The following is a 72,089-nucleotide window of genomic DNA, read 5'->3' as shown; positions in this document are numbered from 1 at the left end:
AAACAAATAAGCCAAATAGAGGTAAAGTGGGACACTCTTGGATCGTTTATCATTGACAATATTTTTAAAAATGATTCAAAGGCTACATCGGTGTCATTCCACATTAGTTTGCACATCAGAATGCTGTACTATTGTTATTATAGAATACCTATTGACACAGCAGATGATTACATTTATATGTGCCACTTTAACATAGTGTAGTGTTCAGCCAAGTGTTCACCACAGAAAACTAATAACACTAGTTATCATTTGCTGTTCTTGCTCAGACAACACATTGGAATATTTTACCTGCCACAGGATTTTATCATATAACAAGTTGTTGCTGTAATTTCAACTAAAGTCAACTAAAAAAAAAACTTAAGTCAAGTTAGGGTGATGTTCAAAATCCTCATTAGTTGAACCAAGAGAAGAAAATAAATAATAATAATAATAAAATGAAAGAAAATGAATTAATTTGTTATAACTTGTATTGGTTGCCCATACATGATTCTAAGTAAATCTTTCATCCTTCAAGGTTTTGTCTACTGTTGGGTTTCACAACGTGCTCAGTATGACACATTTTACAGGAATATACTTAAAAAGCATTTGAGTTTTGTGAACAAAATGCTCTATAATTATCAGATAGAATGATCTACTGAGTCATTCCCCATCCTCTCCTTCTTCCTGCCATAGTTTACAAACTTCCAGCCCAGAGATGGATGTTTTTGGGACCTGTCCGTGCTCCGTTTCTCTCTAACTCTCAACCTGATTTAGAGTTTATTTGTTTATCGGAAAGTTTAGCAATGTGTACAGGGTTGGAAGGGGAAGAGGAGGCTGGAGTTGTTGCAAGATCACAAACACAGATGGAGGGAGTGAATTCGTGGATAAAAGTTATTGTAGAGGGAACTGTAAAAGGGAGCAGTTGCTAAATGTCTCAGCAGCAAAACAAACAGAACATTCAGGGGAAAACCTTCAGACAGGGAAGTTCAGCTCAAGAGAAACTTTCTAAAGGAACTCCACTTATATCTTTTAGGAAGCTCTTTCACAAGCACAGTTTTTCATAATGTTGTGATGTTTAGGAGATAGAGACATTGCTTGTGCAGACAACTACTTAAGTAGCTCTGTGGGTAGATAAAGAAGACTGTACTTGAGAGATCTACTGAACTTATTTACTGAAAGATGGAAGACACTGAAAACTATACCAATCTACAAGAGTTCACAGAGGATATCTCTCATAGTGGAAACAGACTAATACTCAACACATTACAGGGCAACCGAGGTAATGCGTGTGTGTGTGTGTGTGGTTGGATTTGGGGGCTGGGTGTGGGGTTGTGGGGTTTGGATGAGCATGTAAACTTGCAGGGAGAGAGAAAAATGAGAATGTGCCTGTAGAGGTGTTCAGTGACATGTGGACATTCTCAGAGTATTAAACAGATCTGATCTTGTGTTCCATCAGGTGTCGACAAAGGGGCAAAGTGTTTGAGGGGGCAGGCCTCTCTTGTCCATTGCTCTGTTGGCCTCTGTTTGTGCAAATAGTACTTGGTATTCTCTGTCAGTAATCACACTTTCACACGCACACATTTACGTATGCACGCAGGCCCTCCTCAAATCATGATGAGGAAACTGTGGGGTAATCAATGTATGTGATGATTTCATTCCTTTTATCAACCAAGCAAGTGCATCATGCTTGCCATTTTAAATATTTAATTTTACCTTTCTGACACATACAATCCCCAAATCTGAGCACATTTTGAACATAAAGAAAAAGTTATCTAATCCAAGTGATTTTGAAAGATTGAGGGATTTCAGCATGTATGTTTTCACATAACAACCTTTTGTGTTGGCATTAATAGTATTTAGTATTTAGTGCATAGATTATATAATTTGTTTCTGGCTATTAGAAAACTTGTTTCATGGTGTTGTAACCCGGACACACACACACAAGATGAGACAGTCACAATGTAAGTCAAAAACTGCTTTTATTGTTAACAATAAAAGCAGGCAAAAGTACAAACGGGCAAATCCAGTGAAGAGTTGTCGAGGGAAGCGTAGGGTCAAAAGCGGGGAATCAAAGAGAGTAAAGGGGGCAAATCCGGGAGAGTAGTCGAGGGGAGCGAGGGTCAAAGCCGGGGTAAACAGGATCGAGAGGCGGGTAAACTAACAAAGGGAGTAGACAGGGGTACTAGGGGAACGAGGAGCTGGCAAGCTAAGGGGGTAATCAAGAGGAGTTCAAGAGGGGATCAAAACTAGACGAGACTAGCGGGGGCAAAGACACGGGAAACTAAATACAATAACCAACAACCGTGAGACGAAAGGGTAGTGATATATATAGGGGCGAGTGCAGGTGTAAACCATGACAGGTGATGAGACGAGTGCAGGTGAAACTAATGTGCAGGAGTGCAGATGACGCGAGTGCAGGTGGTCATAATGTTCTGGGGGATTGGAAACGCGTGAGAAACTTGAGGAAGTGAGATTGCCTACGAGCATGTGAGCGAGTAGGAGCAAAGTGGGCGTGAGGGCTCGAGCGAGCAAAAAGAGCGTGCGAGCTCGAGGGGGCGGAACGAGCGTGGGAGCTCGAGGGGGCAGAACGAGCGTGGAAGCTCGAGGGGGTGGAGCGAGGGAGCGGGGTTCGTGACAGGTGTACAGTACATACTATGTGTACATGTTATTCAACAGGTATTAATAAAACATCTTTTAATTGAACTTAATCTCATTCCAAACACTAGGTTCTCACATATGAGACATGTTTAAGACAGAAAAACATGCTGTTGTCTGATCAGTCTTTATAGGCTCTAGGATTAATATATTAATGAAAATAAAAAAAAATTCTCTCTGCATTAGTTACAGTCACAAATCATCTCCTACTGTTCTGCAAGATAATAGAGTTCTGTAATTCACAGTATTAGGGAATCTGAGGCTGCTTCTCTGTCTGTCAAACTTACTCCCATGCAGGAACATTTCTCTCGCCTTTGCTCTGAATACATGACTCTTGGGCAGACATGCTCAAAACAGGGTGAGAAGCACATGGTTTTATTTGCAATTGAGTCACTTGTTCTAATGATCTAAAACGAGTGTCTATTGTGTATCTCTGAATGCCATTTCACAACAAAGATTTTTCCAAAGGGACTTAGGACTTTGAGGAATGTTGATGCATAGGCCAGTCTTCTAGAACTAATAACCCCAGACAGTGATTACATTACAAGACATCCAAAGAAATTGTGTGTGAGTTCTGCAAACTTATCCTGGTATTCTTTCTTTTTCTTCCCCTTTCAATTCATCCATGCATCTATGAACATCCCAGTTATCCAGTGTATGCCATGCCCAGAGGCTTGGATGCATTTGGAAGGGAGCAGTTATTTCTTTAGTGAGGTCAAACTTGACTGGGAACACAGCAAAGAGAGCTGTGCATCTATGGGCGGACATCTGATTATACTGCACAGCCATGAGCAACAGTGTGTGTGAATGCACATGTATGCTTGCTTGCTTGTGTACTGTATGCACAACTTTGTTAATAGTTAATTCATGTCTGCGGCATGTGTGTTCATTCTAAGTGCTGTTCCAGTATTATTGTGAGTTGATACTTTTTTATTTATTTATTTATTGTAGCGCACCCTTGAGAGTGTTGCACGCCAGAGTGGTGGACAAGACTATCATTTCTGGATTGGCTTATCAGACACTGAGACTGAGGGAATGTGGAAATGGGTGGATAACACATATGTTAATAGGACGTACGTGAGCATACACACACGTTTGTTTTTCTAACATGGTGGGGACTGTCCCTAGACCTCTGTTGTTTCTATTGTGAGTTAATAATATTTTAATGATGATCTAACCTTCACGGAAACCTTTTTGTATGTTTACTAAGCTGTTTTCTGCATGGTGGCTGGTCCCCACAATGATGGTTGGATTTCAGATTTTACTATGTCCAACATGGGATTTTATGACAAATGTTTTTTTCTACATGTTCCTTTGGGACTTAACACTGTCCTCTGTAGGTTCTGGAATGAATGGCATAAAGAGCCAAATAATCACAAGTCCGGAGGGTTTCATGGAGAGGACTGCACAGTGCTGGATTCTCGTTCCAAAATGTGGTTTGATGTGCCCTGCGATTTCAGATACAAACGTATTTGTGAGATGGATCCTATCACCATCAACATATGAATAGAAGTTGACGTGTGCAAAATATGTGTTTCTGGTTTTTTTAATAAACAATGACATGTGATTTAAGAATTTTGCTTCAGTGTGTGTGTCTTTTGTATTATATGAGGTTTTGGGGAAGTTAAAACATTGTGCAGTGATTTTTCCTCCCATTATCACAATCCCCTTTCCCCAAAAGAAAAAAGCCTTGAAGTCTTATGCAATAAAACCAGTCCAGAGTCCAGACATGTTTTTGAAATAGAAGCAAATAATTTAAAGACCATTCAATTGTTTATTTAGAATCATTTGAGAGCACACGTTTGAGTAGCCTAATCAGAATTTTTGTAAATAAACATAGATGGTACTTTATTTTGGACCAAGATTAGATCCTTAAAAATAAAAAGTGCAAACCAACTATTAGGTCCCAAACATGTGTTCAACACAAAAACTATCTTCATCTACATGTTGTTTTTGACACATCTGATAATAACAGCACAGTTTCTGCAGCCATCTCTGCAGCCTAAACTGGTTGGCTGGATTTAGCTGGTCGCGCAGTACCAGTTTAAGATGAGTTTTAGAGGGGTTTTGAACACTTTTTAGCTGGACAGGCTAAACCAGCTGAGACCAGCCTGACCAGCTAATTAATGCATTCAAAACCCCTATATAACCAGCCATTACCAGGCTGGGCGTCCAGCTGGAATGGTGGTGGCGTAGTGGGCTAAAGCACATGACTGTTAATCAGGAGATCACTGGTTCAATCCCCACAGCCACCACCATTGTGTCCTTGAGCAAGGCACTCAACTCCAGGTTGCTTTGGGGGGATTGTCCCTGTAATAAGTGCACTGTAAGTCACTTTGGATAAAAGCGTCTGCCAAATGCATAAATGTAAAACCAGCCAAAGTGGTCTTTTTAAGCATGGCTGGCTTTGATTCTGAAAAATGATATGTTTTGAAAAATACAAACACAAAAGTATAAATAAGGAGAAGTGGCAGCATGTAGGGGAGAAAAAAATGTGATAGCCTACTTACAACTTTATAAATGGCACACTGATGTCTAACAAAGAGTTCCAACGAAATAATGTGAGTATAATATTTAACAGAGGCTAGAGCTTCAGTCACCTAAAAACTACATGTTTCTAGAGCAGTTGATTGATAGTGATGCAGCCAATCAGATCACATTGCCATTTGTTTATTTTATTTTCTTAGTTTCACAAATTTGTTACGATTCAGCCTCCCTTCTGTAAGCAGACTTGTCACCGTTGAGGATGAAGCAGTGACAGAATGACAGTGTTGTCATCTGCAAACTTCAGGAGCTTGACAGAGGTGTCCTTTGCAGTGTATTCATTTGTGTACAGGGAGAAGAGCAGTGGAGAGAGAACGCATCCCTGGCGAGCACTAGTGCTAAGAGTGAGGGTCCCGGATGTGATTTTCCCCAGTCGCACTAGCTGCTACCTATCTGTTAGAAAACCTCCGATCCACCAACAGATTGGGGTGGGTATGGAGAGCTGGGCCAGTTTGGTTGAGAGAAGATCATTCATGATGGTATTGAAGGCTGATCTGAAATCCACAAATAGGATCCTTGCATAAGTCCCAAGTCTGTGGAGGTGTTTCAGGATATATTATACAGTCCCATGTTGACAGCATTATCCACAGACCTGTTTGCTCGGTAAGCAAACTGAGGTTCCAGGAGGTGTAAGTGGGTGTGTGAAGTGAAGATCAGAGCGGGGTAGGGGTGTGAGACTGGGCTTTTCAAACTTGCAGAAAAAAATCATCAGTCAGTTGTTCATTCTTTACAGAGTGAGGGAGTGGGGTCTTGTCATCTGTGATATCCTTCAGGCCTATCCACACAGATGCAGGACCGTAGGCTGAAAACTGCTCCTTTTAGCCACTCTGATCTCCTTAGTCAGTGTGTTTCTGGCCTGGTTGTACAAGATTGTATCCCCACTTCTGTAAGCATCCTCTTTGGCATGATGAAGCTGCCTGAGTTTCCCTGTAAACCATAGTTTATCAATATTGATGTCTTGTAGGAATGCACATTTCCTCACAGAAACTGATGTGATGTCACAGTACCTCTGAGCTCATCCAGGTCTGTGGCTGCAACCTCAAAAATACTCCAATCAGTGCAGCCAAAGCAAGCTTGTAGTTCCAGCTCTGCTTCATTAGTCCATCTCTTTACAGTCCTTACTACAGGCTTAGCATATATTAGATTCTGCTTGTAGGTAGGGAGAAGTAGAACCAGACAGTGACCAGAGAGTCTTAAAGCTACACGTGGGACAGAGCTATATGCATCCATTACAGTGGTGTAGCAGTGGTCCAGTATATTTCTGTCTCGGGAGAGGCATGTTATGTGTTGTTTGTATTTTGACAGTTCATGGGTGAGGTTAGATTTATTAAAATCTCCCAGAATAATGATAAGAGAGTCTGGGTGTTGTTGCTCCATGTCTGCGAGAGATCAGCCAGCTTTTGCAGTTCTGCGTTCACGAATGCTTGTGGCGGAATGTAAACACTCACCAGAATAAATGATATTGTGAGCCAAGTAGTAATACTTAAATTCATTTTTCAGTTCTCATTAAATTGCAAAATCTTAAAAAAATAAAATAAAAAAATTCTGTGTCTTCCATGCTTGGCACACACCATTCTTAGCATATGTGCAGATATTTTTTGGCTGGTGGTGTTTATTTTCTTAAATGTGACTTCTCGTGACCACACGGAGGCGATGTGTGTCCGCTTTTATCTAGCACTCCATTGTCGCGCCCTCTCTGTCCTCCATTCGGCCAATCAGATATCATGTTTTCATGTCGTAGGACGCTTGCTAACGGAAGTAGCAGTGTTACCACAGTTGAGGCACAACCTCAGTCTTTATTCAAAAGGTAAATATGTCGCTTCGCCTATACGTTTTGGCATGTGAATTGGGGTTTTACGTAAATATTACACACTCGGCATGCTCTCCAATGCATTTGACTCAGTATGTTCATGTAAAAAGATTGTTTAATGAAGGTAAGGCCTAGCTGCTGCTGTGTTGACAGACATATGCTAGTGCGCAGCAATGAACACGAGAACGCTACAGTTCATTTGTACTCCCTAGTTCAGTTTATTCATATAAAACAACAGCGAATGGGTTTAGACAGCATTTAAACGGGTCAATCTATTGCTAGTCAGTCGTTTCAGATCTTAACTTTGTTATCTCTCTACTACAACAGCAGAAAAGGCTGTTTCCAACCATAGTCAGAAACTTCTCAAGTTTGTTTAGTATAATAAACAAATATCTTACCAAATTACTATTTTAAATATTGTAATTGATCATGTAGTGTGTTAGTTATCAGTTGAAGTCGCCTAAATAGTGTAATATGTTAAGTGACTTTAAATACACATTTCCTTGTCTGTCAAAGAGCAGTAGCCTAAACTTTTTATGGACTTGGCAGAGTTGTTTTAATCATCATAAAAGTGTGTCATGCATAAGTTCACCTTGCTGATGTAGTTATATTTGATACACGAGCCACCCTTCATATTAAATTCCTGCATCACTGTGTCGTTGAAAGCATATTGCTCTGGATCAACAGCCCAATGAATGCACATTAATTATTGAGAGATGCTGGTACAGATTTAATGAGATCTGAAGTCTGGTCATAGTCTTCTTTATTGACAAAATATGTTTTTCTTTTTTCTTCTAACATTGGCTTGAAATATCCATGTTATCCTTTCACATGCCTGGCTCTCCATCTTCTTGCACAATTTATTTAGCCTGAGGAATGGTTAAGTGGTTGTACATACGCAATGTTTTGCCTCTCCCTGTCTTTCCTGTTGTCAGATGGAGGTAGATCAGCTGCTGTCTCTCTCAGGTTCAGCTCTGGCTCAGGCCATCGGTTCTCTGCTGGAAACTCCAGGCCTCTATGTTTTCTCAGACCTACTAGAACTGCCCAATGTCCGTGAGGTGAGATTGTATGATTGAGTGTGTGAGCCGACAAATGAACATTTCAGTTCAGCTTGATGAGTTTTAATGACTTCTGTGGTTCAAACATAATTACTTGGATAATCACAATAGTCTGTGTCATCCTTAACGTTATGTAGATTTATCTTATGTTCACAGCTTAATGTGTTACATGCTATTTTGTTTTCGTTCTTGACACGTTTTATCAGGTTTATAGGGATAGTTCACCCAGATATGAAATTCCTTTCATTGTTTACTCATCCCCATATTGTTCCAAACCCTGTGATTTACTTCCTTATGTAAAACACAAATTAAAATGTTAGGTAGAATGAAAATCTCGGTCACCATTCACTTTCTTTGAATCTTTTTTCCATACAATGAAAGTGAAACTGAGGTTGTCAGTCTACTTAATATCTCCTTTTGTGTATTACAGAAGTTAGAATGTGATATGTGTTTGAAAGTCCACGAGGGTGCGAAAATAATGGCAGAATATTCTTGTTTGGGTGAAATATTCTTTTGCTCAGGCTGTCTGTGGTAATATTTACACATCCACACAGCCCAAATCCCTTTTTATCCCCATGTCGTGTTCAAATTAGAGTAGTTTAATACAGTCTAAACTGCAAAACCATACAAGGGATCTGATCATTTAAATTTGTTTCATGGTTTGAAATCTGCTTCACAATGGATTTCTAAAAATGCATTTCATTCAGGTTGCAACTCAAAGGTTTTTTGTCATTCAGGATGTCTCCTGCATTTTAAGTCATTTAATATGCACTGTTGTAAGATTTGCTATTTATATAATAAATACATTAAATTCAAATTGTCAAGTCAGCAGCTGTCATCATATATTCAGAAAACTACACGTGACCGTAGTGGTAGAATTTCTAATTCTGACATGAATACTTCACTGGGATCCTAGTTTCCCAGTATCTCACAACTCAGAATCTGCTGATTGGTTGACGGCATCACGTCTTCACCAGATGTACTCACTTACTCTAAGGTCTCGTATATCCTACATAAGCACTGATACATTCACCTAACTGTCTGTAGAAACAGGGTCTCACATATAATGCTTTTGTGCTACAGGAATAATTCAGACAGGCTACAGTTGTCCTTTTTCTTTGTTTATTTATTCACGGTCGGGAGGTCCCAATCAGACGCAGCAGTGGGAGATTCGGCTCAGCAATTTTTAAACATAAGTTTATAAATGTTACATTTCATGATCACATCCCATAATACTCATTATTAACATGAGTTAGTCATAAGCATTTAAATGTCAGTATATAAAAAAAGCTACAAAACCATGACTGTTTAATTTTCCAGACATTTTTACTACATCATGTATTTGTTTTATAAACATTTTCTGAAAAAAAAAAAAAAAACACTTTTCCACCACTTCCATATCCTACATTGCACATAGATTTCACAGATGAAGGAAATAGATACCCTCCTCCACTGCATATGTTGTCTCATACACCATAAAGTAATTCCTAAAGATCTAATTTTAAAATACTATAGTGTTAAATAAACCCACTAAATGCTAAATATTTCAATACTGTCACCCATCTGTCTTTACTTTGCTCTTCTTTTTAGTTGGAGACGGGTCCCCATGCTCCATTGTATCAGCTTCTTAATCTTTTTGCGTATGGAACCTACTGCGACTACAAAGGTAACCATGACAACAAATGATCTGGCTAGATATTGGCCCCCTGAGGCAGTGAGTTCATTCTCTACTCTGACTCAAAATGAGGTTTTACACTGTATACACTGCCCTTTGCTTTACAAAATAAGTTAGCTTTTGTGAGGTGGAAGAAAGAGTCTCTGGCCCATGTTTTGTTGCAGATTTTTTACTAGGACTGTAGAGTAATCTGCATACTTTCCTCTTGGCTGTGCTGTTTTTGTAAAGTTGGTTTTAATGAATGTTAATTTAATGTATGTCTGCCCTTTAGAGAGGGCAGCCTCACTTCCTGAACTCACACCCGCCCAGAGGAACAAGCTCCGTCACCTGTCAATAATCAGCCTGGCCTCCAACCTAAAGGTAGTGATTCATAAATCTTCAAACCAGGGTCTATTAAAGGGATTGTTCACCCAAAAATGTATCTGTAATTTACTCATGTTGGTCTAAACCCTCATGACTTTCTTCTGTGGTACACAAAAGGAGATGTAAGGCAGTATTTTGGTTTCAGTCACTATTCGTTTTCATTGTGCATTCATGCATGCAATAAAAGTGAATGGTGACTTAAGACTAAGGGTTTTTCTCAATGCTAAGAACACAGGGAATGGACTTGCATTTTTATTAAGACCAGTCTTGACAAGCTAACTTGGAGGAATGATTTTGGGAGAACAGGAGGACATTGAACACATCTACTGCAAGTTTTGTTGCACAATTTCCCCTCCCAGCACATTTGTTCCCAGTGACAGAACTACTGGCATAATCACACGAGTGAGGTTTTGCAGGACTAGTGACATTTTGAAGGAAAAAGTCTGTTAACACTTGTTTACTCCATGTGTTTATTACTTTATTAAAATGATGCCCAACAAATGCAAGCTTACAGCGGGAAACTCTTGAGGAAAAACACAAGAAATGTCCTTCATCCGCCACCATAGTGTCACTATGAATTCTGGGACTTCAAATGGGTTCTTGCACACAAGTCACCATTCTATACGTCCTTGATATTTGGCCTGATCAAGAACACATGCAGGTCATTTTATGCATTCTCAATACTTGCATTCTTGAGTACTGGAATTGAAATTGGGCAGTGGATGATGATGTTGGACAAGTCCACAGGAACATAACACATAGGAGCGCACAATGAGAAACAGCCTAACATCTGCATAGCATTTTGCTTAGCATCTCATTTTGTGTTGCATGAAAGAAAGAAGTCATATGGTTTGATAAATGATAGTGAGTAAATAATGTCATAATTGTTATTTTTCAGTGAACTATCCCTTTAAGAATGCTTTTAATTGGTTTTATTACTGTTTTATGATCAACACACAGGTGTTAGCATTATTGCTATTAGTGTTATTGATTTGCAAGACTGATGAATCCAATATTCTCTTATGAAGCTTTTATAATATTACTAGGATGAATTATAATGTTTAATTTCCCCCAGAGCGTACTATTTCATCAGAGATAAACAAAAAAAATAGTTCCCTTTCTGCTGTTCTCTCTCTTGGTAGTGTCTGCCGTACTCATTGTTGCTTCAGCAGTTAGAGATGAAGAATGTACGTGAGCTAGAAGACCTGCTGATCGAGGCTGTTTACTGTGACATTATCCATGGCAAACTGGACCAGAGGAACCAGCAGGTAGAGGTTGACTGCAGCATAGGTCGAGACCTGGGCCCCAACGAATTACCCAACATTGCCAACACACTGCAGGAGTGGTAAGTGTACATTTGTGTTGTGTCAGTGTGCTGGGTGGTGGATGCATTTCAGAAATGGATTCTTTAAGTGATGTAATAAATGAACTGCCTTACCCTTAATGTTAAATATTCTGTCTCTCTCAGGTGTGCTGGCTGTGAAGCAGTTCTCTGTGGCATTGAGGAGCAGGTGTCAAGAGCCAATCAGTACAGAGAGAGCCAGCTCAAGGTCAAAGTTCAAGTGGAGACAGAGGTGTGTGTAAATTCTCATAGACCTATTAAATGTGAAGGCCATTTTTTTGGGTTAATTTAAACAGTTTGAAGAGTTAAACTAGACATTGTATTAAACTTAAAGCTGATGTTAAAACACTTTCTTCAATCCCAGCTTATTATGCAGAAACAAGTAAACCATTCATAGGTTGTTTTCACCAAAAAACACTGGTTCTGTGGCGCTGTCAAAAATGTATCTCTTTGTTTGAGTGGCCCATCCAACACAACCGTTTTATCATATATTTTTGTTAGGTATCAAATTTACAGAAAACCCTTAAGGCAAGCTCAGCTTCCCCATCATCTGGCCCTGCCCCAGCTGGGGCAGCATCCAACCAAGATGCAGACCAGCCAGCTGAGCCAAGAGACCCTGCCTCCTCTCAGGAACCACGGCAACCAGGAAAAAAGAGTTCAAAGGTCAAAGGGTAAGTGAACTGTGTTTTAGGGTTTTGGAGTTCAAAACAAATTAGGGATGGTTACATTGCTTAAATTATTTTATTTAAATATTTTAGAGCTGTTTGACTAAATGTAATCATAAGGAAGAATTATATTTGTTTTATTTAAATGCCCCCAATATAACAATACATATTGATAAAGAGAGCAATATTTATGTCCATTCATAGAACAATTTAAATATGAAAAATATTACATTTAAATTGCTGAATCAGTTCAGTTGATTCATTGAAATGGACAGTTTGAATTTATTCACAGAAATGAATTGAAATAACCAACTCTTAACACTGTGTTTGGTTGAGGTTTAAAAAGGTATTAAAATGACAGATGCCAAAATTGTTCTAATGGCACACTTTTTAGAAAACATAATAGCCATATAAAAGCACTTTAGGTGCTCAATTTTATTTTGACTGCAAAATCATTGTGTATATACACTGAGCCAAAGCATCATAATCACCGGCTTAATGCTGTTGGTCCTCTGCATGCTGCCAAAACGGTGCCGACCTGCTGAGGCATGGACTCTTCAAGACCCCTGAAGATGTCCTGTGGTATCTGGAACCAAGACATTATCAGCAGATCTTTCAAGTCTTGCAACTTGCGAGGTGGAGCCGCCATGGATCGGACTGGTTGGTCTAGCACATCACACAGATGCTCAATCGGATTGATATCTGGGAATTTTGAGGCCAGGGCAACACCTTGAACTCTTCTTCATATTGCTCATTCCCGAACAATGTGTGCAGTGTTTCAGGGCGCATTATCCTGCTAAAAGAGGCCACTGCCATCAGGGTATACCATTGCCATGAAGGGGTGTACCTGCTCGGCAACAATGTTTAGGTAGGTGGCACATGTCAAATTGATGTCAACATGTATGGCCAGACCCAGGGTTTCCCAGCAGAACATTGAGTGTCACACTTCCTCCACCAGCTTGTCGTTGTCTCACAGTGCATCCTGGTGCCATTACTTCCCCATATATATGGCACCGCATGTACATGGCTGTCCACGTGATGTAAAAGAAAATGGGACTCCTCGGACCAGGTGACCGCCTTCCATTGCTCCAAGATCCAGTTCTGACACTTGCGTGCCTAATCTAGATGCTTTTGATGGTGGACAACAGGATGCATTGCACTGTGTGTTGTAACACATTCCACCCGAAACAATTAAAATCTTTATCATTAAAATCTTCTGTGACTTAACAGTAAATCTTCTGTCGGTTCAGAACAGATGGAATCGCATTTGTTGGCCTCGCGCATCGATGAGCCTTGGGTGCCCAACACCCAGTCGTCGGTTTGTGGTTTGTTCCTATTCGGACCACTGTTGGTAGGTACTCACCACTGCTGACCAGGAGAACCCCACAAGCCATGCAATTTCAGGGATGCTCTGACCCAGTCATATGGCCATAACAATTTTGCCCTTGTCAAAGTCGCTCAGGTCTATACTCCTGCCCATTTCTCCTGCATCCAACACGTTGACCACAAGAACTGATTGTCTGTTTACCATCTAATCTACACAGACCTTGACATATGCCCTTGTTAGGAGATGATCAACGTTATTCACTTCACCTGTGAGTGGTCATATTATTTTGGGTAATCAGTATATTGTGCATATTCCATATATCCCCAGTCCTAGTTTTGATTGGGATTCCTCCGATTACAGTGGTTCATTTCAGTTCCCTCCAATTTGTCATAGTTGCTTTTAACTCTACTGTATACACTTTAAATAGCTCTATAACATATCATAATCATAACACTTCATAAATCAGCAGGTGCAAATTAAGGAAGCCCCACTTACATTTACATAGCTATTACTGACCATACTACAAACAAACCACACATTACTTCAAACTGAAGCACAGTGCAGGGAGTCTGTATTCACTAATGGCATTAAGTGTGTAGGTGCAGCATATGATTTATGAATGTGTGTGCATTCTCTTTTCTTCACTGTTTTTCAATCTTAAAAGTTTTATGTACTGGTTCCCAGCTTTAGTTAAGTGTGATTTATGTGAAATCACCCACAGGCTTATAGTCCTAATTAAGTCCTGATGAGTTTAAAATTGTCTCTGTCCTGGTTTGGAAACCTCATGTGCTCTGGAGAGAAGGGGAGTTTGATTGCCACTGCTTTTCCTTTGTCACTGAATAGTGTCAGTTATGAAGAGGTATAATTAATTTAGGACTGATCTGACACAGATGAATTCATGTCCAAGGCTATAAAGACATGTCAGTGGAGATTAATCATTTACATTTCAGGGCTATGCCTAGCCTGTGTATGAAGCTACTGCTTTTTGTCCAATAATAATTACAGTTTATATTAGAATATGATCAGTAGGTAAGTATTGTTAAAAATACAAATTATAAGTTGTGTTGTATTTAGTGGCATTTCATAAAAATAAATGCAAATATATTAAATGAATGAATTTACCAAATGTGTATATGGTATAATTTGGCAACAGACTGCTGAGAGCAGTAAATGCAGTCAGAATTGCATATCTTACCTTAAAGTATTACTAAAAGAATCATTCATTTAATAATTAAGGAACCAGAATTCCTAATGATCAGAAAAATACATTACCAAGAATATAATTTTGTTATTTAAAATATCAAATAAAAAAACTTTTTGTATGTTTCAGGCTTCGCGGGAGCGGAAAGATCTGGTCAAAGTCTAATTGATCTACAAAAGCACTGAGATCACCTACTCACAAACAGACATAATATTGTGGAAGGCTTGGATAGATGGATAAACAAGCCTTTGCCAATTCTCAGACACAAACCATCATCTACAACAAATACAGGACTTTTACACAACGATGTGTGCTTGTGCTTGTTTATAAATGTGTATAATGTAAATGTCATTTAATTTGACTCACTCACTTCCCTGTGTGTTTGTTTTGTTCATCTTTAAATCTGGATGTAAATTGATGAAACCAATGAATAAATTATATCCATCTGTCACATGGTGTTGTTTCTGGCTTTCATGTTTCCCTTCTTCTAATGTTAAGTTGTGGTAAATGTTTTGTCTCAATGGGGACATGTCTGTTAAGAGGTCATGGCATTAATTAGCCATACATTAATGCAGAAGCCCCAAAATAACATTCCGGTTTGGTTTACCCCTCTTTCTCTAACAATGGAACATACATTCTCTCCTGAAGTATTTTGTGAAATGCCCTTTATACAGCCATAAAAAAAGGTCAGCCATACTGACTAAAGCAATCCTTTTCTCTGTCTCCTGCATAATGGTATGTAATGGTACCAATTGACTTGTGGCACCCACTCAGAAATGAAGTGAACAATAAAAGCAGAGAGTGATGATCTACTTTTACATTAACCCCTGCCTCTTCTATCTCTCTCTGTATCTGTAGAGATCTATCCACCTCAAAATGTATGATCCTCTTACACACTCAGCCCCTTTTCTCTGTCTCTCTCGCTCTATAAATAGTAGTGTTAATTTCAGTCAGTGTGATTGAGGTTCACTGTTTCACAGTATCAGCTCTGAGCAGATTGGAGCTGTGAACTCTTGCAGCTTACATACTGCATGTGTATGTTTGCCTACATGGTGTGAAGCATGTTTATGTGTGTCCCAGTGTTTTGTCTGGCCTGTGACAAGATTCAGGATAGAGAGTGCAATTACACGTTTAAGTAACTTTCATTAAAACAGTCCTTTTAAAATCCATACCAAAGATATATATGCATGTGTTTTAAAACACCAGAGATGGCTTTATTTATTGATTTGATAGTACATTAAACCACATATTTAAGGCAGTGTTACATAATGTAAAACTTTTCTGGACATTTTTAACATGGTGCAGCTTCTTGTGCATGTACTGTAAAATCAAAGGATAATTACTAAAATAATGTGCTATACATTTTAATGGCACATCAAAACTTTGGAACCCTCAAACAGCCTAGGTGAGGGAATATTTCCTGTTACCTCTCTGTGGCTACTTTGTATCTTCCCAAGTTAGATGGTTATTTGAAAGTACAAACTGGGATTTTCTTGAAAATGTAGCCTGAAGCAGGACTTTTTTAAAGAAATGAAAAGTTGGCTATCATCTAAAAAACCAAACCCTCCTGTAATCAGCAGTTCATAAATATAAAAGACAAACCCCAGAGTATACTGATGCCTCGCCATACTTCAAACAAACTTGTGTTGTCAAAAAAAGTCTTTTAATTTGCTTTTTAAACTAATTATACCATGGAAGCATCCGACTTGTTTTTCATTTTATCTTCATATTAAAGTTCTGGACTGTGCTCTCCTTAAACAGCACAAAACCTCCAAATCCTGGTGATTACATCAGATCGATGCCCAGGAAATAAATCTTGTATAATGTATAAAACTGCTATAAGCTGTCTCCTAACCAAAAAGACAGAGTTCACTAACTCTCTATCGAGGTTGTTTCAAAACAACCAAGTGGAGATATATGGCCATGATGTAGAAAATATAATGCAAATAATTAGCACAACAACACTTAAATAGAATTACGTAGGTTTCACAAACACCTCACCAGATGTTGATCCATAATTACAAAAACGTTTTTCGATTCATTTGTGTAAATTATAAGGTAACACTGTAGTCTGTTTATATCAGTTGACGTCAATGCAGTTTACTGTTGCCATGGGACACAGAGTCATATTAAACAAAAAACGCAATTAACAGATGTGAATTATATTTAACACCTCAAAATAACTGCAGTCATCCATGAAGCTAAAATAAAGGCTACACAAAATTCGATAAAGGCAGCGGTGGGCAGATGTAACCTTTAGACCTTTGGATGCATAAGAGAAAGGCTACTGCAAGCATGTCATGGCGGTTACTAAATGAATGACTACACATCACATCTTATTCCAAGATCAGAAGCTAATGGTTGTGTTCTTGGTTGAGAAGCATTTCTGAATCCCTTGTGAATGGCTGTGTTGAGAGCTAATTAATATAATACTGTACGAACTGCACTGGAAGAAAGTAGAACAGCCAGAAAAGCCATTGGAACACAAAATCTCTCATAGCCCACATCACCATCAGAGTGTCCAACCAGATGTATTCATCCATATATCCACATATGCCTATCTACATTTTATGTACATTCAGAGGAGTTTGCCCAAGGCTTCACACCAGTGGCCAAACCAAAGTCCACATCAAGCCCACAGGAAATTATTATCACGCTCGGACCAGTCAGCTCTTCAAAGATTGACCACCGGTATCCTGTAGTGTGGGGTAGAGAGATGAAGGAAGAGACGGCAAATTAAATTAACATCAGCTTCACTCTATTATCTAGTGTGAGATTAATTCTGAAATCTGAAGACGTGTGATTTCATGGATGACGTGTTTTCTCTCACTCTTTTTTTCTCTCTGTCTGTCTCTCCAGTTGAAATATTCACACAGATTGAAGAAAACATCCACAAGGGTGTCTAACTGGCTGTTTAGTATAGCAAGCCATTTCGACTGACCTGAAAACGTACCCTTATCTAGAAACCTTCATTTTCACGAATGAAGACGTACACAATATGCAAATCGTTTCAAACATAAATCAGTTAGTTCTGCTCATAAGTTTACAAACCGCCTGCAGAATCTGCTAGATGTTTATCTTTTTTTTTATTATTAAGAGGGATCATGAAATTTTTTTTTTATTATTATTCTTTAGTACAGCCCATTTAAAATCACTGATATTTGGCATATTCCACAAGACAAAGTAATAACTGAAATTACACAAATTATCCTGTTCAAAAGTTTCCATACCCTACATTTCTAATGTCAACAGTTACCTCCACAACCTTTAATGACTTCTTGCAGCCTTCTGTGATAGCTGTATGAGTCCCTGGTTTGTCCTGAATGGTGAAGTTTTCTACTGTTTCTGACACACACACACACACACACACACACACACACACACAACTCCAGGTACTGAAGTGGCTCAATGATGTTGAGATCCATCTTTGATTCTCAGGACAGTTGAAGAACTCAACCACGACTATCACAAAAACCTATTATTATTCTATAGACTTGAATCAAGATTTTTTTCCCCCAAAATCCCTAAACCAACACCAAAATTATCAATTGTAACTCCTCCTGGAACTTTCAAGCTATATTGACCAAACTTTGCACAGACCTTCATTTTAAGGTACAAGAAAAGAAGAGTCATAGCACATTGCAATGGGCATAATAACCTGTCCCAGGCTCTCTCTCTCTCTCTCTCTCTCTCTCTCTACACACACACACACACACACACACACACACACACACACACACACACACACACACACACACACACACTATAAGTACTTAAACCATTCTTGGCACCCTTCCTCAGTTTCACAGGCTTACACACACATATGCTACCTCTCTCTGTCTGGGAAGGATGAAGTGCTGTGCAGTGTCTGCCTGCTGTCCTCCTGAGCTATAGAACACGGGATGGTGAGTGAGAGAGGGGGGGGACGCTGGGAGAGACTGCGGTCGTAGCTAAATGAGAGAAAGAGAGAGAGAGAGGAAGTGATTAGGTGGACAAACAGCAAATAAAAAAATCAAGAATAGACATTGTCGAGAGTGAGAAAGAAGCATGGAAAGGAAGAGATTATGGCACAGAAAAGATGACAAACGCTTGGAAGTTCATTCACTTGGTGGTTCAATTTCATAGATACCTTCAGCTGAAAGCAGAGGGGGTGAAATAAAGAATGTTTCTCCTTTCTACTTCACTGCCAGACATTTAAAGATACAAAAGAAAAATTCTTCTTAAAAAAAAAAAAAGAAAAATCTAAATTTTCTTAAAAAGAGATCAAATACAATTTTTCTAAGCAATTTTAATGCAAATTTACATTTTAATTGCACACCCTCAGAAAGCAAACAGTGCTCTGATCATATTCACTAATTTATTCATTAATTCTGTCTGTACAACATAGGGAAATTTCACCCAAAAATGTAATCAAAGTGAATGGTGACTGAGGCTGTCAGTACCTAACATTCTGTTTAACATCTACTTTAGGTTTCTACAAAAGAAAGAAAATCTTACAGGTTTGGAACAATACGAGGGTTAGTTCATTTTTTTTAGCTGAACTATCCCTTTAATGTCTATTTTTATATTGCTGAAATTATGTTTTATTTTTAATCTGTTCTATTTTATACTGCATATTGAGATTGCTTTTTTATTGACATATTTTATTAATGGTTGATGTATTGATGTTTTGTCAATTGTGGATAAAAACAAGCATGCCAATAAATATTTAAAGGTGCGCTCAGTAACTTTTTGCTTATCTTGGTCTTACATAATTCAAAATCAACAGTTTTCAGTTAAATATGCCATTGTAGAAATTCAATATTCACAATCAGCCATGATTCATTTAATTCTAGCGTGAAAGTGTCCAATAACAAGACGGTTACTGAGATTAAGTGAGTAGTATTCAGCTGGTCATGTGATTCTAAAATGGCAGCCCCCATGAGGGCACTACTACCCCATGTAGCATAAAACAGCTTTTATAAGGTTACTGATATGACTTGTGTTCTCATCTCATGTGAGTGGTCATGATTTTAAAATTCATTACTTTAGGAGGAAATCTTTTTAATAGGGAAAAATCACAGAGTGCACCTTTAAAAAGGAAGGGAGAGAAAGAGAAAGAGAGAAGCTGAAATATTCATCTAAAACCATATTTGTGCAGCAACCATAAGAAAGACAAAGTGTGGCAGACACAGCGTGAGTTCCCTCAGTGTGAGGATGTGGAGACACACACAGTTCATGTAATATTAATGCCTCACCCTGACACACACATATCTCCACTGACTCAGGAGTGAGTTCACTCCCCCACTGATATTATTGAGTGACGGGGGAGGGTTGGGAGTAGTTAAATGAGCAGGGTGTCATGGCAAGTGTCCGGCATACAGAGATTAATTGCATAGATGCAGCTTGTGTACGCAATAAAATCGGCTTAAGCTCATGCATCGGGAGCGCTGCTCTGATCATGTACGTGAACTGCAGACGCACATTGAAATTAAAACCAGGAAATCACAGTGTAAAAGTTTAATTCCTCTCTATCTGTCTTCCAAACAAGCTCACAAACATTCCCATAATCTCTGATTTGTAGTACCTGCATCATTGCTTTGCCGCAGCAAAACTATGTTATTGGTTGAAGTGCTCGACACATTCCAATGGAACTGAAATCAGTGAGTGGAAAATTCTATCATAAACTTAAAGGTACTAACAAATCAGGCTCATAACCTGTCACCCTGTGTTTATGGTTACTCTCAGGATGATATGGACCATTCTTCAACTCTCTATATCATTTTAATTATCATCTGTTAGATCGAATGCTGCCATCTAAGCAAGTAATAATGCATTGTACCTGATGTCCCCAACCGCTCTAGGTTACGTTTCTAATTAAACTAGCACAATAAAACACTGTATGGTCTCCGCACAATCATTGTCTGCAGAGTTGAAATATCCATAGATGAAAATTTTTAACAGTTCCACAGGGAACTCTTTATCGAGCAGCAGAATCCGCTTTTGAAACTTTGCGGAAATCTGTCAGTGTAATGACACACCAATTGTTCATTCATTCATTCACACAAACACACACACACACACACACACACACACACACACACACACAGTGGTTTCAGAGGACGTATGACAGGACTGTGGATGCAAATAAGTGTTGAAACATCTCACCAGAGTTTCGCAGAGATGATGACCACAGAGAGAATCAGCAGAGACGAAATTGTCACTGTCACATAAAACTGTGGGTCCACTAAAGAAAGAAAAGGCAGCACAGAAAAAGAAGAGTCAAACAAAAAGAAGCATAAAAAGACAGAATATAAAGATTTTTCACCATCATCTCATTGTAAAACTTTCATTCTTGCATGGAACACAAAAGTATCTTGCATGGAACACAAAATATAGCTGCAAGCAGCGATGATGGGCCCAAGCATGTAATTTAATGTCTCGCCTTGGCAGCACTGTTCTATATATCAAAATCTGTTCACAATTTAGCCGACTTCCTGTTGGGTGGACCTAATGACTATAATTATGAAAGTTGTCTGGCTTGATGAGAACTATAGGTGTACCAATTTTGGTGACTGTAGGTGGAAATGGGGGTGCTACAGAGGCCGTCGTACACACCAATTTTAAAGGGGGCACTACAGAGATCCCCTCCTCACACATGCCCATGCATGAACATTTTCCCAGAACTAATGGCCAACGACTCTAATGTGTGTGCATGGCAAATGACTAAAAAACACCCACTATGACATGATCAATAATAGCTGCATCAGCCCCATTACCAAACATACAGCTGAATTTTCATCAAAATCATACAATGCACACAGATGAAAATTATGAAATTATAATTAATAAAGTTGTCTGGCTTGATGAGAACTATATTTGTATCAATTTTGGTGACTGTAGGTGAAAATGGGGTTTTGATAGCAAACCACATTATAGCGACCATGAGGAGGTTACCCAAGTGACTCTACCCTCCATAGAATCCAGGCCAATTTGGTTGCTTAGGAGACCTGACTGGAGTCACTCAGCACACACTGGGATTCGAACTCACAAACTCCAGGGGTGGTAGTCAGTGTCTTTACCCACTGAGCTACCCAGGCCCCAACAGGTGACTTCTTTAATTCTGTTTAAATTTTTCCATTTCGTCTTAATGAGTCATGTTGCATATGTAATATATATGTATGTTTGTGTGTGTGTAGGGTACAATGGGACTAAATGCCCCCCTGGGTAAATGGCATCTTTGAATTTATTTTCTCCCAAAACCATAAATAGCATCAAAATCCACTACTGGACTATCTCTGTGCACATCAAAATTTTCATGTTCCATGAAATCATTGCGTTTAATATCCAAAGGTTGATTTTGAGGTAATTTGATCATGAGACCACTCAGCCATCATACGGCTTAAGTATTTCTGTAACGGCTGATCTCTAGAACAACAGTCTCTAGAATTTACTGAGAATGGTGCCAAAAACAAAGGAATGGCAGTTCTGTGGACGAAATGCCTTGTTGATGAGAGAGGACAATAGAGAATGGCCAGACTGGTTCGAAATGACAAAGTCTATGGTAACTCAGATAACCACTATGCACAATTTTGGTGAGAATAATATAATCTCAGAATGCTATTCTGAGATGTGGGTTGGTGCCGTTTTGGACCTACACAATTTTAGGCAGTTGGTTTTAATGTTGTGGCTGGTCAGTGTATATATTCTGTATATATGTACAAAATAGAGACAAAAAAGAAAATTCAGAGTGTAGAAAGAAGATTGAGTGAAAACAATGAGGAGCAGTTACAGGAGAGTGAAAGAGGGAAAATATGGGGGAGTAAAAGTGTGGGTACAGTGTCATAATCGGGTAAAACCATATTGATTGGATTGATTCTTGCTCATTGGGTGTGAAATCTAATCACTCCTTAAACACAAATTTTCTGCTTTGAAGAAACAGCACAAGCCAAGAGCCCTGTTGGCAATGCAGCTCTCAGAAAAGAAAAGAAAAGAAAAGAAAAGAAAAGAAAAGAAAAGAAAAGAAAAGAAAAAATAAATATTTTCACAGATGCCAACCTTCCTTGTCTTGTTTCTCTGTTTCCATCTTTTTCTCATCCCCTGTTATTGGGTGTTGTGTTTGATTGGCAGACACGCTCCGATGATGCGACCAGTCCTCGGACGTGGTGGTCTTCCTCAAACTATCTGTCTCCAAGCTGGACAGGATGTGATGGGTTTCATCCTCCAGTGGTTGTGTGGGACCCCAGTCCACTGCCCAGAGCTGAGTGGTCGTAGCCTGCACCGTGACTGGCATCTGCATTTCACCCAGCTCCTCCCACTTCTTCTCATCTGTGTCACTAGTGGCGTTGCAAAAAATGACAGTGACCATCAGGAAGCTCCAAAGGGGAATGAATCCAGTGCGGGGAGAGATGGAGCTAGGGGAAAGAAAAGACAAAGCAAAGAAGACAGAAAGGATTGAACAGGAAAAGATAGAGATGTATAGAAAACACATAATGGAGAGAAGAGTGCAAGGAGACGGAAAGCCTTGAAGTCTGCATAGAATCTATATTGACACTTTTTACATTTTTAATGCATGTTCCTGGAATAATTGTGATGGTTTGTCTTCATAATCTGTAATTACAATGTAATTACAGTTTAATATTAATGTAACAACAATATCAAATAAATGTAAATCCTCTGCAGACATTACTTAGGTTAACGTGAACCAATAGCGAAATAGTTATTTAGACATTGTTTTAGCAAAGTCACATTCAGGTCTGGTTTAATTCTGGTATGGGAAGTCTACTTTTCACACCCCAATCAATTCTCAATGGATAAAATCAAGTCCCGTCCTACTTTAATCCAACTGAATATCCTGAAACAAAATTGGTTGCAAACGGCTATAAACTTTGACATCGTAATCCAAATGTAATAACATGCTTTTCCTCCTTAGCTAACCAATAGCTAAACAGTAACATTATTTACTGTAAAGGCATTATTTAGAGAATTCACATTTAGGTCAGTTTCCATTCTGATATGGATTGCTCAATCCAATAAATCCCTGTTGATTAAAACCAAGTCCTGTCCTTTTTCACACTGAAAATCTTGTGTGAAGTAAACAAGTAACATTGACTTTTTAACAAAACTGAAAAAAACTTGCTCTTCCACCGAAATTACTTTCCTTTTCCATTGACCTCACTTAGGCAACTCTGATGCTATTGGTTAATGTTAACAAACAGCCAAATAATTAATTAGGCATTATTTGAGCAAACTCACATTCAGGTCTGTCCCCATTCAAGTATAAAAACTCCCACTTTTCACAATCTAATCAATTCATGGTAGATTCAATTTAAATCCCGCTCTACATTTTTCTCATTGAATTTGATGTTTCACTCAGAAATATGCCATATTACAAAAGTAAAATGAGTTACGAAAAGGGTTTCTTGATGACTTAAGCAGAAGCTGATGCAACCCAATAAGCTGCAAGAAACTAACAGGTCAAATCTGAGAGCACAGTCCAACCAAAACAGTCAGTCAGTGTGTTCGTATGTTCAGCTTTCTTTTTCCCCTTACCATCGCTCCATCGCTTCTGTCTTTTCACTGAGTCCTCACCGCTCCAATCATCTCTTAAATGAGAATGACATAAACAGAGAGGGATGAGAAGAGAGAAAAAGAGGTGCAAAGGGGGAGGGTTCAGTCTTGACACTGACTAAAAGACTATAAACAGATGGCTGTAGTGGAGAAATACCCTGCTGGCTCAAAGAGCACACAAACATAAACACACACATATGCAAAAACACATTCACAACTCAGATACACATTAAACAGTGACGCCAACACACACACACACACACACACACACACACACTCACAAACATCAAAACTGAGCATGCATGCATTCATCAATCATTCAAATGCCAGATCATATATGCTGTTGTGCAAGATTCACAGAAAAACACACTCACATAAATGCATGTAAACACACCTGTGGATACATTTCCTATGTGAACCCATATCTTGACCAAAAATTGACAATAATGAACATCTGTATGAAAATCTACACTCTGACTTCCAGGAAACACACACTTGAAAACATGCAGATCCACACACTCAAGACAGATCAGTTCACGTGCTTACCTCTTACCGCTTAAGAAGGGAGTGGGAGAGAGGGAGAGAGCCTAGAATTGGGGAAAAGCATTGGTTGCCGTAGCGACAGAGAGATGTAGAAATTGTGTGAGTGAGAAATAGAGTGTGGGAGAGAGAGGGAGAGAGAGAGAGAGAGAGAGAGAGAGAGAGAGGTGAGAGGGGATTAGAAGAAAGATTTAAATACTAATTATGCTTCTTAACTGCAAACAGACAGCGAGAAGAAAATAAATGAATTTTGAAGATGAAAATAGCTGGACAGAATGAAAGAAACGGCTTAATAATACTCTGAAGACCAGTTTTAGTAAAGAGAAAGTATTCATTTATTTTAGGGTAGCAGTGATAGGACAAATGAAAGAGGCTTTGGCAGAGAAATCAATATAAATTAATGTAGGATTGGATAGGGAGCCCACAGTGATGAACGCTATAGATATACATAAATGAAAATGGCAACAATGATAAATATTCTCAATGTGGTAGGTTTTACTGGATCAGTGTTTACATAGAAAACAGTCTGTTGTTTCTTTTTCTCCTGCTGTCTCTGCCCTTCTGCCAGTCACTAAATCTGTCTCCAGTCTCCTTTTTATTTCTCACACTCCATCATCATGACCTTCCCTCCTCCTTTTCTTCCTTTCCAGTTATTTCTTTTTAACCCTCCTTCGACCTTCCCCTTACCACCAACCCCCGGCTCAAATGCATCCTGGGGGATGACGTCTTCAGCGTCGTTCACTGGAAAAAGAAACCGATATCTTCATTAACGTTTGAACATTGAGTTGCAGTGAATTGCATGAGCTAGTGTGAAATCAACCTGTGGTTTGTAAATCTGCCCGACATTTCAGAAAAGAAACACAATTTACAAATGCTCTATACCAAACTGCCTATGAGCTGCCTATGGAGGCTGCATTTTACGGCATCTCCTTTATTATGCGTACTTCTAAGCTACCTTGTTTTGACCAAATTCAAAACTAAAATCATGTATCCTTATTAATGTCGACAATAATAAATTGTCGACAAACATTTTCATTCTCGAATAGTCGTTTGATCTAATTTAACGTACCATGAGATCACATTAACCTGTAATGATGACTCGTGAGAGCAGAAGAATTACACAGATCACACTCCAGATGCACTCTAAACTTTCCAAACAGCTTCATCTTATGTAGATCACAAAGTATGAGGGAATTATACAAAAATAACAAATAAGTAAATACAGAAGCACTCTCGTTGTGGAATAAGTGGAGCTGGAGCTCTTTAAAGGAAACACCCTTAAATTACATCTTAAATGCAGTTTTAATGCGTTTTAGCTTCATTAAAGTTCAGATAATAAGGAAAAAGGTCATGTAAGTAACTACAAACTCAGAAACTGGCATTTCTCTGTGTGGTCAGCACCTCTTCTATGAGCTGCTGCAATGTGTCCCGATCTGAGGTGGAGAGAATGAAACTGCATCCGGCTGATGCACACTCAGTCGCGCGGACGCTCATCCCTCGAGCGCACACACTTAATGCAGCTAGATTATAATGTGATGGCTCGCGACTTAATGAATCATAAAATATATCACTGTGCATTTCCTATTGTGAAGAAAAATGTCAATATGCAGCTTTATTAATACTAGAGAGTATGTTTTTGTGTTAACAATGGATTGAAGTGAACAAAAAGGTGAGAGAGGAAGTCTTAACCCCATTATACACGGCAACAAAATACGTTTATGTTTTTTTTTTGGCTTGTTTTCCAATAAAAAATATCTAAAACTCATTTAAAACCATGTACATTTACTTTAGGAACTATACTGCAGAAGAAATTTTTTTTATCTGAGAATGTTGAATATAATATTAAAAATACAAATATTTTAAAAGAGCTAAAAATCCTTTAAAAAAGATACATTCACCTGAGAAGCAGCATATACGATATTTATACGTACTTTTAGAGAATAGATCTTGAATATACGTATATTTTGTATTTACTGGGCTCGCAGAAGTATAACCACTTGAAAAAATACACTTGTATACAAAATACACTTATATTTAAGATACCGTACATCCTCTAAATATCTTTTATGTTGCTTCTCAAGTAAATGTTTCTTGTTTTAAGGATTTTTAGACATTTTTAAATGGAAAACAAGACAAAAACACTTGATAACAATAGGATTTTTTTCAGTGAATTTCTTTACTTATTTTATTTTAAATTTAATAAAAAGTATTTTCCCCCTTTAATTCTGTGATTGTCATTTAGTGGTATTTTTAAAAGATGATTTTGTCCTCTTTATAGTTAGTAAGCACGTTTAATACAACCTTTTAAGTCAGGCCACAAGCTGAATAATTGATTAAGAGCTAATGATTAATCGGTGCAATAAATGCCAAATAGTCGAATAATCGTTCTAATAATAGTTAGATTAATCGATTATCAAAATAACCGTTAGTTGCAGCCCTATTTCAGACTGCAACAAGCTCAGTGAAAAAAATTAATCCAAGAAGGAGGACAAGGTGAACAAAATGTAAATTATAAATACACTGTAAAAAATGGTACAGCAAAAAAACAGTACAGTACATTTACAGTAAATTGTTGTTAAAATCACATTAAAAACATTAATTGAGCGTTCCCAGAATTCCCTGCATGACCCATCACATTTCATTATATTTTATGGAAATAGTTCTGTTTATTCTTATTTTTAATATCACTTATCTACATTGGGGTGTTCTGTGTTATATTTTATGTAGTTTAATTTTTATTGCATTATTTTTATTTCACATGTGTTACCCTGATGGTGTTTAGTGTTTGTGTGACACTGAGCAATGTCTCTATGTGTTTATTGGTCATTGCTCTTGGAAAGGCCACTACTGAGGAACTTCATGCCATCATGTGCCTTTGTTATTAATACGGTGAGTAAAAATACAATATGAAGTGAGGTTAAAGTATTAAGTTTATATAATTTAATAATATAAACAGTAATGCACTGTAAAATATACAGGCATCAAAATTACATCCCGTAAAGCCTGGAGCGACATTACGGTATTTTTATAGGTCATTTCTGGCACCAGAAAAAATGTTTTACCATAAATTTAACAGGATTTTTTTTACAATGTATTCTTTATCATTCAGTGCTCAATAGCAACATGTTAACGTCAAACTCTTTCCAAATCGTTCCAAAAATCTGTCAATTTTAAGATTTAATTTCAGTTAAGTTGAAATGTTGATTCAAAATATACTTACATATAATTTGATACTTAAAATGATTGATAAAAAATAGCTCAGTGTAATTACAAATGTATAAATTTACCCAATATAGTTGTGTAGTATTTCTTAGTAGAGCATTGTGCATTTGCTTAGCAACATGCTAATGTCAAACCAGAGACTATTTAGCAGATATGGCCACTTCTATTAAAATGAATGGGAGAAACTGGAATGCCCAACCAAGGATCTCTAGTGCCCAGTGGTCAACAGATGTAGAAAGGAAGTCTCGCCTTACAGGTAAAAGTGCCATAATTTCAAGAATGCACATGGGCATTAGCTATACAAGCTGGCAAAATTGCGTTTTTTACACGTAATATGAGGTAAAGAAGCGCAATTTATGATACACGAGTTGTCAGATTTTACTGATTTGAAATATGTAGTTTATACGTAAGCTTGGCAAGCAGTTTTGAGATTCCGGTGTTCTCCCATTAAAGTAGATAAGAGCTATCTCTGACTGGAAATAGTCTCCCGAGAATGTTCCAAAGATGGCCGACAGTGGACTGACTAGCTAGAAACACTCTGTGTCAAACTCTGTCCAAATCGTTCCAAAGGTTTCACATCAGCTACTTATGAGATTTCCTTTCAGTTAAGATAAAATGTTGATTTTAAATATACTTATTTCATTCAAAACTGAAAATTAATGATAAAAAGTAACTCAGTCTCATTTTTTCTAATACTGTTGTGTGATGTGTAATTTTTTTTATTAGAGGACTATTGTGAGATAGCTTAGCAACATGCTAATTTCAAACTCTTTCTAAATTGTTCCAAAAGTGTTCCAAATCAGTCACTTGTGAGATTTCATTTAATTTCAGTTGAAATGTTGATTATACTGTAAATATACCTATAATTCATTCAATACTGAAAATCAATGATATAAGATAGCGTAACATGAATACAAATAGATTATTTAACTCAATATTGTTCCGTGGTATGTTAATGTATCTTATTTGTATCCCCAAACTATGAACCATGGGCCGAATACGGCCCTCCTAAGTGCTATCACTGGCAAATGGAATCATGCCTGTCACACGTTTTGACCAGCTTGCATTGGAAGTGCGAGACTGCTTTAATGGTTTTTCATGCCTGTAAGTCTGATTATGGTGTGAGCCAATAGCATTTGAGTGCAGGCTGTTAAGGAGCATAACATTGGTTTCACCCGCTGAAGGAATATGCCCCTTTACTGAAATTCAAGTCGGATGCTTGAGTCTGCACAAGATGAGACGTCTCATTCATGAAGGACCTGAACGTACTGGTACACTTGTTCGCAAATGCAATTAATAAAAATCGTTATCGTTAATGAGGATTATCATTAATGAAGAGATAAACAACTTACAACCCCAATTCCCCAAAAATTGGAACAGTATGAAAAATGCTAATAAAAACAAAAAGGAGTGATTTGTAAATCATATTCACCCTTTGCACCTCTAAATCTGAGGCCATGGTTCTCAGCAGGAAAACGATGGAGTGCGTACTTCAGGTAGGGAAGGAGGTATTGCCCCAAGTGAAGGAGTTCAAGTACCTTGGGGTCTTGTTCACGAGTGAGGGGACAATGGAGCGGGAGGTTGGCCGGAGAATCGGGGCAGCGGGGGCGGTATTGCACTCGCTCTATCGCACCGTTGTCACGAAAAGAGAGCTGAGCCAAAAGGCAAAGAATTGAAAAATTGATCTACCGGTCAATTTTTGTTCCTACCCTCACCTATGGTCATGAAGGCTGGGTCATGACCGAAAGAACTAGGTCACGAGTACAAGCGGCCGAAATGGGCTTCCTCAGAAGGGTGGCGGGCTTCTCCCTTCGAGATAGGGTGAGGAGCTCAGTCATCCGTGAGGAGCTCGGAGTAGAGCCGCTGCTCCTTTGCATCGAAAGGAGTCAGTTGAGGTGGTTTGTGCGTCTGGTAAGGATGCCCCCTGGCCCCCTCCCTAGGGAGGAGGCCTCGGGGAAGATCCAGGATTAGGTGGAGAGATTACATCTCCACACTGGCCTGGGAACGCCTCGGGGTGCCCCAGTCAGAGCTGGTTAATGTGGCTCAGGATAGGGAAGTTTGGTGCCCCCTGCTGGATCAGCTGCCCCCGCGACCCGACTTCGGATAAGCGGTTGAAGATGGATGGATGGATGGATGGATTCACCCTTTGCTACATAAAAGTAATACTACTACACATTATATGATGTTTTTCCTAGTGAGTTTCATTGTTTTTTAATGTACAGTCATTTCAAATCAGATGATTGAAACACACAAAAAAGTTGGGAGAGTCGAGTGTTTACCACAGTGAAACATAACCATTTCTTCTAATAACAAATATTAAGAATTTAGGATCTGAAGACAAAAGTTTGTTAAGTTTAAAAAGTGGAATTTTCCCCCATTCATCCATTATGCAGGTCTTCAACTGCACAATGGTACGGGGTCTTCGTTGCCGTATTGTGTACTTCATAATGCATCACACATTCTCAATTGAAGATGGTCAGGACTGCAGGCAGGCCAATCTAGCACCTGCACACTCTGCTTAATTGGCCAGTATTTTGTTTGTAGTTGTCCTGCGGAAAATTCCGGGACGTCCCTGGAAAAGACAGTGCTAGATGGCAGTATATGCTGCTCCAAAATTTGTACATAATTGTCTGCATTAATGGTGCCCATGCCATGGGCACTGAAACCTGATGCTGATGACAGCTTGGATAGTCCTTTTCCTCCATGGCTGTGTTTTTCAAAAACTATTTAAAATATGGACTCATCAGACCAAAAAACATGGTTCCTGATGCTGATAACAGCTTGGATAGTCCTTTTCCTCGTTGGCTGTGTTTTTCAAAAACTATTCAACATCAGACCAAAAAACAAAGCAACTTACAGAGCCCTTATTACAGGGACAATCCCCCTGGAGCAACCTGGAGTTAAGTGCCTTGCTCAAGGACACAATGGTGGTGGCTGTGGGACTCGAACCAGTGTCCTACTGATTACCAGATTACCAGTTATGTGCTTAGACCACTACACCACCACCACTCCACTGTTTTAAGACTGTGATGTCTGAGGGATCAGAGATCACTCTCATTCAAAAGTGGTTTTCATCTTGAGTTGACCATATTCCTTGAATCTTTAACTATATTGTACACTGTAGAGGGTGAAATGCCCAAATCCTTCCTATTTGTCCAGATGTCAGTGGACAGAGATAGCATGTATACAATGACAAAGTAGGCCTATCTTAAAGTAACTTGCTAAGAAATTTACATACAATAAAGTTACCAATATTAAAATCATGGTTTGTGAATGGATTTTAATTTTAAAATTAATCCATGTAATATAAGCAGAAGAATAATCTCTATGACAAAAATAACTCACTCCGGCCGGCCTTGAAAGCATAGCAGCATGACCTTGCCATGGCAGCAAAAAGTTTGGGGACCCTGGTATTGAGAATCAGCTTAGCAATAGGCTAACTTCAAACTCTTTCAAAAGATTCCAAAAGTGCTCCAAATTGGTCACTTATGAGATTTCTTTTTGGTTAAGATGCTGCCTTAAAAGGCAGCTGCAGTTGTGGGCAGTAGGCAGTAATGCAACTCACTAAGTTTTGGACAAGAACTTCAGTTTAGCACTGTCGCCCATGGCTAGCATTCTCTCTTACCATCACTTTTGTCATCCTCCGAGTCTCTGTCAGATTCTGAAAGAGAATCTTCCAATCTGCTGTCTCGTCTTACTGTGACATCGCCTCTAGAGGAAAAACAACATAAGACTGTCAGTGTAGGGTACTTGAGTCACACTGTTTACAAGGATGATGTTGAACACAACCCGGAGCAGAAAGCAAAACAGCTTTGCTGACAACAGTGCACCATCAATGAGTTTTGAATCACTTGTTTTATCATACAAACTGCTTTTTTGTAAACAGCATGACTATCATTAAAGCTGAAGTTTGGAATTTCCATGATGAAAAACTGAGACAACTATAAGAAAATTGGCTCAACCAATTGCACGTGTTTGGGGTAAAACTATCTGCTTGGCTGACCAATGTAAGTGTGATTAGGAAACCTATTTAAAAACAGTCCTTAATTTTTCAATTTTGTTTGTTGTAGCTAGTGGTACACAAATTGCACCCTTCAGCAATGAGAGTAAAGGTAGTGGAACTAAAAATCTTTTTCATTTCTGGCTGGTTGTTCTGATCAACCTTTGACTTTATTTCTTATACAGAAATGTAGTTACTACACAAAAAGAAAATCTATTTTTATTCACAAAAGAGTTATTAGCTCAGCGCCCAGGCTAGATGGGAGCTACAGTTCTCTTACGAGAGGTTCTCTCGTATTGCGTAAGCTAGCTTACGCTACGGGAAAGATTCATCTTTTCTGAGATATTGAAGCCAAAAAATGGCTAGAGTGCATAGTGCGTAGTTCGTAGGCTGGAACCCTGATTTTCATCTCTTCAGCGAAGCTCTTCGCATCTCTGAACTGGAAGCCGCGTCGCCGTTCGAGGGGCATCTAGCATGCTTGACAGCGCTCGAAGAAGCCGGCCGTCTCCGCCACCTTCAGCCATCCTGCGAGCTACGCCATCGGCGACGTATCCTTTTTTAGAGCAAGCTAGTTCTTAACGAACTTCACAAAAGAGTAACGAGCGTCTTTTTTAAGATGCCTCGCACCACTTGCGCTTCATGCCGCGCCCCTCTCAGCGCCGGAGACCGCCACATCATCTGCGCTCTCTGCCTGGGACTGGGGCATGCAGCGCTCGCCCTCGCTGAAGGCGGATGCGACCTCTGCGAGGAGCTTCCGATGTCGACCCTGCGGGCTCGACTCGAAGCGCTCAGAACTGAAGCCGCCGCGCGCCTTCCGTTCCGCCAGCGCAGGAAAAGCGCCGCTCCCAAAGGCTGCCAGAACCGGTGATAGAAGCGACTGCCTCGCCGGAGCCTCTCCCTCGAGCATCGCTCTCACCCTCCCGGCCCCCCCGGGACGCGCAGTTGCCACCCAGCGGCCGCACTGCTGCCATCTCGGAGGACGAGGCGGAAGATAAGGGCTGTTCCATCATGGCTTCGGACAGCGAGGAGTGGTCAGGCTCCCACGCCTCCTCCTCGGCCCAGGAATCCAGCAGGACCCACGCCGGAGTCGAAGGGGAACTAACACGCCTCCTCACACAGGCCGTCGACCGCCTCGGGCTCGAGTGGTCACCGCCCCCTGAGCAGGCTCCCAACAGACTCGACGGCTGCTTTCTTCAGAGCCGTCACCGCGCAACACCCGCGGCCCGGGCCGCTCACTTCCTGCCGGAACTCCACACTGAGCTTGCAAAGTCGTGGAACGCGCCTTTCTCGGCCAGGATCCGTTCCCACGTCTCCACCCCTCTCGCTTCGGTGGACGGCGCCACCGAGAAGGGCTACTCCTCCATCCCCCCGGTCGAGGATTCGGTAGCAGCACACCTTTGCCCGCCCTCCGCGAGATGGCGGTCTAAGCCAGTGCTCCCGTCTAAGGCCTGCAGAGCGACTTCCGCCTATGTTGGCCGCGCCTATTCCGCCGCCGGCCAAGCCGCATCTGCTGTGCACTCCATGGCCGTCTTACAGATCCTCCAAGCGGACCTTCTTCGGGAGTGGGATGAGAAAGGCAGGCACCCGGAGGCTATTACAGATCTAATCCTCAGATCCTCGATCGCGCTCAGACAGCGCCGCAGACCGCCGCCCCCCCGCGGGCCTCGGTCTAAGGTTGCGCTGAAACCTGAGCAACCGAAGTCCTCCTAGCCTTGTTGAAAAAACGACGGCTCAGTCCCGCCGCGGCCGGACCACCGTCAAAGCTTCGCCCCCTGTCAGTCCCCCTCTCTCAGGCTACTACAGTGGTGGATTCAGCAGCCAACAAGCCGGTGATACTGCCCGCTTGCCTGCACTCAAACACCGTTTTCACGGCGACCCAAAGAAATCTTGTAAAGAGCAAACATGCCTTATGTGTAGAAAATGTGCCCACAATCCAGTGTTCACCTCTACACACAAGCATTACACTTCCCGTGTCCCGATCAGAGCCCACTCACATAAAGCGGACACAACCCGCTCGAGTGTTAGAGTCAATAAACGCGCTCACGAATACGTGCGCGCGCCCATTCTCTGCCCGCTCTGTCACACGGCCAGCAAACACTTCTCTGTATGTAAGTCCCGTGCCCGTGACTATGCTCGCGCATCACTTAACAGATGTGACTCTTTCCCCATTCACCTCAATCGGAAGTCACTCACAGAACAGCCTGTCCCTGCTGTCTGCGAGCAGTCATGCATAAGCACAGTAAGCGGCTCACACATTCTGTTCAGCCGCTGTGTGCGGCAATCAGGGCGATTTGGCCATTCACCCTCTAGTGTTACGCTTCAAAGCGTGGGAAGCTATCCCAGGGATATCCAAATGGGTGTTAAGCAGAATAAAACAGGGCTATTTGCTACAGTTCGATCGCCGCCCTCCCCGCTTCAGAGCTCGGCTCGAAACTATTGTGAACACAGAAGCAGCCCGCATGCTTCGTTCAGAAATAGCAAACCTTCTGTGCAAAAGGGCCATAGAGAAAGTGCCGCCTTCGCTGAGCGAGTCGGGGTTTTACAGCTGTTATTTTCTTGTTCCCAAGAAAGACGGCGGCCTCAGACCAATATTAGATCTCAGGGGTTTGAACAAGGTGCTTGCAAAAAGACCGTTCAAAATGCTTACAATCAGGAAACTCCTCGCGCATGCGCGCCAGGGGACTGGTTTATCTCTCTCGATCTGAAAGATGCCTACTTTCAGATTCAGATAAATCCCGTCACAGACCATTCTTGAGATTCGCCTCGACGGCCAGGTTTATCAATACACCGTCCTTCCGTTCGGCCTGTCTTTAGCACCCGTACTTTCACGAAGTGCATGGATGTGGCGCCGCACTCCCTGCGGAGTCAGGGCTTGCGAATTCTGAACTATTTGGACGACTGGCTGATTATGGCACAGTCACATACGGAGCTTCTGTCTCACAGAACAGTTCTCCTCAGCCATCTGAACAGTTTGGGTCTTGCAGTCAATTGGACCAAGAGCTCACTACAGCCCAGTCAGGCAATTTCCTTCCTTGGAATAGAACTAGACTCCGTGGCAATGACGGCTCGCTTATCTACACAGCGGCGCCGTGTTCAGCGACTAGCCGCGTCCTTTCAGATGAACAGCCTCACGCCTCTGAAAAAATTTCAGAGAGTGCTAGGTTACATGGCCTCAGCTGCAGCAGTACTTCAGCTGGGTTTACTGCGCATCGCTCGCTTCAGCATTGGCTAAACACCGCGCGTCTCGCCGGGCTTGGGCCACAGGCCGCCAGCTGATCAAGGTGACTCAGACCTGTATTTCAGCTCTGCAGCCCTGGACAGTGGCCGAATGGTATCAGCGGGAGTGACGATGGGAGCTGTATCTTGCCGAAAAGTAATCTTGACAGACGCGTCCAACACGGGTTGGGGCGGCCTCGCGAGGGCTCTCCGGTTTTTGGCCTATGGTCAGTTCAGGAAAAGCTCCTTCACATAAATTGTCTGGAAATGATAGCGGTCGAGTACGCGCATGCGCTTTCTCCGGTCATTCAGGGTCACCACGTCCTGGTCCGCTCGGACAACAGATCTGTGGTATCCTACCTAAACCGTCAGGGCGGTGTCAGATCCAGGAACCTCTTCCATCTGACTAAACGCATACTGAGTTGGTCCCAGTGCCACCTGCGCTCGCTGAGGGCGACGCGACGTGCCAGGCCACCTGAACGACGGCCCAGACAGACTGTCCAGAGACAATATTCCTCCAGGGGAATGGTCCCTGCACGCTCAAACAGTCCAGAAGTTATGGCGCATATTCGGCAGAGCAGAGATAGACCTCTTTGCGTCAGAAGAGAACTCTCACTGCCCAATATTTTTCTCGAAAGCGAGGACGCGCTGGCCCAGGACTGGCCCACCGCCCGCTTTACGCCTTCCCTCCCGTCTCGCTATTGCCACAGGTAATGCAGAGGATCAGGAAACGCGTCACTCGGTGCTCCTCATAGCCCCGCGTTGGGAGAATCAGACATGGTTCCCGGAGCTTACGCAGCTGTCACTGACAGCGCCGTGGCCCATCCCAGTGAGAGCAGATCTCCTCTCTCAAGCTCGCGGCACGATCTGGCATCCCCACCCAGAGCGCTGGGCGCTGCACGCGGGTGATCAACGACTACCCGTCGCTCTGCCAGAAGGGGTAATAAACACCATCATACACGCTAGAGCCCCTTCCACGAGAAGACTCTATGCGTCAAAATGGTCTGTGTTTTCAAAATGGTGCACCGACAGAGACCTGGACCCACGGACATGTGGGGTGGCGTCGCTGCTCATGTTTTTACAAGAGCTGCTGGATAAGGGCAGATCCCCATCCACGCTCAAAGTGTATGTGGCGGCCGTCGCGGCGTTCGCTGAACCCCTGCACGGCCAGTCACTGGGAAAAAACGAGCTGGTCATCCGCTTCCTCAAGGGAGCTAGAAGGATGAACCCCCCGCGCCCCCCATCGTTTCCTATCTGGGATCTTTCTATAGTTCTCGAAACTATGAAAGCCCCCCCCCTTTCGAACCGCTTCAATCCGTGGATTTGAAATACCTTTCACTCAAAACCGTTTTTCTGACTGCCCTGTCATCAGTCAAACGTGTGGGAGACCTTCACGCGCTGTCTGTCAGCGCTGCGTGTCTTGAGTTTGGACCAAGTGACTCAAAGGTCATTTTAAAGCCTAGACACGGCTATGTTCCCAAGGTGATCGGTACTCCTTTCAGAGCACAGGTCATTTCCCTATCGGCGCAGCCAGCATCCGATAGCGAACGCGACGCCAATCTCCTTTGCCCAGTCAGAGCACTGAGATTGTATACTGCGCGCGCCGCCTCTTTCAGACGCTCTGAGCAGCTTTTTATTTCGTTCGGAGGGCGCACCAAAGGTCTCGCTGCCTCGAATCAGACACTGTCTAGATGGATAGTGGACGCTATTGCTGCCGCATACGCGTCAAAAGACCTGCCATGCCCGTTGGGCATTCGGGCTCACTCCACTAGAGGCATGGCCTCATTGTGGGCATGGTCCAGCGGGATTTCCATTCACGACATATGTGTGGCAGCGGGCTGGGCTTCCCCCTCCACCTTTGTCAGATTTTACAATCTGGAAGTGCCCGCCCTGCAGGCAAAACTACTAGCGGTTTAATACGCTACAGCTCCCCTGGTGAGCTGCACTGATGGGACTCATTCCACACAGACCGGCACCGCCGCTCTGTCATTCCCTTCCCACTATGTGCTTATGTATTACACACACACTGGCCCGCACTCTTGCTGGCCAAATATTATTTCCCCACTCACAAGGGCTCCCCTGGGTCCCCCCACCCCAGGGGCTCATGCAGTGGATGCTTGGCGCGACGGCGTTGACAATGGGTTCCGTGAGCGTAAGCTAGCTTACGCAATACTGAGAGAACCCCTCGTAAGAGAACGAATCGGTTACCTCACGTAACCTCGGTTCTCTCTAGATGAGGGAACGAGTATTGCGTGAGCCGGCCGTGCTTCGCGCCACGAGCGACTTTCGCTTCATTCAATGAAAACCAGGGTTCCAGCCTACGAACTACGCTTATATGCACTCTAGCCACGCCCATTTTGGCGGGCTTTGATGCAGTAAGCGCGGACCCTCTCATTGGACGCGAGTTCGCCCAAGTTCGATCTATAGGCTGCAGCAGTTGCCGCAGAGCAACCAATGAGCTCGCTAGCTAGCCCGCTCAAGGTCTGCAGTTGCTGCACTGCGTTGACAAATGATACAAAATTAAGGATAATTTTTTGGCTTCAATATCTCAGAAAAGATGACTCTTTCCCGTAGCATAAGCTAGCTTACGCAATACTCGTTCCCTCATCTAGAGAGAACCGAGGTTACGTTACGTAACCGATTCGTTTTCATTGTAAATTAAACTCTGCCTGGAGCGTTCCTGCAGACTTCTTGTTAATAGGCATCCCAAAGAAACTTTTCTCCAGCCAGTATCTCATTACACATGTACATATTCATATACTAACTAAAACATTGAGCAGAGGTTTATATATATATATATATTTTGTTTAGTTATTAACAATTTTATTGAGTCCATATAACATAAAAAAAATAAATAAATAAAAAACATGAATCAATAACAGAATATTTGGAATCACATTATATAAATGTAGGGTGTATATATATATTATGTGTATATATGTATATATATAACAAGTTTAGATCTTTGAATGCCTTATATTAGTAATATAGGTACAGGAGTCTCTCTGTGAATGTCAGTATGAGCTAATACATAATATACGGCAATGTGTGAAGGACTAGGAAATGGGCGGGGGTAGCTGAGGTACACTGGTCAGAGGTTTTAAACTGGGCTTGAGATATAAGGATTATTTATAAACCTATGTGGCATGTATTACTTTAAAGAATTTAGACACACATCTTTTCAAAATTTCCAGGAAGCTGCTCCAGACAAGGAGGGCATGACCCCCTGTAACGCAATGGCTAATTATGCCTAATACGAGACCGGGTGTGTAGTATCACGACCCGGCCCCGCCCTCCGCCCTGCCACAATGCTTAAATGCATAGGAATTTTCCCAACCACTCGAGTCTTTGGAGACCCGGCACTTATATCTATCACAAATGGATCTACAAAATGCCCAGATAGTTAAAAAATGTCTAAACTTTTCAAGGCAATTAGAAAATAATATAATATAATATATTTTTATGTTTTATTTTTCAAAAATCAAAGAGATACTGCAACAAATCAGGCCAAATCTAAAACAGGATTCATTACATTTACACTGAAATTTCATGAGGCGCAATTGCTTTCAAAAACATATTAAGATAACATAACACATAAGTTACACAGAAGTATTTTCACAGGCATTTATTGAGTGTAACTAGATGTTCAACTTAGACCATTTCAATTGTACACCCAAATGACAAAAGTTATATCATCCTGTTCATGTGTTGTACTTGCTATAGTTTACTTCCATGATGTTTCTTCATCAAATAGAAATGTCAAATGTAAGTAAAGTTATTCAATGAAATATCAGGGCCACCACGAGTAATAAATAGCATGTATAATATATAATGTGTATATGAATATGGGATACTGATTATTCACCATTATTGATAATGAATAATAGTATATATTTATATTAATATAGTACTCATTTCTTTTGTAATAAGCAAAGAAATAGATATCATGTGATAGTAAACATATGCAGATATGAAATAATCATATAAATATATTTGATGTAGTGCAAAAAAATATATAATAAAAAAAAAAATCAAAAAAACACTCTTACCTACCTAGGGTCCCTAATGACCCTATACACTTTTTGTACTTATACCATTATATTTGTATATATTTTTGGTGTGTTACACTATTTATAAGAGATAGATTGAGGAATACTAAAGAGGTGTGGGCACAACTCCAAAAATTGGATGAGGTACAGGGGGTGGAATGAGGTCCCGGATCAATAAAGACCAGAGGTATGCATTTGAGGGGTAACAGAACCTGAAAGAACATTAACAACACATAAACCATGCAGACAACATATCAAAAACTTAAAGAATTTGTCTATTCATGGCACTCCTTTCCTACATTCTGTGAATAACTGCCACCTTTACTGTGTGTTTTATGTCATTTATACAAATATTGTTCTCTCTGTTTGAAGCTTATTATTTCTCTGAGAGCTCCAGCAACGATTATTTGATGAATTGGCATCATTATCAAGCTCAGTGCTCTCGATTAGAAGATCACATCATGTAGTGTGTTGCTACCAGTAACTGTGATTTATCTGATGTAATCGTTTACAGGTTTTTTGAGATCATAGCCTTGAGCAGAACTCTCCTGTGAGAAACTGGATATAAACAAGAAAGTGCCGCATGTTTTTATTTCTTCCTCTGGCCCGGGGCGAACAGCCTCTCTCCTGCCTATGTTCTCTGAACCACTGGGACTTTGACACAGATGATATTTGCAGCTCTGAGCTAATAGACTCAGTCAAGATGTATTTCATTAATAAATCTGTTAAATAGCCCTGAGTCAAAGAACAAATTAAGGTCCACTGGGGGTGATAAAATATTTATCACTACGGAATTCAGCAATATCAATGAGAAGTGCATTATGAAATGAAATCTTCACTAAATATCAGATACTGGATTTTGTTGATATGCATATAGTGCATCTAAGTGAAATTGCTTCTGTTTTGCATTTTTCCAATGTAATAAAATATTTTTAACTCCAAATTATTAAAATATCAGCATAATAATTTAAGTGGTATTGGAAGTTGAAGTGCATTAAGCAAACAGTGCAGATTCTTAAAGGGACAGTTCACGCAAATATGAAAATCATGATTTATTCAACGTCATGTTGTTCCAAACTTTATCTTTTAACTTTTTGACTTTATTTCTTCTGTGGAACACAAAAGGAGATATTAGGTAGGATGTTAGCCACTTTTCACTTTTGTTCAATGGAAAGTGAATGTTGACTTGTGCTCCCATTTAAACATACTTTTGAGTTTCACAAAATAAATAAAGTCAGGGTTTGGAACAATATGAAGGGTGAGTAAATAATGAAAAACATAATCATTTTTGGATGAACAATCCATTTAAATATTTCTTATTTATTGTACTTCATAATGTTTCTTTGTTTTGCATTTTGTTTTAAATTAGATTTGAAATCCCAGATTTTCAATATATAATACCCATTCTCCGGGATTTATATGCTGGCCCTGCCACACACAAAAGGAACATGCGGTTGCCGCGAGGGCTCAGAATCAGCCTCCTGCTCACTCTGTCATCCCAACACACCCAGTGACTTCTGGCCCCCAGAGGTGCAGCCTGCGGAGGGATTCCGGCATTTCGTCACACACCTCCCACACACACATGTCCCTCAGCGGAGCCTCTGAACACCAGAGGACCCTGGGACTGTGGAAAACTGAGGGTGAATGCCACTTTGTTTCCATGACAACTCCTGCCAACTTAACAGTATTAAATATGGAAAAAGAGTCACTGCTGTTTGATGCAACAGTATTCTGTTTCTTATCTTCACCTCTTCTTTCACCTTACAATGTGCTACATGATATATTGCCCTCCTTTCTCTTGAAAGCATTTACTTTATTCTATATCTATTGATATTCCTTTAATTGTATTGCTCTTCCAAGGTTCTTTCACGATCATGACATTTTGGCTGATTATTAATTGTCATAAAAACAATTGCAATTAACAGATTATTTGTCTGTTTTGTTCATGTCACTTACAGAAGCCAATAAGTTTGTTTGATACCTTTAAGTAATTTATTTACATTGAACATGGAATCAAACAATCAAACAATGAAATGTATGAATTCATTTAAAGCTTTGTAGACATATTGCACAGGGTAGAATGACATTTACATTTATGCATTTGGCAGACGCTTTTATCCAAAGCAACTTACAGAGCCCTTATTACAGGGACAATCCCCCTGGAGCAACCTGGAGTTAAGTGCTTTGCTCAAGGACACAATGGTGGTGGCTGTGGGGCTCGAACCAGCATCCTTCTGATTACCAGATTACCAGTTATGTGCTTAGACCACTACACCGTTATTATATTTACATACATAAAAAAAATTTTTATATTATAAATGAAAAATAAATATACATTTTTAAGTTAATTTTAGTCTTAGCAGGTCACATTGACAATTTTCCAACATTATCACCTTTTTTCTCCACCAAAAACGGAAAATTGCTCTCAAATGCCCCCAAATTTGTAAAACAAAAATGTAATCAACTTGGTCAACTTTCCATTCATAGTGTTGTTTTTAGTAATAGAACACAGCCTGATAATATAAGATTAATATTTTAAATATCATAATTGGCCTTTGAGTTCCTGTGTATATTTAATAATATTTTTCCATTTGAATATATTCTTCATTCTTTCATTGCTATAGAAATAGTGGCTCAACTCTTCTTTGTGTTATTAACCTTGAATGGTAACTTGTAATGGCCAAAAATATTTCCGTTTATTTGCTCTGCTCACACACAATTTACTGCACCAGAAAAACCGACCTAAAAATGCATATTATGTGGGGTTTCTATATTTGCTTTAAAATCCCCTATTTGGGTAGCAATATGCAATTGGATTTTAAAGTGCACAATAGATCATGGTTATTTCAAATAATTGCATTCAGGCAATTATATAATAATCACAACAGGCCTATTTCTACTCATATTTATTTCATCCTCTTCTCTGTATTTGTCAATTTCTTGTTAAGCAGAGACTGAGACTGCAGCAGTGAAATGTTTGAATGCTGCCCTTTCAATGCCTGGTACATCTCTGTGAACTTTAGATCATGTTATAAGATCAACCGGGCAGCCAAAGTATTCTCTAGATATTTATGTACCAGCAACACTTCAGTTTTGAGTGGAGGCACAAGATCTTTTTTCTAACGTGTGCAGACTTAGAAAGTTCTGGATAACAGCACAGTTCTGTTGCCATGGCGCTCGCCCACCTGTAGTGTGGTGACTGCGTCCAGGTGTGCGTTCACTGACTGACAGTTCTCCTGTGAGCTCCAGCTCCAAACCTGCAGCTTCCCAGCATCTAGTGGAAGATCGTTAGGATGACATATCTATGATAATGATGCAAGGTATGGTCAATGCAACCTGAAGCAGATAGTTTAGGACTAAATGTTGGTTTGTAGTTGGACTTTTCCTTAAATAACTTCATTAACAGTGTTGCATGCTGAGCTTGAAAAATGCAGTCAACACAATATTTGTACAAACTGTAGCCTTGCTGTACATTGTAAAAATGTGTTGTCAGGTAACCTAAAAAAATGTGCTTCATGTGGTAACATCAAAATTAATTGGTTTTACACAGTTCAAAAAGTTGTATTAAATCTGACTAACTGAACCTGAAAAATGTGTTTAAAGCAACAAAAGTACATTTTTTATGGGTTATATCAAGTATAAATAGATCCTTGAGGTAACAATTACACTTTTTTTAGTGTAGAAAGGATCCAAATTATTCTTCTTCTTGGGTGTTACAATTTGGGGGGGAAATCATGCAGTAACCGGGTTGTACATAAATATATAACTTACCCTAACACACATGCCCGCACAGATGCTTACCTGAGCCAGTGACGATAAAGCCTTCTCATTCAGGAATGAAGCAGAGGCTTGCAACTGCATTGAAGTTGTAAATTAACTTAACACTCTGACCTGCAGGACACACACACACACAAAAAAAACATGTGACACACTTGATTGTAATTCCCCCTCATCAGCAGAGGGTAAAAAATGCACTGCAGTGTCTAAAAGAACTAGGAACCTCTCCACCAGTTAGATAATGACTGCTATTTGAGATTCAGATAATGGCCATTCAGCACACTGTTTCACTGGCTCTTCATCTGTGTTCTTGGACTTTATTCTGAAGTTCCCCATGAAGGTGTATATTTATCTTTTGACTTGCTCCCTTTTCATCTATGTTTTTCTGGTGCTGGTGCGTGGCTGGCTGGCTACTGCATTGCACCACGACCGGACTGCAGCGAGATCTGTCCTTGTCGTGGCTGTGTCTTGGATGGAGGCATTTTTTTGGTGTGGTGGCCGTGGCTGTTTGAGATTCCAACTCATTCTATTGGACTGGTGGTTCACACCTATGCTGATTTATACTATCACTCTGGACTACACTGTTGTTATGTTGTGCATATAGTACATATAGTGAGGTTGTTGTTATGTTTGCTTGTTTTGTTTAGATGCAGTTTTATGTTTTATGTTTCTGCCTTGTAAAGTGCCTTTAGCCCTGGCTAATTACAAATTGTTTCATTAGTAATAGTAACTCAATAGAACCAGCCCATTTTTTCAGTCATACTGTTTCCGGAAGTATTTTTTCCATTCATTTTTTTCCATAAATCCTACATAAAAGAGCCGTGAACCAAACCAACCAGCTACCAGGGAGGTGAATCACAACATTACAAACTTTGATTTAAAGCAAAAAAGTATTTGAAAACAGACAAAAAGATGAAGGTACAAACCTGTGTGCTTAACCTCGTTCACAACGGAACAAACTACAATCCCATAAAAAAAGCACTGTGACTTATGTAATCAAATAAAATAAAAAAATATGGAAAATTATAAAATTTTGATTAAAAGTTATTGAGTACAAGTGTAGAATCAATTTTCAAATATATAAGTAGTTTGAAGGTGAAGGAAATTTTAAGTAACTCACATTAAGTAATTCACAGTGCATTATGGGAGTAAGCGGTCGCTATAGAGCTTAATTGGCATGTTCGAGTCTCTGATTGGTTCAGTTTTTGAAATAACATGGACTGATGGCTTCAGCGGAAGCATACACCATCAATTAACAACCTCAAAACTCACATTAGGTTGGCATTTAAAGGTTTAAAAGCTATCGTTATAATTCCCCTTTGAATTTTTTTTATTATTTTTACTTCCCGAACCAGACTGTTGCACTTTATTGCATGACATGGCTTGTTATGTGATCTCATCATGGTCGGTGTGGCAGGGATGAGGGTGGGGCTCGGTCGTGATTCCGCACACCCGGGTGTTGGCCCACCTGAAGGACATCACTGGACCCTTTCTGGATCCCCTGCAATTTGCATATCAAACAGGTCATTGGATGATGCAGTCAATATGCGACTTCATAACATACAGCAACATCTAGACAGACCAGGGACTTGTGCAAGGATCCTATTTGTGGACTTAAGTTTGGCTTTCAAAACCATCATACCTGCTCTCCTATGGAATAAATTAACCCAGCTCTCTGTTCTCACCTCTATATGTCAGTGGATCAACAGCTTTCTGACAGATAGGCAGCAGTTAGTGAGATTGGGGAAATTAACTTCCAGCACATGCACAATCAGCACTGGTGCCCCCCAGGGATGTGTGCTCTACCCTGTACTTTACTCCCTGTATACAAACGACTGCACTGCCAAGGACCCCTCTGTCAAGCTCCTGAAGTTTCCAGATGACACTGTTGTCATCGGCCTCATCCAGGATGACGATAAGTCTGCATACAGAAGGGAGGTTGAACGGCTGGCTCACTGGTGCAGTTAAAACAACCTTGAGCTGAACACGCATAAAACAGTGGAGATGATAGTGGACTTTAGGACGAACACCCCAACACTGACCCCCCTCACCATTCTAAACAGCACTGTGGCAGCAGTGGAGTCATTCAGGTTCCTGGGCACTACCATCTCACAGGACCTGAAGTGGGAGACACACATTGTGAAAAAGGCCCAGCAGAGGTTGTACCTTAATTGCCAGCTGAGGAAGTTTAACCTGCCACCAGTGCTGCAGATCCAGTTCTACTCAGCAGTCATTGAGTCTGTCCTCTGCACCTTATTAACTGTTAAAACTGCCCCAATACTCCCCATTGTGGAAGTACAATCATGTGCATATTCAACTATTCATTCATATTTATATTACATTTATATTTATTTAACAGATCTTACCTCTTCTGCACAATACATTAAATCACCTTGCACATACCTGTATATCTGTATATAACATATTTGAACAACATTATTGCCCTACTGTACTTTCCTCAATATATTTATCTGTTGTATCTTAATTTTTATTCTTATTTCACTGTTTACATATACTGTATGTTTATATGTATATTCAAATGTTGAATGTATATGTTGTATATGTATATTTTTTGTAATCTCTTTGCACTGGAAGCTTCTGTCACCAAGACAAATTCCTTGTATGTGTAAGCATACTTGGCAATAAAGATGATTCTGATTCTGATGACGGGGAGCCCTGCTCCATGTAGAATAAAACAGCTTTTCTAGAAGACTGGTATGTTTGTAGCTTCATCTTTTGTGAGTGAACATCATGTTAATCATATTTCTCAAAAGTACTCTTATTTCTTTCTTTGTGTAAAAAAGAAATAAAAATTAATTAGAAGCAAAAAATATGTTCAGAATGTTTGCTGAGGCCATAAAATGTGTGTGTGTGTGTGTGTGGGCATGTTTATGTGGTTTACAAGGACAATTTTTTAGGTTACAAACTGGTAATTAAAAGGGTATTATGCTATAAATACAGTTTAATAATAATAGATTTATTGAAAATGTAAAAATGCATAACGTTTTTTTGTGAGGGTTAGGTTTAGGGGTTGTGTTAGGTTTAGGGGATAGAATCTATAGCTTGTACAGTATAAAAATCATTATGTCTATGGAAAGTCCTCATAATGAGAGGTAGACCAACAAATCTTTCCTTCTCAGCCACGTCGAGTTCTCTTGCTGTAAACAACAGATCAAGAGAATGAGTGAAAAGGACAGAGAAGGAGAAAAAATAGAAAAGAGTGATTGAAGGACAAGAGAGAAAGAAAGACAAAGGACATGTTGAACAAATGCCCTGTCAAAGAGAGCAAGACAAGGAATGATGGAATGCAAGAGGTACAGATGTGAAGGAAGGGATGTGTAGCTGCAACAAAAGAGGTGGAAGAAAAGAGAGAGAGAGCATAAAGGATGAGTGAAAAGTTGTACATCTGTATCAACCAGCTGCTCCCATCAACAGGATCAATTATTCTCTACTTTCCAGCATTAAGAGGCCCTTGAGAGAGAGAGTGTGTATGTGTGTGTGTGTGCCCAGTCTTCTGCAGTACTCTGGAGGTGGTGCAATGAGACAGGTGACTCCTCCGCTGTGACGGGAACATGCCACACTTTAACTGTTGTATCAAGACTTAAATTGATAGAAACAGAGGGTGAAACAGAGAAAAGTGAGAAAAGGACAGAGAGATGACAAGATGCGCTAACAGATAAGTCAGCAATTTCCCATAAAAAAAGACTTTACAGTACCTGCAAGAAATCACAAGATTTTTCGATGGCAACAGCACAGATGATGATGTCACTGTGACCCTCTAGGGTTCTAAGATGAAACTTGGCTCTTTCCCAAGTTTGTTTGTGGAATCTGAACTCTGAATCTGTGATTTGTGAAGACAAACAAACCAATGAACATTTCTGTGGCATTTCTACATGAATATATTGCTTTACTTACAATAAACTGTATATTGAAATTTTGTATCACTATCTGATCACTTGATCTAAAACTCATGGAGTTTTTTTCCTTGCCACAGTCACCTTTAGCTGCTCACTGGAGGGCTTTAAGGCATTAAACAAGACCTTCTGTAAAGCTGCATTGAAACGCTGTGTGTTGTAATAAGCGCTATAAAAATTTAAATTACATGACTTGAAAATAACTATATTCGCTTAAAGGAATAATTGGCCCAAAAATAAATATTCCCTCATCATTTACTCACCATCATGCCATCCTAGATGTGTATGACTTTCTTCTACAGAACACAAATTAAGAATTTTATAAAAACATTTCAGCTCTGTTGGTCATCACAATGCTTGGTTTAAGGTAAGAACAGAACAAAATATAACTCATTATAAACTCATTGTTGAAGCTTGAAATCATGACAGCTTCAGAAGACTAAACCTCTGGAAGCATTAAACCACTGGAGTTGTATGGATTACTTTTATGCTAGCTTTATGTACTTTTTTGAGCTTCAAAGTTCTGGCCACCATTCACTTGCATTGTATGGACATACAGAGCTGAAATAGTCTTCTAAATATATTTGTTTGTGTTCTGCAGAAGAAAGAAAGTCATTCACATCTGGGATGGCATGAGGGTGAGTGAGTGATGAGAGAATTTTCATTTTTAGGGGAACTAGCCCTTTAAAAAATGTGGGTGGCAATATGTAATTGGAATTTAAACTGAACACCACATCATGGTCGTGTCAAATAATCGTAATTAGATAAAATTTTCAAGACCATGCAATTATGAAATAATTGCAACAGGCCTAGTTCTGTACAATTTTATTTCATAGTTTCTCTGTATTTATAAATTACTTACTGAACAAGAAGTAAACGTGGCTTGTACATCTCTGTGAATTCAAACCTTGTTTAAACAAGCATTATTTCATATTTCAATACTGCTTTTGGCAGACGCCTTTATCCAAATCGACTATTTATTTTATCAGTATGTTTATTGGTGTGTTTCCATAGGATCGAACCCACCTTTCGTGGGGCCATGCTCGACCAGGAAAATACAATTCTCATATAATTTGTGGTCTTTTATTTCTCTCTGGTAAATGCAAATGAATTAAACCAACACATAAGGCAGAATATCCTGTGAAAGCACACAGGCATGCAATCAACATCTGCGTGAGTAACTGTAATTGTGTGTGTGATTATTGCACTAATTTGACCTTCTTATTCCTCTTCATTGGGGCTCACTGGAAATAAATGTGTTTCTCCTCCGCCATCTGCCTTGCTTCCAATTGCTTCTTCATTCTCTATTCTCCTGCTATCTTCAGCACAGGAGGCTGAGCAACATGTTGCTCACTGACCTTTTCCCTATCATGAAATATATCATCAAGCAAAACGAATCGGTTACCTAACGTAACCTCGTTTCTCTCTAGATGAGGGAACGAGTATTGCGTAAGCTAGCTTACGCAACGGGAAAGATTAATCTTTTCTGAGATATTGAAGCCAAAAAATTATCCTTAATTTTGTATCATTTGTCAACGCAGTGCAGCAACTGCAGACCTTGAGCAGGCTAGCTAGCGAGCTCATTGGTTGCTCTGCGGCAACTGCTGCAGCCTATAGACGAACTTGGGCGAACTCGCGTCCAATGAGAGGCGTCCGCGCGCTTACTGCATCAAAGCCCGCCAAAATGGGCGTGGCTAGAGTGCATAAGCGTAGTTCATGAGGCTGGAACCCTGGTTTTCATTGAATGAAGCGAAAGTCGCTGCGTGGCGCGAAGCACGGCCGGCTACGCAATACTCGTTCCCTCATCTAGAGAGAACCGAGGTTACGTTAGGTAACCGATTCGTTCTCTTCACGAGAGGTTCTCTCGTATTGCGTAAGCTAGCTTACGCTATGGGAACCCATTGTCAACGCCGTCGCGCTCAAGCATCCACTGCATGACCCCAGGGGTGGGGGGACCCGGGGAGCCCTTGTGAGTGGGGAAATAATATTTGGCCGGTAAGAGTGCGGGCCAGTGTGTGTGTAATACATAAGCACATAGTGGGAAGGGAACGACAGAGCGGCGGTGCCGGTCTGTGTGGAATGAGTCCCATCAGTGCAGCTCACCAGGGGAGCTGTAGCGTGATTAAACCGCTAGTAGTTTTGCCTGCAGGGCGGGCACTTCCAGATTGTAAAATCTGACAAAGGTGGAAGGGGAAGCCCAGCCCGCTGCCACACATATGTCGTGAATGGAAATCCCGCTGGACCATGCCCACGATGAGGCCATGCCTCTAGTGGAGTGAGCCCTAATGCCCAACGGGCATGGCAGGTCTTTTGACGCAGTATGCGGCAGCAATAGCGTCCACTATCCATCTAGACAGTGTCTGTTTCGAGCGGCGAGACCTTTGGTGCGCCCTCGAGCGAAACGAAAAGCTGCTCAGAGCGTCTGAAAGAGGCGGAGCACGCAGTATACAATCTCAGTGCTCTGACTGGGCAAAGGAGATTGGCGTCGTGTTCGCTATCGGATGCTGGCAGCGCCGATAGGGAAATGACCTGTGCTCTGAAAGGAGTACCGATCACCTTGGGAACATAGCCGTGTCTAGGCTTTAAAATGACCTTGGAGTCACTTGGTCCAAACTCAAGACACGCAGCGCTGACAGACAGCGCGTGAAGGTCTCCCACACGTTTGACTGATGACAGGGCAGTCAGAAAAACGGTTTTGAGTGAAAGGTATTTCAAATCCACGGATTGAAGCGGTTCGAAAGGGGGGGCTTTCATAGTTTCGAGAACTATAGAAAGATCCCAGATAGGAACCGATGGGGGGGGCGCGGGGGGTTCATCCTTCTAGCTCCCTTGAGGAAGCGGATGACCAGCTCGTTTTTTCCCAGTGACTGGCCGTGCGAGCAGCGACGACACCCTACATGTCCGTGGGTCCAGGTCTCTGTCGGTGCACCATTTTGAAAACACAGACCATTTTGACGCATAGAGTCTTCTCGTGGAAGGGGCTCTAGCATGTATGATGGAGTTTATTACCCCTTCTGGCAGAGCGACGGGTAGTCGTTGATCACCCACGCGTGCAGCACCCAGCGCTCTGGGTGGGGATGCCAGATCGTGCCGCGAGCTTGAGAGAGGAGATCTGCTCTCACTGGGATGGGCCACGGCGCTGTCAGTGACAGCTGCTTAAGCTCCGGGAACCATGTCTGATTCTCCCAACGCGGGGCTATGAGGAGCACCGAGTGACGCGTTTCCCTGATCCTCTGCATTACCTGTGGCAATAGCGAGATGGGAGGGAAGGCGTAAAGCGGGCAGTTGGGCCAGTCCTGGGCCAGCGCGTCCTCGCTTCGAGAAAAATATTGGGCAGTGAGAGTTCTCTTCTGGCGCAAAGAGGTCTATCTCTGCTCTGCCGAATATGCGCCATAACTTCTGGACTGTTTGAGCGTGCAGGGACCATTCCCCTGGAGGAATATTGTCTCTGGACAGTCTGTCTGGGCCGTCGTTCAGGTGGCCTGGCACGTCGCGTCGCCCTCAGCGAGCGCAGGTGGCACTGGGACCAACTCAGTATGCGTTTCGGTCAGATGGAAGAGGTTCCTGGATCTGACACCGCCCTGACGGTTTAGGTAGGATACCACAGATCTGTTGTCCGAACGGACCAGGACGTGGTGACCCTGAATGACCGGAGAAAGCGCATAGCGCGTACTCGACCGCTATCATTTCCAGACAATTTATGTGAAGGAGCTTTTCCTGAACTGACCATAGGCCAAAAACCGGAGAGCCCTCGCGAGACCGCGCCCCAACCCGTGTTGGACGCCGTCTGTCGAGATGACTTTTCGACGAGATACAGCTCCCATCGTCACTCCCCGCTGATACCATTCGGCCACTGTCCAGGGCTGCAGAGCTGAAATACAGGTCTGAGTCACCTTGATCGGCTGGCGGCCTGTGGCCCAAGCCTGGCGAGACGCGGGTGTTTAGCCAATGCTGAAGCGGGCGATGCGCAGTAAACCCAGCTGAAGTACTGCTGCGGCTGAGGCCATGTAACCTAGCACTCTCTGAAATTTTTTCAGAGGCGTGAGGCTGTTCATCTGAAAGGACGCGGCTAGTCGCTGAACACGGCAGCCGCTGTGTAGATAAGCGAGCCGTCATAGCCACGGAGTCTAGTTCTATTCCAAGGAAGGAAATTGCCTGACTGGGCTGTAGTGAGCTCTTGGTCCAATTGACTGCAAGACCCAAACTGTTCAGATGGCTGAGGAGTACTGTTCTGTGAGACAGAAGCTCCGTATGTGACTGTGCCATAATCAGCCAGTCGTCCAAATAGTTCAGAATTCGCAAGCCCTGACTCCGCGAGGGGTGCGAGCGCCACATCCATGCACTTCGTGAAAGTACGGGTGCTAAAGACAGGCCGAACGGAAGGACGGTGTATTGATAAACCTGGCCGTCGAGGCGAATCTCAAGAATGGCCTGTGACGGGGATTTATCTGAATCTGAAAGTAGGCATCTTTCAGATCGAGAGAGATAAACCAGTCCCCTGGTGCGTATGCGCGAGGAGTTTCCTGATTGTAAGCATTTTGAATGGTCTTTTTGCAAGCACCTTGTTCAAACCCCTGAGATCTAATATTGGTCTGAGGCCGCCGTCTTTCTTGGGAACAAGAAAATAACGGCTGTAAAACCCCGACTCGCTCAGCTAAGGCGGCACTTTCTCTATGGCCCTTTTGCACAGAAGGTTTGCTATTTCTGAACGAAGCATGCAGGCTGCTTCCGTATTCACAATAGTTTCGAGCCAGCTCTGAAGCGGGAGGGCGGCGATCGAACTGTAGCAAATAGCCCTGTTTTATTCTGCTTAACACCCATTTGGATATCCCTGGGATAGCTTCCCACGCTTTGAAGCGTAACGCTAGAGGGTGAATGGCCAAATCGTCCTGATTGCCGCACACAGCAGCTGAACAGAATGTGTGAGCGCGCTTACTGTGCTTATGCATGACTGCTCGCAGACAGCAGGGACAGGCTGTTCTGTGAGTGACTTCCCGATTGAGGTGAATGGGGAAATAGCCACATCTGTTAAGTGATGCGCGAGCATAGTCAACGGCACGGGACTTACATACAGAGAAGTGTTTGCTGGCCGTGTGACAGAGCGGGCAGAGAATGGGCACGCGCACGTATTCGTGAGCGCGTTTATTGACTCTAACACTCGAGCGGTTTGTGTCCGCTTTATGTGAGTGGGCTCTGATCGGGACACGGGAAGTGTAATGCTTGTGTGTAGAGGTGAAAACTGGATTGTGGGCACATTTTCTACACATAAGGCTGGTCGTGTGACAGAGCGGCCAGAGAAGGGGCGCGCGCACGGATTTGTGGGCGCGTTTATTGACTCTAACACTCGAGCGGGCTGTGTCCGCTTTATGTGAGTGGGCTCTGATAGGAACACGGAAGTGTAATGCTTGTGTGTAGGGGTGAACACTGGATTGTGGGCACATTTTCTACACATAAGGCATGTTTGCTCTTTACAAGATTTCTATGGGTAGCCGTGAAAACAGCGTTTGAGTGCAGGCAAGCGGGCAGTATCACCGGCTTGTTGGCTGCTGAATCCACCACTGTAGTAGCCTGAGAGAGGGGGACTGACAGGGGGCGAAGCTTTGACGGTGGTCCGGCCGCGGCAGGACTGAGCCGTCGTTTTTTTCAACAAGGTTAGGAGGACTTCGGTTGCTCAGGTTTCAGCGCAACCTTAGACCGAGGCCCGCGGGGGGGCGGCGGTCTGCGGCGGCTGTCTGAGCGCGATCGAGGGTGGCCGCCCTGTCGACGCTGAGAAGTCTGACTTTGTTGAGCTGGGCGCTGTGAAGAGGCTCGTGCAGGAGGCTGGTCACGTGGGTGGCCTGCAGAGGAGCTAGCGCGACGCGGCAGGAAGAGGTTCATGGCTTGGGTGGCTTTCTAGACTTCTGAAAAGCAGTCAACAATTCCACTCACCGCGGAGCCGAAGAGACCGGTCGGAGAGAGCGGTGCGTTGAGGAATGTGGAGCGCTCTGCTTCTCTCATGTCAGCTAGCGTTAGCCACAGGTGTCTCTCCGTCACAGTCAGCGAGGCCATGCACTTCCCTAGAGCTTGGGCTGCAGCTTTGGTGGCGCGAAGGGCGAGGTCCGTCGCGCTTCTTAGATCCTGGCCGAGAAAGGCGCGTTCCATGACTTTGCAAGCTCAGTGTGGAGTTCCGGCCGGAAGGGAGCGGCCCGGGCCGCGGGTGTTGCGCGGCGACGGCTCTTAAGAAAACAGCCGTCGAGTCTGTTGGGAGCCTGCTCAGGGGGCGGTGACCACTCGAGGCCGAGGCGGTCGACGGCCTGTGTGAGGAGGCGTGTTAGTTCCCCTTCGACTCCGGCACGGGTCCTGCTGGATTCCTGGGCCGAGGAGGAGGCGTGGGAGCCTGACCACTCCTCGCTGTCCGAAGCCATGATGGAACAGCCCTTATCCTCCGCCTCGTCCTCCGAGATGGCAGCAGTGCGGCCGCTGGGCGGCAACTGCGCGTCCCGGGGGGGCGGGGAGGTTGAGAGCGATGCTCGAGGGAGAGGCTCCGGCGAGGCAGTCGCTTCTATCACCGGTTCAGGCAGCCTTTGGGAGCGGTGCTTTTTCCTGCGCGGCGGAACGGAAGGCGCGCGGCGGCTCGGTTCTGAGCGCTCGAGTCGAGCCCGCAGGGTCGACATCGGAAGCTCCTCGCAGAGGTCGCATCCACCTTCAGCGAGGGCGAGCTCTGCATGCCCCAGTCCCAGGCAGAGAGCGTAGATGATGTGGCGGTCTCCGGCGCTGAGAGGGGCGCGGCATGAAGAGCAAGTGGTGCGAGGCATCTTAAAAAAGACGCTCGTTACTCTTTTGTGAAGTTCGTTAAGAACTAGCTTGCTCTAAAAAGGATACGTCGCCGGATGGCATAGCTCGCAGGATGGCTGAAGGTGGCGGAGACGGCCGGCTTCTTCGACGCTGTCCAAGCTTGCTAGATGCCCCTCGAACGGCGACGCGGCTTCCAGTTCAGAGATGCGAAGAGCTTCGCTGAAGAGATGAAAATCAGGGTTCCAGCCTACGAACTACGCTTATATGCACTCTAGCCACGCCCATTTTGGCGGGCTTTGATGCAGTAGCGCTGGACGCCTCTCATTGGACGCGAGTTCGCTCAAGTTCGCCTATAGGCTGCAGCAGTTGCCGCAGAGCAACCAATGAGCTCGCTAGCTAGCCCGCTCAAGGTCTGCAGTTGCTGCACTGCGTTGACAAATGATACAAAATTAAGGATAATTTTTTGGCTTTAATATCTCAGAAAAGATGAATCTTTCCCGTAGCGTAAGCTAGCTTACGCAATACGAGAGAACCTCTCGTAAGAGAACCCCTTTTGTATGATTCACACACCAGCCATAGGTGTTAATCACATGCCTGTCTTGCTTATAGCTTTGTTGTAGCAAGTATATTATTAAATAATAATATGTTAGACAGAAAGCGGGAGGGTGGGAGTTCATGGTTAGTCTTTTAAAGAAACATGATGAATCAATACTGGCTAGACAGCAAAGAGCAAAGGGCTCGCCACAGGGAGAGAACTAGTGTTAAATCTCGGCACGCTGACTGTCTCGCTCTCTCTCCTTCCCTACCTAGTCGCTCATTTTTTCACTTGTATTTTCATTTTATCATTCTCTTTTCCCACAATGCCATCAGTTTGCTAGAGGCCAGAAAGCTGCAGCAGAAGCTCAGCCAATCTGGAGTGAAGCTCCGCCTTCTTTGAGACCTACAAAGAGTGAAAGAGGTGTCTTGTGGTGGTACTTCATGGCATGGCATAATTAAACATAATCAGAAAAGACAACATCAACTTTATGGTTTAGAACAACGCATTAGCCAGATTTGAAAGGATACACTTCCTGTAACTGAGTCAGATCGGAGTAATTGTGATCATTTCATGTATGTTCACTTCCTATGACTTAAGAAGTATGAGTACATTGACCTGGTGGTTACATCAGGCCAGTGTGTCCTTCGCTGAACTGAATAGATAAAGTGTGATTTGAGCATCAGTAAGCTCTGTACTAACATAATGCAATAAGAATACACAAATGTCCCATGCAATAGAAGAGGGCAGGATAATTCTGCACCTTTATTTTTTTCTCAGGAGTGCGAGAAACTCTGATCTCAAGTTCTCAATTTGTCTAAACTTCTTTTGGAGTTTCCTCCAGTCACCAATCTGATTTCACTTCAACAAAAACCAAATGCCTGATGTTATTCAAAATGGAGTGCTTCTTCGTGCAGTTGCTTATGCTCTTATTAAGACTTGCATGCTTTCATCGTTGGTTTTATATGCACTAATTCAGCCACAGGTTGATACTGCAACAAGCGATGCTCTCCTCTAGAACAGCCTACAATCGCGGATTTGTACGTCAGTGTTCTCTGACCTCACACAGCCGGAAATCCACAGCAGCGGAATTACCTCATCTCAAGGAAACGTGTCTGAATCTCTCTGGCGACATCGCGTGGATTTTATCTTTTAGATTATGTCTACCTCCTGTCATCATTGTATATATACATCGGCTCTGTAATGGCATTTAGTTTTGAGGGTTGATTTGAGAATGCTGATATTGATTATGGCCACGCATCTATACATCAAATTTAAACGTCGCCTGCCGATCTGTGATTGAAATCACATGAATAGACGTTTGACATTTACAAGCACATGGCATTTTAACGCGTAAAATGTAGTTTTGTACTACAGCTGTTTTTATTTATATTCAAACTTTGTAACAACGCAAGAAAAAGTACAAAATTATATGAGAATACATGAGATTACAGGCTGACATAAACCCACACGTGCATACATCCGTATTAAATGGTAACACAATAGAAAATATTTTTTAAGGGTTATAAAACCATATTGGTTTAACAAATAATATGAATTATTGTCTTAAGGACATTTATATGCTGTTATTTTGAACATAGAGACAGTACAGGGGATGTACAGCAAAGAACTAGCCTAATACAGCAAAGTCAATACATTATTAAGATTAGGGCACTTAAATACATTTACAATATAAAATTAGATACATTATATATAATTAGATACTGATAATAACAATAAAACCCATGCAGATAACACACTTCCTTGTGAGTCCAACAGTATTTTCAACAAAAGAGATTATTTTTTTAATCAATTTCTTGTTAGATGTAGAGCAAAGGGAGTCAAGAAATAATTTCAAATCAATAAAAAAAATAAAAAAAAGCCTTAAGTTGGGTTTTGACACAGCAACTTTGCATTTGTTTATATGAAATTGTAGTATTAACACTTTTAACTTCATCAATCCCATCAAACCCAGTATCACAATATTAAAAATAATAGTCACAATCTATTAGTCATAAGAATACAAATACATACATATACATATACATATATATATATATATATATATATATATATATATATATATATATATATATATATGAAATTAGGAAATTAGTACTTTAATTGACCAAGTGGCATTCAACTGATCACAAAAAAAAAAAAAAAGAAAGTTGTGCATTACAGTCTTCAAAGACAAAGGACAATTGACTCTAACAAGGACAGAAAGAGATGTGGAAGGATCAGATGTACAACTAAACAAGAGGATAAGTACATCAGAGTCTCTAGTTTGAGAAATATACGCCTCACATGTCCTCAGCTGACAGCTTCATTGAATTCTACCCGCTCAACACCAGTTTCATGTACAAGAGTAAAGAGAAGACTCGGGGGTGCAGGCCTTATGAGAAGAATTGCAAAGAAAAGCCAATTTTGACACAGACACAAAAAGAAAATATTAGAGTGGGCAAAGAAACACAGACATTGGACAACAGATAATTGGAAAAGAGTGTTATGGATCTTAACCCCTTTGAGCTTCTGTGGTATCAGCTAGACTGTAAGGTGCTTGAGAAGTGCCTGACAAGACAGCCACATCTATGGCAAGTGCTACAGGAAGTGTGGGGTGAAATGTCACCTGAGAATCTGGACAAACTGACAGATAGAATGTCCATTATCTGCAAAGCTGTCATTGCTGCATGTGGAGGATTTTTGATGAGAACTTTTTGAAGTAGCTTAAGAAGTTCTGGAGAAAAAAAAATCAAATTGTAATAGTAATTTTTCACGTTGTTAATGTCCTGACTATACATTGTGATTAGTTGAATGTCACTTTGGTGAATAAAAGTACCAATTTCTTTCAAAGACCAAAATCTGCACATTATTCCAAACTTTTGGCAGCCAATGTATATATATATATATATATATATATATATATATATATGTGTGTGTGTGTGTGTGTGTGTGTGTGTGTGTGTGTGTGTGTGTGTGTGTAAGTGTGTGTGTGTGTGATTTCAGAAAAAGCATTGACACTTTACATAATGACACAAAAAACATTTAGTTTAATTTTTTTTTACCTTTTATTATTGTTTAAGGCTGGTGTTCTTTGCATGGAGCTATAAAATACCTGGAGAGAGATAACTGTTAGCATCCCCATTCATCTCTATGAGCTCTTGGACATGATTGACCTCATTGGACGGAAATGACGTCAGGACGCAGAGGCAGCGCTTGCTTCTTTCGAGCGGAAGTGCTGTTTAGACAGTTCGGCCAACTCCGTAAGAAAAGGGGGGAAAAAAATAGAAAAACACAAGGGAGAAAAAAACCCCTCATTGAATTTCTTCAATCGGGTGCTTTGGGAAAGACTTCACAAACCATCCCGATCGGAGGAAATCCCCGGCGGGAGGATTAAAAGTCTTCAGAGCTGGTAATCGCGCTTTATTTGTCACTTTGAAGCTTGTTTTGTGGCTGTTAATGTGAGCCGCTGGTGCTGCTGCCGCCCGTGCTGCTGCCGCCCGATCGCCGACATTCATATGCCGGAAGTCTGCGTAAAACTGCCTCGGTCCCAGCGTCGACGATTTTTTTCCCACTTGTTCTGTTTTTTCTGTCCTTTTCTTTTTTTTTTTTTTTTTTTTTGCCCTTTCCTTGTATTTGATCAGTAGACGGAATGCGCTGGTCACGTTATGTTTGGGCTGCTGGTCCGCATTCGTTATCATAGATTCGTCCCAGTCTCTCATTAATATTTAGTTATGTATTTATGACATAATGGGTTATTTGCAAATATATATTTGAGTGTGTTGTAATATGATAAAAAATGTTTTACAATGCAACGCTTTTAACAGAATAAAGCAAAACAGTCATTTACCTACAACAAAATCCAGTAGACAGCAAAAATTAGCTATTGTGTGAACCCGTCACTTGTAAAAACATAACATGATAACAGAGACTCATTATGGATGTTGTTTCTGTGATATGGAGTGCACTACAGTCACATATGGACGATTAACATTAACTAAATGTATTTAGGTTTCCTTTTTTGATAGTGTTAACCATAAATTGACCAGTGACAGACATGCTGTTCATGCATTAAATTATATTCACTTTCCTCCATGAAAGAAGATAATGCATTATCATGTTGTCTTGTTTGAGGAACTAGCCCTATTCCATACATATTCCATTTACAGTTAAGTTTGATATTGTTTATTACTAAAATGAACTTTTTGTCAATTCTGAATCTGTTGCAAAATGCACCACAGGATTCCAAGTGTTAAAAATTCAAAGCAAATAGTCTATCTAGTTTTGTCCCTTTCTTTAACCTCTTGCTTCATCACATCAAAAGGTCATAGGTTACAGAGTATTCAGGGCTTTTTCTTTTTTTCTTCTTCTTCTTATCAAAATGTTTACTTTCTTGTGTCAGGGGTGATGGAGGATTCCCATTTCAACTCCTCATACTTCTGGTCTCCTGTGCAGGGGCAGGTGAGCACACAGAGATACATACTTAAACTGTCTTAAGGTGCATCTCTCAATCTCCCCCCTAATTCATTAGTATGTGCACTGCCTAGAGAGTTGGCCATTTCTTGCGATGTCCCATTGTCAAAATCAATCCAGTGCACTGAAATGTTAACTCCCTTGAAATTCTTAAAATGCACAGAAATGGCCAGTGCTGCTTAATATTTTCACTTACTGGAAAAGTAATTATGTCTTCTCTAAAGTGTCTGAAGTCATTAGAGGATGAGCACAAATGTGAATTTATGACAGCTTTGTTTTATGTCTTTAAAATAACTTCTGTTGGTAATTGTCTGTCATCCCTAATGTGTATTAAAGGAAAACAATCCTGGAAGTGTTTTTAGAAGATTTTAATTTCTATGTATTTGTTCTTTTGTGTTTGTTCTGCACTTGTATATTATTATTTATTTATTTTTAAATATCTGAATGCCATTATGTATGAACATTATTTGTTTCGCTTACTAAAAAAATGCAGGATTAGTGGACATTTCGTATTAATTGAGTTTAGTATCATAAAGTTGAATGTATCAAGGTCTTTGCTAGTGCCTGAATTGTGTTCATGATATATACTGTTTCACAACAAATGGAAGCAGGGAGCAGAATCAGACACTGCATAAGTTTGCCTAACTATGCCTCCTATAGAGTGCAACAGTACCCACTCACTTTTTCAGCTCCTTTGGTTCCGAAAGTATTAATTTCTTCTATAGTCTTTTCATAAAATTCTTCATAAAAGAGTTCTAAACCATGAACCAAACCAATCAGTTCCGAGATGATTCACAACATTACAAACTTTGATTTGAAGCAAAAAAGTATTTGAAAATCAGACAAAAAGACAAAGGTACAAGACTGTGACTTATCACCTTTGATGAGGGCACAGACTACAATCCCATGAAGCATTGTGAATGACTTAATCGAATATAAAAATAATGGAAAGCTATAGATTTTAGGTTAAGTATAGAAACGATAAAGTTCACAAGGAACTCCGTTATTAAAAACGAAAGTTGAAATAATGCAAACTGATGGATTCCACAGAACCATGTATCATCAATGAACAATCTCGGAGCTCACGGTAGGAGTCTCTTTAATGGTTTGTTAGTTATCTGTAAAAATACATTTGTCTAAAGAAAAAAAAATTATGGGATTTTTTACTTCTGGAAACAGACTGTTGTGCTCTTAATGATGCTAACCCAACTCTGTGTTTTCCATTTAGATTGAGAATGCTGTATTTCTCAATAAGGCAAAAGAGCAGTTGGGTCAGGATAAAAGCCCCACTTACTCACATGGCCCCACCCATTACCCAGCCACAGCAGTGGTGGCTGTTGCTGGGGGTGCCATGGATACAACAGCAGTGGGACGGACACTTAAACAGAACCAGGCACAAGCGTCCCAGGCCTCACACAGTATCACAGTGTTGCCGGTGCCGTCTACTGGCATCATGACAGCAGGTACTGTATGTGTGGTCTAAGTTGAGTGGTTACAAGGAACTCTCAGGTTCTTCATTTCTCATTCTTTTACCCTATGTGGACTCTGTTACACTTTTTTCACTCTCACTCACATTCCTTCTTCACTTTCTTACTCTGTCTAGCAGGTTTGGTCACCCTGGTGTCTCCAGTGTCCTCTGCCCAGTCCCTTATTTCTGGACATCCATCCACCAACATGATAACAGTCCAGACAGGTAATGCACATTATTCTACATACAGATACACCCTTGCATGTGAACCTCAGATGTCCCTATGAGAATTATGCCTACAAAGCTGTCTACACTGCTTACCATTATTACACAATCATTTTTTAAATATTTACTGTATTTATGTTTATATGTATTGTTTTACTATAGAGTGTAGTACTATAGATCTGATATTTGTTTTATTGTCTCATCAGTCTTGTCTCACATAATCAAAGCATTTTACTCTGTCTTGCATGACTCCACCAGACAAGAAAAATGAATCGTTGCCCTGTTCACCAGTTATCATACCATTACCATCGAAAAGGGGAAGAAAGAAAAAATCAACACTTCCATTGGTTGGCTCGCCTACTGGGACACATCCCTTGATTTTGGGTCTTGCAGGACAGGTATAACAACTGTGTATGAAGAGAGAGCTTTATGAAGTTATGCTTTTAAGGGATAGTTCACCCAAAAATGGAAAAACTTCTCATCATTTACTCACCCTCATGCCATCCCAGTTGTGTATGACTTTCTTTCATCAGCAGAACACATGATGTAATCACGTTGGCATGTGAGACATGCGAGAACTGGCGCATGTGCGACTAAGAATGCCGTGTTTTGAAATTTTAACTGTTAGATTACCTTTGGGGAAAAGACAATTATGGTAAACAGGTTTTATGATTATTTGACATTTTCTTTTTAAGGAACAACACTTGAGGCAAAAAACTACACTGTATAATAGCACAATTGAATGTGTAAGTGGACATGTTTCTTAGGAATATATGGACTCTAAGCACAGCCATACAAAAGGAAAACTGCTAAATGCACAATAAAAAATAGAAGATATATAATAAGAGACTCATCACCGCTTCTATGCATCCTGGGTACAAAATACACTTCAGTGTATTGTATAACATGTAACATGTTATTTAACATGTAGTTTATGGTACAATAACTTGTAGTTGATGGCATACAACAGTTTTATCTTCTGCAACAGAAGACAACGATCTGTTGTCTGTCAGACACCCCGCTATAAAGAATCGACAACAGACATAAAAAAAATACTGTCCTTTTAATCTGTCCACAAAATATCACAAATAAACCTCCAGACTATGCATAATAATGGGAACATTGTTTAATGCTGGCTATTTAAAGTTCAGTAATGACTAAAATTGATATTTATTGTTGCATGCTGTGAATTTGTACTCAAGCAATGCTTTAAATAATGAAGATGATTTAAGACACAATAGTACATGTAAAAGTACTGTGTGCTCTCATCTCGCTTAAACATTACAAAAAGTTGCATCTTTCAATTCATCCTTTTAAAAGCACCACAGCTAAAAATATTATACTCACTAGTTGGTTGTTGGATGACTAAGTATAACATCCTGTCCCATTGTTGTAACATTTGACTTCTGTCAGCATATTTTCCATTTGTCATCTTCAGTCAGTCATTCAAATGCTCCCACACAGCCGATTTTAAGTAGCTTTTTCAGTGGACATGAGTCTGGTAGATCAAATTGTTATGTTTTGGAGTTTGTGTGTAAGACCAAGTTTCATGTGAATTGAAAGTTCATGTTCAGTCTGTGAAAACTGGCCAAGCACCTTGTGTACACTGTCCGTAACCATAGTAACAGCTGCTCTAACCATCCAGGCATGAGCAAAAGAGAGGCTTCCACTGAAAAAATATTTTATATTATATATGTATATATTATATACATCATATTTTTTCCATGTGTAAATAAAACATTTCACTAACCATAGATTTGAAATTCTTGCGGTTAAATTAACTGTGACATTTTTAAAGGCAGTTAATATTATTTTTATTATTATACATTTTATTTATAGGTGCCTTTCATGACACTCAAGGACACCTTACAACAAAACAATAACATTAAACAACAATTAATCATTATTTCAGCCTGAACAGACATAATACAAACACCAAACCAATCAAATAAAAGCCTGCCTAAAAAGATGGGTCTTGTGACAATGAGTTCCATAAATAAGGAGCTGCATGTCTAAAGGCTCTAGACACCATAGATGTTGTGAGAACTCGAGGGAGAACAAGAGTGAGTGCAGAAGAAGATCTTAAAAGTGCGAGAAAGAGTCTGGATTTGAAGAAGGTCAAATAAGTATGAAGGGGCACGATTATTAAGTGCCTTATAAGTAAGGAGAAGAATTTTAAAGTCAATGCGATATTTAACCGGGAGCCAATGCAAGTATTGTAATATGGGAGTAATGTGTTCAGTTATAGGAGCTCTGCAGATAATTTGTGCTGCTGAATTCTGTACTAGCTGAAGTTTATAGAGAAGTCTTGATGGCAGACTAGAAAAAAAAGAGCGTTACAATAATCAATAAGGGAAGTTACTAAAGCATGAACAAGAATGTTTATGTTCTTTACTGAAAGAGATGGACGAAGTAGTTTAATATTACGTATGTGGAAATATGCAGAGCGAATAATATTGTTTATATGTGGTTCGAATGATGAAGTACTATCAAAGATGACACCCAAACTTTTAACCTGTTTAGCAACAGAGACTGAAAAATCATTCACTGAGCAACATTTAGACTTTGCTAAGTTGGTTTTTGAGCCAACAAGAAGAATTTCATAGTGAAATCGTATAATCCAACGTGCAGCACACCCAGAAGAACAGCCCTGTTTACAACTGAGTTGGAGGAATGCTGTACAGCAGCTTAGTTGGTTTTGGTTTAGGTGTTTTATCTTTTCGTTCATGCTGACTATCTGTTCTTTTTGGAGCTTCAAAAGTGTGATCACCATCCACTTGCATTTTAAGGACCTATTAAGCTGAGATATTTTTCAAATGTAATTGTTTTTTTTCTAAATGGTTCTGCTAAAGAAATAAAGTCATACACACTTGGGATATCATGAGGGTGAGTAAATAATGAGAGAATTAGCATTTTTGGGTGAACTATCCCTTTAAAGCTGGGGTCTGTCCATGCATGAATAACTTTTATACCTGTGCCAGTAAGTGTATATAGTTCATGGTTGTGAAAACACTTGGGTTTGTTGTAACTGTTCAACTGGCCCTCAGAAGAGAGAACACCACCTGGCTTGTGGCCCCTTGGTAATTTGAATTGAAGACCCTGATTAGCCCAGATAAAGCAAGGCAGGAATAATTAATAGTAATTTGATAAGATTTAACACTTCCATTTATGAATATATTAGAATAATGAAGTAGACCTAAACTCTTTTTGTTCCTTCCCAGCATCATTCTGCCAACCCTTATAGTCTCTCCCCAGAAGTACATGCTGGGAAAGAGGGCGGAAAAACATACAGGTAGGGCTTCTCAAAGGGACTCTGGCTCTGCATGCACACTCTGTGTGATTCTTAAAATCTAATAGAAAAGGCTAAGACAGAGGCAGGGATTCTTAAGCCACTTCATTTTCATACTGCAGCAGCGCATGGCCCTCCCGGTCGACACACACACACTCGCCAGCTTCCAAGGCTTTGTAACAAGTGTGTTTGTTTGCTGTGCTTAAGTAGAACATGTGTTTTCTGCTTGGCAGCATGTGCAACCTCAGCGCTCCACAGCTACACACGCACTGAACACACACCCCTGTCACTCGCTCCCTTCACACACTCTTGTGTCCCTCATTTCCCATTTGCACTTGTGTGTCTGGCCTTTCCCTCTTGTCTTTCTGTTCTTGAGCCAGAGACTACAATTTCCCTCTGGATGGTTCTCTATTGAACTCCTCATGTCTCACCCTCTTTTTGGTGTCTCCTTCTTGCCTTTTCTTCTTGTCTCTTGTTTCTCCTTTCACTATTGATGGACCATGCTTGTTAGTTAGGGTTGTCACAGTGCCAAAATTTTAGCAGTCAATAACAATGCCAGTAAAATGTCACCATTATTTATAAAAAAAAAAAACGAAATATGTTAACAAATTAAATGAAAATGGCCTTCAAGAATTTTGCAATGAAGTAAACGTTGCTTTAAATGTGTAATGATGAACAAAGAAATACTTAAAGAACAATTAGTGGTTTTGTATTTTTCTTGTGAAATATTTTGATTAATATTAATGACTTGATAAATTTGAAAGGGTGCCTTAAAAGGATAGTTCACCCCAAATTGAAAATTCACTCACCCGTATGTTGTTATAACCCTGTTTGATTGCGGGAACTGTTGGTCTCTTGCAGTCTCATGAACGCGCAGAGGAGGGCAAATGTCGTTTCACTAAATAATAATAATACATTTATTTCTCTCCAAACCTCCTCATATGATTTCATAACTATCATGAGTCTCATGCAATAATTTATTAGACTTCTGAATTATACGTTTACATCTTTTTGAAGCTTTAAAAGGTGGTCACCATAATATAATAAACTGCCATTGTATGACATCACTGAGCACAACATTTTGTCACAATTTCTCCCTTTGTGTAAAGAGAAAGACAGGAAGAGTTATAACAACACAGCGGTGAGTAAACAATGACTGAATTGTTTTAAAACTGCAAGGCCTAATGCACAGATCCTACATTTTGACACATTCTTTTTTTTTATTTTTATACATGAGACAAAGCCCACTCCATTTACAGTAATACCTCATCAAGACCTAAATGCCTTTTGGTTGCTTATGTGCATCATCATATTTAATGATAGGGTTTACTTAATTTTTCTTCTATATGCCATTACGTTTCATACACAATCGAGCTCTATAACCTTTCCAAGTATACTCTTAACTGCGAGACTTTTGGGATGATTTCGTCGTCTGCTTTGTGATACTCTTTAATACAGGCAACTGCAGGCACATCGGCCAGTGACATGGACAGCCTGCATGTCTAGAAAAATTTGCCTGTGCACAGACTGTGCTGCTGAGGAAATTGATGTCATTCACACTGTGTGTGAGCCGTAGCGGCATGCGGAAACGCTCTTCACAGAGCATATTTGCAATAGCACGTGGGAACATTCAAAAGCAGTCGAACAATGCCGGTAGCAAATGGAGTTTGTAATCCATTGGTTATAACTGATACTTGTAGAAAGATCTTTTTCTTTTTTTTATCGACTTGGTACCTAGGTACTGGTACTTTTGACATCCCTGCTTGTAACTTTCCTCTTATATTTGTCCCATTTCCTTATCTATTCTTTGTCTCTTCTGTTTTTCACCCATGTTTTCCCTCTCATCCCTCTGTCCTCTCCTTTTGGTATATGTGTGTTTTTTTTCTGTCTGTAGGTGCCGGATGTGTGGTTTGACGTTCTGCAGTAAGTCAGACATGCAGCTGCACTCCAAGTCGCACACGGAGGTGAAAGCTCACCAGTGTCCGCACTGCTCCAAATCCTTCGCTAACACCAGCTACCTGGCCCAACACATCCGCATCCACAGCGGTGCCAAGCCCTACAGCTGCTCCTACTGCCAGAAGGCTTTCAGACAGCTCAGTCACTTACAGCAGCACACACGGTACTCAGCACCGCACCTCTAGTGTGTGGGTGTTGGTGGCAAAGCAGGCGGGTGATGGAGAGTGTGTCAGGTTTTTCTGCTGGTCAAGTCAGTCTAGTAGTTACGATTTTTAGTAGCCCCAAGAAAAAAATTTAAAAACACCTTTTGTACAGTGTGCAAGAATCACATATTCTGTGCTTATAAAAGGAGCATGTCACTGTCATAGAAATGTTGTAATTCATTGCATACAGTCTAAGAATGTGCTGTCTTTGTTAATAACACTGGTGTTTGACAGGGAATGGATTATAATAGGATGCAGACAGTGCAATAACCGGAGAAGAACCTCCAAAATTGAATTGCACTTGATCCAGCTCATTAGCACTTTGCACACAAAATTTCACCAAACCTACTTACGCCTAGACTTGGAGCATGCTTGCATGAAAATACCCAATTTTCATGGCCATGTCCTCTAACTTGCGCTTATGACTTAAAGCATAGTGCTGCGCTTAGTGCTAACACTCTTACTATAGGGTCATACATCTCAAACAATACACTAATTTTAACAGAATTTATGTACCATAAGTGCTTCTATGAATTTATAAACTTAAAAAAAAAAAATTGTCTCTATTCTGTAAGTGTCTCACTGTATTTTTTTCAAGAATTCTTTTTTTTTTGTGTTAATCAACATTATTTGGTGATCTACATACTTATGTGACAGGCTTGTGTCTTTATCCGTTGCATCACATCTCACTGTTTTGATAGTGTCACAAGACTTCATGTCAAGTTACAAATAGCTCAGCAACATTACTCAGTACAATGTATCAAGGTCGGTTTTAAAACAATGGACCAATTAAAAAAAGGCTTTGGGTGGGACATTTTCCTCTGTGGATCTCCAGCACCCTTTTCACCGAGGTCTAATGCTAGAGTCAGGGCGATTATTTTACTGATAACCAGCGAAAAGACTGGGCAGTATTTCTTGAGACCTTAATGTCCTGCTTTCTATTCCAATTCATTGAGGTGCACTGTGCAGTTTTTGAGCTATAAAACTGTCCTGTGTGTACAACCCCTGGGTGGTTCTGATGTTCATGTTGGATGGAGGTTCCTGCATGTTGCTATAGCAACATACTCCACTAGCGATTTGCATATATGTAAAACTTTGTGTAGTGGACTGTGTAATTATATGCCACAGTATTTATAATGGCAAAGGTTGTTATAGCTGATGTTACTATGTGAAGTAGGCAGATTGCAGATCCAATATAGTCTCTCTGTAGGAGGAATAATTGCTAGAAAATTCTAAAGTTTGTCAGGTAAACTTTGCAGGGTTTTTGAACGAATGAATGCAATATAATATTTGTTTTAATCTGCTCTGCATCTCTCCTCCCTTCTCTCTCTCTCTTTGTATAATTAATTTCTCTTCTGGCATATTTTTAATACTGTAGACTAAAACTTTTATACCACTTTGTGGGGTTTTAAACACACACATGCACTCCTAACTGAAATTGCTTCTGTCTTTGGGAATTCACTCACATTTACACATTATCCAATAACCATGCCAAAGTTTTATGTGGTTCTGCTTCTCTCTGAAATAGAGGTCACATAAAGGTTTCATCCACTTCTGAACTCACTTGGACATGGGATTGGGCAGTGCAGCCCACTGAGATCCTGTGAGAATTTAGTGCAAATATTGTTGAGAGATGGATCTGCCCTGTCTGTGACTTCACTCAAATATTACAAACCTCAAACAATTGCCACACTGTGAAAGTGCATCTATAAATTCAAGGCACAATTTTTGACATTTGTAGGCGATGCTGATGGGACCTAAATAAGTTCAGCACAGAGAGATGGCGTAGAGAAAAAATCTTAAATATTGTCATGTCAGATATTTGTATAGCTGATTTAAATGTATTATGAGTTCTCTTTATTATTGAATTATCCCCTATGTAACCATGTTTCTCTTTTTATTTCCTTCCTTACCTCTCCTCTTCCTTCCCTTTCTGCTTTATTTCTTAACTGTCCTCCTCCTTTCCTTCCTTCCCTCCCTTTTTCTTTCCTTCACTTACTACTTCCTCTCCCACACTTCTTTCATCCTTCCTTTACTTACTCCCTGCCTTTTTCCTTCCTTCCCTTTTCTTTCTTCTTTTCTTCTCTCCCTTTCTCCTTCATTCCCTTTTTCCTTTCCTCCTCCCTTGTCATTAATCCATCCTTCCTTTCTCTCCACTCCCATATGTCTTTCCTTCCTTCCTAACTTATTCCCTTCCATATTCCCTTCCTCATTATTTTCCTCCTCACTTTCATTCGTCTGCTTCCTTCTTCCTTCCTCTTTTTTCTGTCATTCCGTGCTTTCCTCATCCCTTCCTTTTCTTTCTTCCTTCCCTCCCATGCTTCTTGTCTATTTCCTACCTTCCATCGTTTCCTTCCTTTTTACCACCCCTCATTCCCTTCCTTTTTATCCTTTTCTTCCTTACTTGCTTCCTTTCCTCCCTTGTTTCATATTTTCTTTCCCTTTTTGCAGAAACCACACAGAATCCAAACCACATAGGTGTCCTCATTGTACAAAATCGTTTGCCAACACAAGTTATCTGGCTCAACATGTACGAATACACACAGGAGTGAAGCCTTATTCCTGCAACTACTGCCAGAAGACCTTCCGACAACTAAGCCACTTACAGCAACACAACAGGTATAGATTCACCATTTTATTCATACTCCTTTTAGTTTTCTTTTCACCTTTTGCTTCCTGACTTATAAGTCTTGTCCCTGTTTAGGGTACACACGGGAGACAGGCCATACAAATGTACACATCCAGGCTGCGAGAAATCTTTCACTCAGCTCTCTAACCTTCAGGTGAGGAAAGGAAATCCGTTTCGGACCCCATTTACACCTGCTATGAAAAATCTGTCCTAAGTGGACAACACTATATGTATGTGTAACTGGGTCTAAAAAGTTTTATGATTTGATCACACAAACAACATTTGGAGGTAGTTAATGAAACATTTGACCACATTACATTTGCGAGTAAATGTCCTGGTGTATTCCAGACAACAGTGAAGGACCACCAAACATCAGTCAATCATCCACTGTGCTAAAAGAAGGGAGTTTTAACTTTTCCAGTTATGTACAGCCTTAAAAGAAATTAACTGTTCAATCAGGAAATTTGAGGGAAAAAGCATACATTACATGCACCTCATCGCAAGTCCTTACATTTCTTCAGTATTTTTGTCTCAATTAAATCAATATGCATTAACGCACTGACATTTTAAGTGGTGTTTGTAGCCATGAAATCAGAGACCCTCGCCTCAAAATCCGAGCAACCTGTCTCACTTGTCCACTTGCGATCAGATCACCCGAGACATCTCTTAAAATCAGTTGTAAATAAGGTCTCTGTTTAAATATTTAGGTGGTAAGTTAGCTGTTAATTTGGCTCTTAACTTAAAGGTGTTACTTCTACAAGGCTCTATTGTGCAATTGCAAATGAATTCACATTTTGTGTAACGTCTCTCTGTCTCTCTTTCTTAATCATTTGCAGTCTCATCGGCGTCAGCACAACAAGGACAAGCCGTATAAGTGTCACCACTGTAACCGTGGTTATGTAGACGCAGCCAGCCTGGAAGTACATCTGTCTACTCATACAGTTAAACATGCTAAGCTGTACTCCTGTGGTCTATGCAACCGTACTTATACCTCGGTATAGTCTTTACCGCCTAATCTAATACCCTAATTAACAATATACTCCCTTTTTATCTCATGATAAACTTTGTGTATCTCTCTTTTTGTCTGCCCTGTTGCTGCCTGTAGGAGACGTATTTGATGAAACACATGCGTAAACATGCCCCCGATCTGGTTGTAGCTCCACCTGGGTCAAACAGGCCTGACCATGCTGGAGGAGGAGGCTCAGAAGGAGACCGAGCTGAGAGGAGAGACACCTTCACCCAGCAGGCTGTTGTGCCATGTGTATTTGACCTGAACCAGTACAAACCAATAACCTCTGCAGATGTGCAGTATAAAACTGTCAATGTATCTGACATCTCTCCTCACAAAGACCTCTGCATCACTGTGGAGGCATCTGCCATACAGGTGGAACACCTGAACTCATGAGAATTCCCAAATCTTTAAATAGAGTGAGAAAAAACAAACTGTTTAAATTGATGAGATCTACACAGAGCTGTGGATACAGTATGGAAATAATTGACATACCTTCCTATTTGTATGAAGGAGCAAGTGACTGTGATCTTCAATTGACAAAAGTGAAGGAATCGCTAAGGTGACTTTTTTTCATTTTTTTTTTAAACATTTATATCTGTAATCTTGATCTTCCTCACAAAAGCTTCCTTTAAAACTGGCTGTTTCATTGGATGCACAGGCCATATATCAAATCTTGTGACAAGGCTTTCCATAAAATGTCTGGTTTATCACGTTTGTATGATCCTCTACATCTGTAGGAGTTTGTACGGTCACTTAAACATGATTATTGTTACTTTCAACATGAATAGACATATTCTGTGTTTTGCACAGCATGTATGGAATTGTTGGTCCTTTTCCATTTTAAAAGGGAAGTTTGTTTGCAGACATGTATGTAAAACAGAAAAGCACATATATATATATGATTATCAAGTGCATCATGTGTGAACAAGTAAAGGATACCAATGCTGTGGCAAATATCTTATGATTCAGATGGTGGGTTCATGATGAATTATCCTGTTTAGAATTCCCATCTGCAAATAACATGTAATATTTTATTATTACTATGTTATTACTATAGTAATGTAAAAATAACAATGTTCAAATGCACCCCAAACCTCCTGACATTAATTAAATCAGATTAGTGTGGAGTAAGCCTTTTTAGAACAAAATATTAAAGAAAAATGAAAACGATTGCTTCTGCTGTGCCTCCTTGTGAACATATCTTCATTTTAGTGAATTATGTTTATTGTGGTTTGAAGATTTGGGATTTCTCAATCCAAATTCACTCAGACTGACCCTGTTTACATGCACTTAAGAAAACTGTTTATTTTAGGGGTTTTGAGGGTGGCTGTGGCTCAGGACAACAGCGGGTTGTCCACTAATCGTCAGCCAAAGCTGAGCACTTATTTTTAAATGACACTAATGTCTTACATTATTCTCAGGACAGTCTTGTTTTAGAGGTATTTTCATGTTTAATGTGGATTGTAAATGTTGCAAATGTTATAATATAGGCTGATTATGGGTAAAGTGACAGGACTCTTAAGCTTGATTCACATTGTATCCATATTTGTTTCCCTAATTTATTATAAATCATTACTAAACTAATATTTAGTGAGTAAACAATTAAAGGGATAGTTCATCTTAAAATTGAAGTTCTCTATTCATTAACTCGCTTTCATACCATCCCAGATGTGTATGACTTTCTTTCATCTGCTGAACTCTAATGAACATTTTTAGAAGAATATTTCAGCTCTGTTGGTCCATACATTGCAAGTCAATGGGGCCAAAACTTTGAAGCTCCAAACAGCACATAAAGGCAGCATGAAAGTAATTAATATGACTCCATTGGTTTAATCTATACCTTTTAGAAGTGGTATAATAGGTTTGGGTGAGAAACAGATAAATATTTAAGTAGTTTTTTTACTATAAATCTTGACATCAGCAGTCTCCTTAGCATTCATGATTTCAATCTCGATTATATTTCCCAGCACCATCTAGCACTCTGCGAGCTCCAATATTAAGTGTATTCGATATTGAAATCATGATCGTTCCTGTAGAAAACAGATTAGATCTGTTCAGAAGACCTGGTTAAACCACTCATGGATTACTATTATGCTGCCTTTATGTGTTTTTTGGAGCTTCAATATTTTGGACCCTGTTGATTTGCATTGGACATACAGGGCTGAGATATTCCTCTAAAATTGCATTTGTGTTCAGTAAAAGAAAAAAAGTCATGCACATCTGGAATGGGATGATGGTGAGTATATGATGAGGGAATTTTCATTTTTGGATGAACTAATACTTCATTCTTTTTGAGGTTTTAAATTTATGATTTTATTTTGGGATGTGTGGCAGTATAGCATCATTTCATGACAACTGGTGGGAAAAGCAATGGTAAAGAAAATGACATAAATTTGAGGTGAATCTTGTTAAGGTTATAAAAAGTACAAATTAACTGAACATCTTAACATCTGGCCTCTTTTTGTGCACGAGCTTCAATCACATACCCAAAGTAAAACTCCTCCAGTTTTTGAACCCTTTGGCCTACATACACAAACTTGGGCTCGTTTGAAAGTAGACACTTAGACATTTGATTTTCAAGAGTAAAAATGTATCATTGTAGCAGGCTACAAACAAATCGGTATGTGCAATGAATGAAT

General features: G+C 40.7%; 3 protein-coding genes and 1 pseudogene across 6 annotated transcripts in view; 3 read left to right on the top strand and 1 right to left on the bottom strand.

Annotated features, from left to right (window-relative positions):
- LOC127657642 (C-type lectin domain family 4 member D-like) overlaps positions 1–4,194 on the top strand; it is a 4,813-nt gene extending 619 nt beyond the window's left edge. The window contains exons 2-4 of the mRNA XM_052146508.1: positions 1,249–1,258; positions 3,586–3,707; positions 3,975–4,194. Of these exons, the coding sequence (XP_052002468.1) occupies positions 1,249–1,258; positions 3,586–3,707; positions 3,975–4,140 (298 nt within the window). The 3' untranslated portion in view covers positions 4,141–4,194. The remainder of the gene's footprint in view (positions 1–1,248; positions 1,259–3,585; positions 3,708–3,974) is intronic.
- A 2,622-nt stretch (positions 4,195–6,816) lies between these two features.
- LOC127658465 (COP9 signalosome complex subunit 7a-like) lies at positions 6,817–15,070 on the top strand (annotated as a pseudogene).
- Positions 15,071–18,445: 3,375 nt separating this feature from the next.
- LOC127657873 (uncharacterized) lies at positions 18,446–57,339 on the bottom strand. The gene is made up of 11 exons (XM_052146826.1): positions 57,261–57,339; positions 54,467–54,600; positions 46,689–46,813; positions 42,997–45,090; positions 42,381–42,469; positions 31,556–31,641; positions 24,715–25,449; positions 24,151–24,203; positions 22,657–23,012; positions 20,767–20,845; positions 18,446–18,569 (listed from the first exon to the last, which is right to left on the bottom strand). The coding sequence occupies exons 8-11, from the start codon at positions 24,159–24,161 to the stop codon at positions 18,446–18,448; spliced, it is 570 nt and encodes a 189-aa protein (XP_052002786.1). The 5' UTR covers positions 24,162–24,203; positions 24,715–25,449; positions 31,556–31,641; positions 42,381–42,469; positions 42,997–45,090; positions 46,689–46,813; positions 54,467–54,600; positions 57,261–57,339.
- A 119-nt stretch (positions 57,340–57,458) lies between these two features.
- LOC127657872 (zinc finger protein 384-like) lies at positions 57,459–70,614 on the top strand. Of its 4 annotated transcripts, none has more exons than XM_052146823.1 (11): positions 57,459–57,607; positions 58,598–58,656; positions 59,897–60,131; positions 60,275–60,361; positions 60,620–60,759; positions 63,583–63,653; positions 65,545–65,769; positions 68,261–68,428; positions 68,514–68,592; positions 69,275–69,433; positions 69,544–70,614. In XM_052146823.1, exons 2-11 carry the CDS (start codon positions 58,603–58,605, stop codon positions 69,841–69,843), a joined length of 1,518 nt encoding a protein of 505 aa, XP_052002783.1. In that variant the 5' UTR covers positions 57,459–57,607; positions 58,598–58,602; the 3' UTR covers positions 69,844–70,614. The 4 variants fall into 4 exon arrangements, with proteins under 4 accessions (XP_052002783.1, XP_052002782.1, XP_052002785.1 ...); XM_052146822.1 differs by having other exon boundaries at positions 60,272–60,361; XM_052146825.1 differs by lacking the exon at positions 65,545–65,769 and having other exon boundaries at positions 60,272–60,361.
- Positions 70,615–72,089: the final 1,475 nt, after the last annotated feature.

This window comes from Xyrauchen texanus, chromosome 17 (genome assembly GCF_025860055.1).
Source record: "Xyrauchen texanus isolate HMW12.3.18 chromosome 17, RBS_HiC_50CHRs, whole genome shotgun sequence".
Lineage (NCBI taxonomy): Eukaryota > Metazoa > Chordata > Actinopteri > Cypriniformes > Catostomidae > Xyrauchen > Xyrauchen texanus.
This window is presented reverse-complemented; position numbering and strand designations above follow the sequence as displayed.

Excerpts from the sequence above, each read along its gene's own strand:
- LOC127657873 (XM_052146826.1), bottom strand. Across the intron at positions 20,846-22,656 it reads AGAGAAACAAGACAAGGAAG|TGGACCCACAGTTTTATGTG; the intron begins GTTGGCATCTGT and ends TTCTTTCTTTAG. Across the intron at positions 18,570-20,766 it reads ATCATCTCTGCGAAACTCTG|CTACGACCGCAGTCTCTCCC; the intron begins GTGAGATGTTTC and ends TCTCTCATTTAG.
- LOC127657872 (XM_052146822.1), top strand. The coding sequence starts at position 58,603 with ATGGAGGATTCCCATTTCAACTCCTCATACTTCTGGTCTCCTGTGCAG. Across the intron at positions 60,760-63,582 it reads TTTTGGGTCTTGCAGGACAG|CATCATTCTGCCAACCCTTA; the intron begins GTATAACAACTG and ends GTTCCTTCCCAG. Across the intron at positions 69,434-69,543 it reads GCAACCGTACTTATACCTCG|GAGACGTATTTGATGAAACA; the intron begins GTATAGTCTTTA and ends TGCTGCCTGTAG.